The 71,031-nt window shown below is 48.7% G+C and overlaps 2 protein-coding genes across 3 annotated transcripts; one reads left to right on the top strand and one right to left on the bottom strand.

The window, feature by feature from the left end:
• Positions 1-24,766: 24,766 nt before the first annotated feature.
• Positions 24,767-52,357, top strand: PDPN (podoplanin). Of its 2 annotated transcripts, none has more exons than XM_084875387.1 (6): positions 24,767-25,129; positions 42,293-42,420; positions 44,243-44,369; positions 49,065-49,091; positions 49,641-49,752; positions 50,599-52,357. In XM_084875387.1, the coding sequence occupies exons 1-6, from the start codon at positions 24,853-24,855 to the stop codon at positions 50,603-50,605; spliced, it is 678 nt and encodes a 225-aa protein (XP_084731513.1). In that variant the 5' UTR covers positions 24,767-24,852; the 3' UTR covers positions 50,606-52,357. The 2 variants fall into 2 exon arrangements, with proteins under 2 accessions (XP_084731513.1, XP_084731512.1); XM_084875386.1 differs by having other exon boundaries at positions 24,837-25,129; positions 49,641-49,746.
• Positions 52,358-57,858: 5,501 nt separating this feature from the next.
• LOC311618102 (zinc finger CCCH domain-containing protein 11A-like) lies at positions 57,859-60,694 on the bottom strand. Its single transcript, XM_084875318.1, has one exon. The coding sequence runs from the start codon at positions 60,343-60,345 to the stop codon at positions 57,943-57,945; it is 2,403 nt and encodes an 800-aa protein (XP_084731444.1). The 5' UTR covers positions 60,346-60,694; the 3' UTR covers positions 57,859-57,942.
• Between the last annotated feature and the right edge of the window lie 10,337 nt (positions 60,695-71,031).

Genomic DNA, 71,031 nt, shown 5'->3' with positions numbered 1-71,031 from the left:
CACATGTCTCCGCGCCAGAAGGCCTGGGCCACCACGGGACACACACAGAGCGGAGCTGGGGTGGCCGGCAGCTGCCTCGCCTGGGCCCGCACACGAGTGCTGAGCAAAGATTGAGAAGGAGAGAGAACAAGGTCCTCTTCACTCGGCCTCCGCCCTGCCCCCTGGGCTCAGCCACCCCCTTCCCGCCAGCCCTGCACAGGCACCCACAGGGCCGGCTCTGTGCTCCGAGCGGCGGGGACACAGCCCTGGCGGGAAGCACGAGCAAGAGCAGACAGACAACAAACACGGGGAACTCCGCAGGAGGGTCACCCAGGCGGGGTGGCTGTGTGGAAATGAAGCAGCAGCTCCTGATGGAGGAGGCCAGGCGGGGCCTTTGGCCAGGTGACGGGTGGCCAGGGAAGGCCCCTCGGAGGAGGTGACCTTTGAGCTGAGAAGACCACATGGTTGAAGGAACCAGACGTGCCAAGCAAGAGCCGTGTTCTAGTTAGAGGCAGGACCTGCCTGCCACATGATTCGTGGGTCCCGGGCAAAATGAAAATGTAGGGCCTCCACAAATCCCATTAAGCAGCTGAAACTGGTTTGGCTCAGTGGCAGGGGTCTTCAAACTACGGCCCACGGGCCACATGCGGCCCGCAGAGGAGTCTGATCCTGCCCGCCAGGTTTTTTGGGCAGTGAGCACAGCCGAGGTGTTACAGTAGGAATTAGTAGTTCATATAGTCCGGCCCTCCAGCTCTCTGAGGGACCGTGATCTGGCCCCCACTTTAAAAAGTTTGAGGACCCCTGGGATAGAGCGTCAGTCTGTGGACTGAAAGGTCCCAGGTTCGATTCCGGTCAAGGGCATGTGTACATTGGTTGCGGGTACATCTCCAGCAGGGGGTGTGCAGGAGGCAGCTGGTCGATGTTTCTCTCTCATCGACATTTCTAGCTCTCTATTCCTCTTCCTTCCTCTCTGTGGAAAATCAATAAAATATATTAAAACAAACAAACAAACAAACAAACAAACAAACAAAAAAACCACCATTAAGCATTTCCAGCCCAGCTGGTGGGGCTCAGTGGTTGAGCTTCGACCCAGGAACCAAGAGGTCTCCGATTTGATTCTCTGCAGTCTTCCGGCTCCATCCCTCCATCATGGGGGGCATGCCAGAGGCAGCCGATCCATGATGTTTCTCTCTCATCATTGTTTCTATCTCTAGCTCTCTCCCTAAAAATCAATAAAAAGTATTTTCTAAATAATAAAATAAAAAGGAATTTCAAGATGGCACCAGCAGAGCATGGGCCCTGAAAGCTCAGGCTGGGACCCTGTGTGACTGCAGGACCCAAGCCCAAGGAGCAGCCCTGGGAGAAGGGGTGGTCAGTGTGAGAGCCTGAGGCGTGGTTGGGCATGGAAAATGCCAAACTGGAAAGGCCAGGGTGCCTGGAGGGCAGAGGGCATGAGAGGTGTGTGTGTAGGGGAGGTGGGTGGGGCTCACTAGGGTGGCCCAGGACAGAGGTGTGGCTGGGGGCGTGGTATAAAGAAGGGATTAGTTCTGATTGACATAAAGATCTGACTGGTCTCTGGGAGGAGGCTGGTTACAGAGGGGTCCGAGGGGAAGCAAAGCCCCAGGTTAAAAGGCAGCAATCGGCCCTAGCTAGTTTGGCTCGGTGGATAGAACGTCAGCTCGCTGACTGAAAGAGAGGTCCAGGTTCGATTCCAGTCAAGGGCACATGCTTGCGTTGTGGGCTCAATCCCCAGTGGGAGACTTGCAGGAGGCAGCCAATCTTATGATTCTCTCTCATTATAGATGTTTCTATCTCTCTCTCCCTCTTCCTTCCTCTCTGAAATCAATAAAAATATATTTAAAAAATAAAAATAAAAAATAAAAGGCAGCGATCGATGGTGGTGGCGGTGGAGATGGGTGGGCCCCCACTGCCCGTAGTGAAGTCAGTCATATCGGAAGATCTTCCCGAGTCCCCTCCTCTCTGTCGGAAATTTCCACAACCTCACGACCTCTGTCTGCCTTGCACACTCATAGTCATCGTGTAACCCCACCTGCAAAGCCACCGCCCAGTGAGGCTCGGCCTACAGGCTGATACCCGCCCCTTCTTAGCACCGCATCCTCAGCTAGACTGGGACATCCTTGTGCTTCCGGCGTCCAGCAGGGGGCCCAGCACATGGCGGTTCGTGATCAATTACTAGTTGCCAAGTGAGTGAGCAAATGTATTAACTCATCTTCGAAGCAACGAGGCCCTGCACGTCTGAGCCTAGACCCGTGGTCGGCAAACCTTGGCTCGCGAGCCATATGTGGCTCTTTGGCCCCTTGAGTGTGGCTCTTCCACGACCTGGGCGAGTCTGTTTTGCAGAAGTGGCATTAGAAGAAGTTTAAGTTTAAAAAAGTTGGCTCTCAAAAGAAATCTCAATCATTGTACTACTGATATTTGGCTCTGCTGACTAATGAACTTGCCGACCACTGGCCTAGACCTTGACCTGAAGAAGGAGGCTTCTATTGATATTTCCCAGCCCAGCACTGTTCCCTCTCATTAGATTTTTTTTAAAAAAGTAAAAAAAGAAGGAAACGAAGCTGGCATCCGAGGCTGTGGCACCCAAATGGCAGTCTCTGCCTATTGTTGACGCTATATTTGTCCTGTCTCCAGGCGGCATCCTGGGGCACAGGAAGGGACATGCCAACGGTTCCTCCAGGAGCAATGTTGCCCTGTTCCCCCCTCTAGTGGCCAGAATGGATAGTGCATGTCCCCAGAGAAGATTTCCCCCCCAAAAAACTAGAGGAAGAATTGGATGGTTTGGACCCTGAACAATTTAGCCAGAAGGAGGAGTGAGCTGCTAGCGAGGCCAAGGAGTGAGGGCCTTTGGGGCCGGTGGCCTCCACTAACCTGGGGTGCCATTTCTCCTGGGCCGTCCCCCAATCCTAGGATTGCCAGACGGCACAGGAGCTGGGTGAAAGTTCTCCTGGACAGATGGCCTTCAGCCCTTGCCAGCGGACAGAAACACCGAGACTTTACTAGGTTTTTTATGGCCCCCGCACAGGGCCGCCTTATTTACCTGCAGCATCGGAGAGGTCTAAGAAAAACGCAGATCCACCATATAATTTGGAGCTAAGTACATGATGGATGCCCGGGGATTTAAAATTAGCCCGTCGGCTTAATACCGGGGCATTATGCTTGCTTTCAAGCGCCTGGGTGTCTGTTCGGGAGGCATCACTCAGGAAGGACTCTTGACACAATAATCGGTCTCTATCCTCTCTGAAAATAAAAAAAAAATTTAAAAAATTAAAAAACGGGCCTGCGCTGGAGGGAACCAGTCGTCCCCAATGTCCTCCAGCCAAGCCGGGGGGTAAGCTGTGTGCTGTCTGTGTGTGTGCTCATGTCCCACGTGGGGGATCATGTTGTGGTATGTACAAATGAGACTGAGGTTTCGGGTGATTCCCAAAAGGCAAATATGTACTTGCTGTTTTATAAACATGTCTCACTTAGCCTTCAAAACCGAGGTTCCCTGCCCGCTCCTACTCCATGGAAGGGTGCACCACGGTACGTGGGGTGGGAGCAATGAAGAGGCCTGTTCCTTGGCACCTCACGCAAGTTCATGATCAGAAAGGAGACTGGACAAATGGGCATTAAACGTTAGCATCTGAATGCTCTGTACATGCGTTATCTCATTTAATTCTTTTTTTAAAAATATATATTTTATTGAATTTTTTACAGAGAGGAAGAGAGAGGTATAGAGAGTTAGAAACATCGATGAGAGAGAATCATCGATCAGCTGCCTCTTGCACAATCCCTACTGGGGATGTGCCTGCAAGCAAGGTACATGCCCTTGACCGGAATTGAACCTGGGACCTTTCAGTCCGCAGGCTGATGCTCTATCCACTGAGCCAAACCGGTTTCGGCCTCATTTAATTCTTACAGCAACATTACAAAGTACGTATCATTACCGCCATTCACTGAGTAAGAGGTGAGGCTTCGGGTAGCTACATGATTTGCCCGTGGTCAAGCAGGAGGAAGTCATGGTCGAGCCAGAATTCAATCCCCGGCTTTCCTGACAGGTGCTCCAGCACCCTGCTCTCACGGAGTCTGCCCCATGTTACACCCCAGACCCTGCCATGGGTTGGAATTGTGGGGAGCTAATCAACAACAGCCTTTAACCCTCATTGCTGTGTAACCAATTCCCCCAATGAGCAGCATTTCAAAGCAATAAACCTTCACGTCTCAGCTTCTGGGGGTGGATGAGCGGGGTGATTCTAATGTAAGGTCTCTTATGAGGTTGTGGTGCAGAGGTCAGCCTGGGCTGTGGCCAGCTCAAAGCTCAATGGCGGCTGGAGGATTTGCATCTAAGCTCCCTCACGTGGTGTCGGCAGGAGGCCTCATTTCTTGCCACGTGGGATTTCCCCTAGGGATGCTCATGATACGGTTGCTGGTTTACTCCAGAGTCATTTTGCTAAAGGTCCATCTACTAATGGTCACACAGGCCATCCTGTTACAATACGGCACTGGGCCAGGCATGAATTTCTGGGCACCATCTTGAAAGCTGCCTATGGCCTTAACCCTGTAAGAGCTTCATCAAAGGATAAGCTACCTGGCAGAAGACATGTGGCCACAGGGACTTTTTAATGCTTCATCCCTGAAATAGACACACGTAGCCCCCTGGTCACAGGGAACCACAGCTCCACAGCACGTCAGACAGGCTTAACACACAGAGTTGCTGAGCCTAAGAAATTCTGCAAAGAGAAAGGGCAGAGCTGGGCAGGCTCAGCAATACCTCCCAACTGGCCAACCACAGTCATCTCTCCCCTACTCCCCCCGGAAGCTGGGGGTGCTCCTCCGATAAACTCGCTTCCTATGAGCACCTGGCCACAGAATGGATTTTTCACCAACCCCTTCCCTGGTTCAGCCAACTCTCTGATCCATCACTGCCTATTACACCTGGTGGAGGTTTTATGAGATCTGTGGGCAAGCCATGTTTCTCATTGACGTAGGTATCCCCAGATTCTAACATGGTGTGTGGCATGTGCCAGGATCATCATCACCACCATTGTCACCCATCACTGAGTGCTAGCTTGCAGTGTACTAACTCCTTCACAGGAATGATCTCATTTCCATCACCGTGACCCTCTGCAGCAGGTGCCATCACCATCTCCATGCAACGAAGAAGGCGAGTCAGCCTGAGAGGCATTAATTACCATGGGCACACAGGCAGCAGGTGGCGGAGGTAGTGAAGCCAGCCTGTCTGACTCCACAGTCTTGCTCTTAAACCCCACGCAAGAGAAGGCTGTCCAGTAAGTAGTTATTAAAATGGATAAATTGAAAAATAACCATTGACTTCAAAAGAGGAAAGAAAGCCTAAGTAAGTCAAGTTGTCGGACCATGGAGAAAAATCTAATCCCCACAATGCTCTTCCCAGGTCTTAGGAACACACTGAAGGTTGAAAAAAAAGGAGTCCCTTCCTCCGAAGGCCCCTCCCACTAGCAAATGATTTGTTTCCAAAAGGCAGAAGTATGGGCCAGGAGGTAGCTTCCTTCTCGGTGCAGAGTTGCTTCTTCTCAGCCCCAGTCTCTTCTGTAGATGCTGCCTCCATGGGCGAAGAGGGCTGTCCGTGAGATCGTAGCAAAGCAATAGGTCAGACAGTGGTCAGAGCAGATGGTCTGTTGGCTTCGGGCACCAGGAAGCAGGGACGGATTCACACTGCACTTCCTGAGAAACACAAGCCCAGTTTGTTTGTTGACGAGACAAACAAATGAAAGGCTAAGAGACAAAAGGCTTAGAGTCTTAATGCCTCCACTCAAACTGTTGGCCTGCCTGGGAGCCACAGCCCATTAGCTGTTCCCATTGGTGACTTGCCTAACCCTTAGGCCTACCCTCACCCCCCACCCCCAACCTCCAGCTGTGTCCCTCTTGGGACACCAACTCGCTTTACTGTCCAAACCCAATCAGCGTCCCACCAGCTGCCAGGAGAGCACAATTACCTGTAGGACAAAAGGCAAGGCTAATGGCGAGACATGAGAAGATAAGGACTCATGGGGAGACATGGAGAGAGACGGTCTCACACCGAGGCAAGGGCTCAGGGGGAGACAAGGGGATCTAGGGAATCACTAGCCCCGTGGGGAGCTGGGTTTGGGTGTTATTTGACTGACCTCAAGGAGTTTGCTTCCGTCTTGGGGTGAATTAGGAGGCAGGGCCCAGAATCAAGGGGTTATTCCTGAGAAGACTGGCCACAATGTTTAGTCACTCCAAGGAGGAAGGTAGCAGGGGTCTGGGCTGAGCAGAAACACTTTTGGGGGGAGACGGGAGCTGAGGAATCAGGAAGATACACTCCGGTGTTTTCCAGTCCTCATTCTCACATGAGTTTTGCAATATTTGGCTATAGTTTATACTATTGTTTATTTAACATTTCCTCTAAATTGAATCATTTTCATATACACATTTATTCATCTTTATTTTTTATTTTTATTTTTTTAAATATATTTTATTGATTTTTTACATAGAGGAAGAGAGAGGGATAGAGAGTTAGAAATATCGATGAGAGACAATCATCGACCAGCTGCCTCTTGAATACCTTCTACTGGGGATGTGCCCGCAACCAAGGTACATGCCCTTGACCGGAATCGAACCTGGGACCCTTCAGTCCACAGGCCAACACTCTATCCACTGAGCCAAACCAGTTTTGGCACATTTATTCATCTTTAAAGGAAACTTGATACCAGTAGAGTAAGACAATATCCAGTATCACTCCCCATCATAGAATATAATCATTAGATAAAAGCAAAGACAAAGCAGTGCTGTTAAATTCTAGCTGGATATTATTGCGGGTGACGTCTCTGACTCTTTTTTTTTTTAATATATTTTATTGATTTTTATCAGAGAGAAAGGGAGAGAGATAGAGAGCTAGAATCGTCGATGAGAAAGAAACATCGACCAGCTGCCTCTTGCACACCCCCTGCCGGGGATGTGCCCGCAACCAATGTACATGCCCTTGACCGGAACCGAACCTGGGACCTTTCAGTCCGCAGACCGACGCTCTACCACTGAGCCAAACAGGCTTCGGCAGTTTGGACGTCTCTGACTCTTAACAGACGCTCAGAGGTGTTGAGGACCCAGGAACACTTAATTCAACTTTCTCCCTCATCTAATCCAAAGATTAAAAATGAACTGAATTCCTGTTTCTGGAGAAAGAGAAACTCCCTCCCCACCCTGTCTCTTCCCCCCATCCCCTCCCCTCCCCCCCCCTGCACACACACACACACACACACACACACACACACACACACACATACACACTCACTAGGGTACAACTTGATCCTGGGAAGATTATACTAAACATACTCCTATGACTTCTGGGCTTTGATGAAAATAAGGACAACGTCCAAGGTTGGTGGGGGAATGGGAGAGGGTACTAAAATGAGAGCAGAACGGGGATAGTCAGCAAACGTGTCAGCCGGAGATGGCTTGAGGAGCAGCCCTGGGATCAGGACACTAAGCCTTGAGCTCTCCACAAGATGGGAAAACTAATCTCGAGGCTCCTGCCGTAAGCCCTGATTCTCTAAACAGAGCTCAAGTGTGCCCGGTGTGGTTACAGCCTCTGGCTCTTAAGAAAAGCAAATATAAGGAGAATCCAAGATGGCTGCTCGGATAGGCACCTAGCCGCAGCCGCACGCAACAATTTCAATAAAATACAACTAAAATATAAAATGGACATCACCCAGAACTACAGGAAAGTCGACTGACTGGAAATTCTACAACGAGAAGCAAGGAGAAAACCAGAAGGAAGCGCGGAGGAGCTGTAAAAGCCTAAGGTACGGAGACACGCGGCGCGCGGAGAGGACGGAGCCAGAGAGGAGGGAGGCCGAGTGCCTGGCTGGCGTTCCCTAGCGGGAAGCAGAGAAAAGCTCTGATTGTGCTGGGCCCCCAACTGCTCTGAACCTCCGTTCTAGGCCAGACCCCGGGGACCCAGGCTCATCCATAGGGAGCTGGGCTGTAAGGCGGAACCTGGGGAAGTGGCGAAAGGAGGTCCCAGAGGCGTGCACACTGTGCGCAGAGAAGGGCCGGCCGGCTGTGCCCTAGGACTGCCCTGGCGGGAAGGAGACAGGGGCTCCAGACTTCTCTGAACGCCACCTCCAACTCCACTTCCAACTGAACTGAACCCCAGTTTCGGGCCCATTGCGGGAGAGCCTACACTGTTTGGTAGCAGGCGAAAATCGAAGGCACCTTTCTCTCAGAGGCGCTTGCAACAAGTACTGAAGGACCCTGAGTCTCAGGAGTCGCATAGGGTGGGGCTGACGGAAGCCAAAGCTGTAGGCTCCACCCTGAAACTCCGCCCCATCAGAAAAGCTGTCTGCGAAAATGCCTAAACCAAATAGATCACAAACAAAAGAAATGGAGGACAAAAAGCGACTGGATATAGAGTTCAAAACCACACTTATAAGGTTTTTCAAGAGTTTCCTAGAAAAGGCCGATAAAATAATTGAGACCTATGAGGATATGAAAAGGGATCAACAAGAAATAAAGAATACATTGTCTGAAATAAAAAATATTATACAGAGTCCTAAAAACAGAATAGAAGATCACAAGAATCAAGTCAAAGATTTGGAACATAAAGAGCCAGAAGACACTCCTCTGCAGAAGCTAGAAGGCAAGAGAATCCAGAAAATTGAAGATAATGTAAGAAACCTCTGGGACAACTTCAAACGATCCAACATCAGAATCATGGGGGTCCCAGAAGATGAGAGAGAGCAAGATATCGAAAACATACTGAAAGAAATAGTGACAGAAAACTTCCCCCACCTGGTGAAAGAATTGGACTTACAAGTCCAGGAAGCACACAGAACTCCAAATAAGAGGAATCCAAAGAGGACCACACCAAGACAAATCATAATTAAGATTCCAAGAGCAAAGGACAAAGAGAGAATATTAAAAGCAGCAAGAGCTAAGCAGGAGGTTACCTATAAAGGAGCACCTATACGATTGTCAGCTGATTTCTCAACAGAAACCATGCAGGCCAGACGGGAATGGCAAGAAATATTCAAGGTGATGAATAGCAAGAACCTACAGCCAAAAATACTCTACCCAGCAAAGCTATCACTCAGAATCGAAGGTCAGATAAAGAGCTTCACTAATAAAAAAAAGCTAAAGGAGTTCATCACCACCAAACCAGAATTATATGAATTGCTGAAGGGGGTTCTTTCAGAAGAGAAAGTAAATAAAGATAAAAATTATGAACAACAAATACGTAACTATCAACAAGTGAATCTAAAAACCAAGGAAATTAAAAAAAAAAAATCTGATGAACAATATTAACTGTTGAATATAATAGAATCAGAGGTATGGAAGGGGAGTGAACTAATGATTCTTGGGGAAAAGGGGAGAGGGGAATGTGGGAAGAGACTGAACATAAACTGTGCACCTATGGATGAGGACAATGGGGAGTGGGGAAAGGGCAGAGGGTGGGGTGGGAAGGGGGGGGAAAGGTACACTTGTAATAATATGAACAATAAAAATTTATTTAAAAAAAAAATTACATCATAAAAAGTGGTCATAAAAGAAAAAAAAAAAAAAAAAAAAAAAAAAGAAAAGCAAATATAAATCCTCCCTGGAAAAAAAAAAAAAGGCGTCGCCAGCTTAGGAGCTCTACAGAGTATGTTCAACCAAATATAAGTTCCCAATTTTTAAAAAAATTACCAAATCCAGCCCTGGCCAATTTGGCTCAGTGGGTAGAGCATCAGCCTGAGAGACTGAAGGGTCCCCCGTTCAATTCAGGCCAAGGGCACATGCCTGGGTTGTGGACTTGATCCCCAGTAGGGAGCCTGTAGGAGGCAGCTGATCAATGATTCTCTCATCATTGATGTTTCTCTCTCTCCTTCTCTCTTCCTCTTGAAATCAATAAAAATATATTTTTTTTAAATTACCAAACTCAAGCTTCACTGAGTGAGATCAGCAGAATTAACAAGGTGTAGACTTAGAATGATATGAATTCTGATATTGGGTATAATCTAAAAATATAAGAGTAGTTAAAATGAGCAAAACGTATAAGCAATTGTTACCTTAACAAATTAAAGAATAGAATCATATGATCATTGTAATTGATGCACAAAAATCATCATTTAAAACTCTCAGCAAATTAGGAATAAAAAGGAATTGCCTATGGAAAGCATCATTGTAAATAGAGTCACATTAGAAGCATTCCTTTGAAATCAAGAACCAGAGAAGGAGGCCCACTGTCCCTGTTTCGATTTAACAATGTACTAGAGATATTAGCCAGGGCAATAAGACAAGAAAAAGAAATATGAGCTTAAGGATTAGAAAACAAAAGTGCCAGTATTCCTAGATAACATCATTATCTGCAAAGAGATAGCCCAAAATATTTTTAGACCTAATTATTAGAATTAGTAAGAGAGTTTAGCAAAGTGGTAGAAAATGAGATCAATATATGAAAATCAATTGTGTCTTTATGCACAAGCAAGAAATGAAAACATTAATTTTTTAAAAGATGTGATTTTCAATAGCAACAAAATAGAAGGTACCTAGGAACAAATATTAAAACAAGAGCTAAACAAGAATTTGATAGAGAAAAATTTTAAACATTTTAAAAGACATTTTTTAAGTTCTAAATAAATACTGGGTTATGGTTAGACATACACAATATGACTATATGCAGTGTCTCCAAATTGACCTATGGAATTGATGTGATTTCAATATAATCCCAACAGATTTGTTTGTTTGAGAAATTTGAGAAGTTGATTCCAAAATGTATATGAAAGATGGGCAATGAGCTTAAAGTAATATAGAGCCTTTCTCAACTAAATTACTCCTCTGAACCACAGAGTGCAGAAAATTATTTTAATGACTGTCTTCACAGTCCTCCCAAAAATGGTAATGACTACTAGTACCATCCTAGAAGCCTGGGAGAGAAGTAATTCTTCACACAGAACACGTGGTTTAGGGCATTAGGGTGAAGAAAAGTTGGCCCGAAGATGAGGGGGAAGGAATTTGTTTAATTGCATACCAACAGTAGGGGGCCTATAAGAGCTACTAGTAGCTATTATGAAGCTACTAGTGCCCCAGTGCACGGATTCATGCACATTGAAAGAAAAAATTAATTGGAAGGTGGCCAGCAGGGTGGGACTGGGTGAGATGGGCCAGGCATGTTCTGGAGGCAACCTCCCACAGTCCCTCCCTAGCCAGCTGCACCTGGGGCAGTGCCGTGAATCAAAGGGTGTCTGCGGAGTGAGCAGGGTCCCTCTGGCAGGTGGGGTTCTCGGCCTGCCTGTGGGGATCAGGCTGAAGCCAGCTCTCTGACATTCCCTGAGGGGTGCCAGATTGTGAGAGAGGGTTCTCAGTTTTTGCACCCCAGAATTGGGCTCCCTTCTCTCTGGTTCCAGGAGTTTCACCCAAGAACCGCATCTGCCAAGTCATAGCAGTTCAGCAGCTCCTGCGTTGAGTGTCTGTCCCCTGGTGCTCAGTGAGTGTCATAGCTACCAGTCAGCTGGTCAAACAGTTGTAGCAACCGTCTGATGGTCCAAGCAGTAGCTTTGATGCTATGAATTTTTATGACCTTAGCATAAGATTTTTTTAACAGAAGAATTAAAAAGTACTTGACACATTGAGCTACATTAAAATTAATAATTTCTGTTTATCAAAAGGAGATGAAAAGCAACGGTGATATTTCTACACAGTGGAATATTTCACAGCAGTAAAAAATGAACTATGGTATGTGCAGCAACAGGGATGAATATTAAATACTAATTCTGAATGAAAAAAGAAGTTGCTGAAAAACTACATACTCTAAGAAACTTATTGTTTTTAGTTTAAAAATAATTAATGCTAGGGGTATACATATGTGATAAGTTTCTTTTCTATTTCAAATATTTAATTTTTTTTAAATTTTTACTTATTTTATTTTATTTTCTCCATCACCATTTATCCCCTCTATGCCCTCTTCCATCTCCATCCTTTATAACTTACACTTATGTTATATATGTTATATATTATGTTATATATTTTTGGCATGTGTCAATTATTAAATAATTTTTATAAAGGAGAATTTAAAATATATAGAGAGGAAGGGAGAGGAAGAAAGAGATGGAAACCTCCATAATGAGGTAGAATCATTGATCAGCTGCACCCTGTATGCCCCACTCTGGGGATTGAGCCCATAACTATGACCTCCTGGTTCACAGGTCAACACTTAACCACTGAGCCACACCAGCTGGGATATAAAGAATTTAAAAGAGCATAACTATCTTACTATGCGATTCATTATTATGTAATGAAACGGAAGACACTTTGTAGCAGAAGCCAGAACTTAAATATGTCTTTGGGGTAGATGGAGGTGAAGTTTTCTTCATTTTTTATAGATGCCCTCACCTTGACCCAGATCCTGGGTATTAGAGAGCCTTGCTCAGATTATCGCTAACTCAGTCTCTTCTGGGTTAGAACAGTTTCCTGACAAGTCCTTTCTCTTTTCGGGAAATACTCACAATCTCCCTCCGGGGATTCTCTTTTCTCCCTGAGGGGCCTGGGTGAAGGCAAAGTTTCAGCCCCTGGGGGCAGTTACTAGAGGCTGGTTCTTACACAAACTCTGACTGCTCCAGCTCTGCCCCGGGGCATCCTGCGTGCCTTTGGGCCCCCAGCCACTGTTTCTGCTGAGTCAATGGTGATGTTCAGGTCCTGCTTGGAGCTGACATCCACTGTTGCTGCACGTCCTCAGCTCTGCTATCTGCTCTGAGGCCCCCTGCCCTCACTGGCTTGGGTCAGGCGCCCTGGTCCCAATAGCATCTCCCTCCCCGCAGGGGGAGGCAGGGACTTCTCACTGGGAGGGGCCCCACCGGGCCATTGGGATCACCTATCTGGAACCCATCTCTCACCAGGTCACCCTACTTTCTCCTCATCACAGTGGGTGTTTCTGGAAACAGAACAGTCAACCTGTATGCTCTTGGGATGTGCCCTCAGCTGTCAGGAGTTTCTGACCTTGGGCAGAGCCCTAAGAGACACGGGTGGCATGTGTTCCCCCCTGGTCCTTCGTTCTGCCCTTCTGCGTGTCTATACTCTTATCTCTCACCTCAGAACACTCATCCCTTCCCCTCTTCTCCCCCCCAACCCTCCCCCTCTGAGAATGGACCAGCCCAGCAGGCAGCTGGACCTGGAGCCGGAAGCTTCAGTCAGATTTCTGCCTGGAGACACCAACTTGGCAGTTGTCGGTGCTTAGAAACCATAATTCGGATGAGAGAGGTTTGCCGAGATATCTGTCTCCGGCCATCGGAGCCATTTTCCGTGTCTGGGAGCCACACCCAAAGCACTTAGGCCGCGACTGCTGATTTCCCTGCGGGTCTCTCACTGAGAGGCACTTGGGTGGATTGGTTTGACTCAAAAAACAGTTGGGAAAAGACCCCTTGCCAATGTATTTAAATAAATTGAGTTAATCTTAGTATATAAGGGACAAATCCATACATGTCTAAATAAATCATTGATATTTATTTTCACAAAAACCCATAGAGTGGTGGGTGAGTTTTGCTCATGAAATGGATGGGAAATCTAGTCCATAAACCTAATTTTCAATGCCAGTACACGTTATTAGATCAGCCAGCCAAACCAACTTTCCTGCTGTCAAGACTACTTTTATTTAGATTCAGGATGATGTATGGTTATACACCTTCTTGAGAATTTGGATGCTTCTCACTTCTCCAGGGCAGTGGTTGGCGAACCGCGGCTCTCGAGCCACAGGCGGCTCTTTGGCCCCTTGCATGTTCTAAAGCCACTTCTTCAAAATAGACTTGCCCAGGCCGAAAGCCGACTTCTGCGCATGGGCTACGAAGTTTCCATCGCACTGTACGTGGGCGCCCGCACGTGGTATTTTGTGGAAGAGCCACACCCGAGGGGCCAAAAAACCGCATGTGGCTTGCGAGCCACAGTTTGCCGACCACTGCTCCAGGGAATATAATCAATAATATAGTAATAGCCATGAATGATGTCATGAGGCATATGCATGCCTATTCACTATGCTGCACACCTGAAACTAATGTCATATCAAATTCCAACGGTAATTGAAAATTTTTTTAAATTTTCAAAAAAGGAGGAAACATGTATATGCCAGGAAAAGACAGGCAGCTTCCAGGAGGCTGGCCCGCAGCAGCATCTGAATGGTCCCTTATCTGCCCGGAGAGAGTTTTGACCTCCCTCAGACAAGGCAGCCGAGCAGGATGAAAGATGAGTCAGAGGTACCTTCGCCTTTCCCCAGCCAAGTGAAGGAAAGGAACGGTGGACAGGAAGGCAGACCCTCGTTAGCAAAGGGGACACATGTTAGTTGAGAATCTAGAAAAATTCTCACTTTAATTAGCACTTTAATGTTTATTTTTTGTTAATCCTCACCCGAGGAAATTTTTCCTTTTTTTGTTGTTTGTTTTTGTTTTTGAGAGTGGAAGGGAGGGGGAGAGACAGAGAGAAACATGGATGTGAGAGAGTCACATCTATTGGCTGCCTCCCACACGTGCCCCAACCAAGGCTGGGCATCTAGCCTGCAAGCAAGGTACACGCCCTTGACCAGAATCAAACCTGGGATCCTTCAGTCTGTGGGCTGACAGATGCTCTATCCACTGAACAAAACAAGCTAGGGCAAGGTATGCACTTTATTGTTATATATATATATATATATATATATATATATATATATATATATATATATATTATTGCTTTCAGAGAGGAGGGGAGATAGAAACACCAGTAATGAGAGAGAATCATTGATCTGCTGCCTCCTGCACATGGGGATCGAGCCCACAACCCGAGTGTGTGCCCTGACCAGGAATCGAACTGTGACCTCCTGGTTCATAGGTTGATACTCAACCACTGAGCCACACCGGCAGGGCAAGCTACGCACTTTAAACTATCTTGCCTGCACGTGCCCTGGGAGGGTCAGTGCTACCTCGAGTGGTGTGCACCCCACTTGGGAGAACACTCAGCACACCCTCTGCTCACCTTATTTATTTCTGTTCCTATCATCTGCCTTCCCCCCGCCAACCCCGCCACCCCCCTCCCCCAGTGAAAGAGGCTCCAAAACAACGCCCTGTTCCCTGCCATGTCCCCAAAACCCAGGACACTGCCTGGCACAGTGGATGGCCAATAGACCGTTACTGAGTGAAAGACTCAGTTACCTGTCATTGTAGCTTCCTGCTGTTAGTGCCAGTGAGAAAAGATGGCCTGTTTCCCTCTCTGCTAAGGAGAACAGCTAACCCCTCCAGTCACCTCGCCCAGAAATGCCCCTGCCTCTTGCCCGCCTGCAGGAAGCTTAGCCACGTTGCAATGTGAGGGGAGCCCCTGTCCTGTCTGCGGGCCTCTGGGGACGGGGTGGGGCCCGGGGGCCCTGCACCCGCGCTGCTTACAGACACGCGGTTTTCTCCCAGCTTTCTTCACTCTGAGCCTTTTCCTGTTTTCCTCTCACGGCCAAACCCACCTCTTGGCAGGCACCGCCGAAGTCTGAGTTTTTGAATTAGATTCTTAGAACGGGGATTCAAACAGATTTGGAGCTTGAACAAGAGATTCTCAAAGACTAACAAAACCCAGACTCTCCCAAAGGGACGCAGAGGTGGAGGGAGGCGGGCAGGGGCCTCACGTCCGGGGAGGGTGCCGCCTCCTCCGGGCAGGCCTCCAGGCTGCTGCTGGTCCTCGGTGGGCGCTGTCCCCGGCGTGTGGCCAGGGCGGGAGCTGGAGGACACGGGGGGAGCTGCTCCGGCCTTCGGTGCACTGCCACGCCTCGTGAGTGGGTGTCTCCTGGACATGCAGAGATCTTGCCACCAGCATGTCCACAAGCCCACTTCCCACCCAAGGAAACTGAGGCGGAGAAAGGCTGGGACCGCTGTCTCCAGGGCCCGCCCCTCGGAGAGCAGCAGGAGCATCAGCAGCCTCCCACCCTTGTCCCTGCGCGCCCTCCAGGCCTCCCACACTGAGACGCATTCATCCGGATTGTGTTCTGAGCAGGGCCGGGCACTTTAATTTTGTTTTTCCAAAAACAAGTGAAAGTTGAAAGTCGCAGGGGCAGAGGCAGGGAGCCCTGGAGGAAGGGAGCCGGAGGGGCTGCGTGGACCCGGGACACGGGAAGGCCTCGCTGAGCACACGGATCAAAGGGGCCTTCAGTGCGTGTCGGTCTGAAGTGTGAAAAGCACCAGCCGCTCCCAGGGCTTGTCTGTCCCTTAAAACTCAATGTTGATCCATAAAAAACAAACGAACAAAAAACACACAGAAAAACAAAACAAACAAGAAAACAAAAAACTGCCTCTGTGCTCCCAACCCCACCCGAGTCATCCATGACCCTTTTCTCCCAGACCCGGGGTCGGCAAACTGCGGCTCGAGAGCCACATGCGGCTCTTTGGCCCCCTGAGCGTGGCTCTTCCACAAAATACCACGGCATGGGAGAGTCTCGTTTGAAGAAGTGGTGTTAGAAGAAGTTTAAGTTTGAAAAAATTGGCTCTCAGAAGAAATTTGATCGCTGTCCTGTTGATATTTGGCGCTGTGGCCTAATGAGTTTGCCGACCACTGGCCCAGACCATCCGACATACCTGAACCTAAACCCAGCGGCTGGATCCAGCCAGCTTTTGGGGAGCGGGTGGGGGAAGGGCAGTGTGTAAACAGGCCATGTGTTGTGGTGAAGCAAACACCCCCGGTGGCCTGAGCGAGACCTTTCTGCCTCTGTCCGGTGCCGGGTGGGCTGACAGGAGATGTCGGATCTGCACCGTGGAGGCAGCAGTGGCCTCCGGGGAGAGGGACGCTCACTCCATTGGCCAGGCCCGAGCTCGCGGTGTCCAGCGGGGAGGCCCGCAGCCTCCCAGGGGGACGGGTGCACAGAGGCCTGTTGATCACCAGTTGAATGTTTTCCTTTTGGCTCCAAGCAAGGCCTCCGCTGCTTTTAATAGACCAGCGAGAAACCCAACATCACACCTTGTTCCTTATGCTGGGACAGCCACAGGGCCCCGCCCGCTGGGCCGTGGAGACTCAACCTTCCTCCACGGAAATGAGGGAGGGCCGGGAGCGGAGCGGATGCCCCGTGGGGCTCTCAGGCAGAGGACAGCGAGAGGACCACCCGCTCCGGCCACACCTAGGAGATGCCCCTGCCGGATGCCCACAGCGGCGCTGGACGCCATCAGCAAGCGTCTGGGATGAGCGAATCAGCAATGAATTACAACAGAGAAGGGATGGCAGCATGCCCCCTCAGTGACTGCTTGACCAAACACAATGACAAAGCGGGCCTCTCCGGGGTTCCCCTTCTTGGCAGTGACCTATGGAACCGGAACCCTTGACACCTCACCCAAACCTGCTCTCAGGAAAGGGAGAGACCCGGGCCCATCAGACCCAGCGAGACGGACCGCGCTCAGAGCCGTCCTTCCAGGGCCGCTTGCTTCCTGACCGCGTCAGGCCTGGAGCCCAGGGGCGGGTCGCTGTGCGTGACACAGGGCCCTCAGCCGGCATGCAGAGGGGTGGAGGGTGCACAGAGATTTGGAGGGTTGCCATAGGGCTATCCCTGCATCCCAGAAGCCACCCTTCGGTTTTGGTTTTATCTTTAGAGTCAGGCTGGCTGGGGACATAGTATGCACCATGGACTCAATCTCTGGGCTGGGCTGGGGCGATGGGAGAGGGTCCTCCATGATGAGTGTTAGACCGCCCAGAATATTAGGCCCCGGAGCAAGGCCGATGGGCCAGGGAAGAAACTCCCCAGGGCGGAAAGTCCCTGATGCCTCGCCAGGGGCAAACCTGGAGAACAAGAACCTGGCCCCCAGGCTACCCCCTCCTCCCCTAGGGCATCACTGGTCATGCGATTTGGACCCCCTGACCTTTCCCTCCCCAAGATACCATCTAGGCCTCAGTTGTATTTCAGCTCCAGGCCCAGAAAAGCAGCCAAACCAGACAGGAGATGCTGGGGGAGCTTTTACCTCCCAAGTCACTCGGCAGGTTTCCTCGGCCTCGGGCATCTGATGGTTTCACCCTCCCTCAGAGCAATGGGCAGACTAAGCTGCCTGGGCTGCTTTCGGATAGGTGGGGTAACGGTTTATGAAGAATGATGATTCACGAGCAGAAAGAGGAGGAAAATGTTAGGCCTGTCGGGCAATACAGCCCTTCCCGGCCATTTGTAAGCCCCCCGCCACAGGGGACAGAGGGCAGGCAGAAAGCTCGCTGGACACCAGGGGTGGGTCAGACCATATAAGGGACGGAAATTGTCCTGAAGAAACCGGGTCCCACACCTGCATTCCATCCGCATTCCAGGCCGACTGGCTCAGCCCCCAAACCCGCTGATAACAGCTTTCCCGACAGGGACTGCATACGGGGTGAAACTGCATCAATGATGAGGCTGCCATCATGCCTGTGTCCCCTTGGCCGGGTGCTGGGCAGCCCTTCCCTTGGGACATCCCATTCCCTTCCCTTAAATAAATTCCATTTTCTTAAATCACCATCAGAGATGACTATTTAGCCTGCCCACGCACCGCCACGCTAACCACCCCCCATCACCTTTCAGGGAGAGTCTGCTACCAGGCCCGCTAACATCCCAAGCTCTGCCCTGGCTGGCGTGGCTCAGCTGGCTGGCATTGTCTCGTGCCCTGAAAGGTTGCCGGTTTGATCCCCAGTCTGGGCATGGGCCTGATTTCCCGGCTCCATCCCCGGTAAGGGGCATGCAGGAGGCAGTGGATTGATATTTCACTTTCACATCAATGTTTCTCTCTCCTTCTCCCTCTCCCTCGTTCTCTGAAATTAATAAAAACAAATTTTAAAAATATATTTCATTGATTTTCCACAGAGAGGAAGGGAGAGAGATAGTTAGAAACATCAATCAGCTGCCTCCTGCACACCTCTTACTGGGGATGTGCCCACAACCAAGGGACATGCCTTTGACAGGAATTGAACCTGGGACCTTTCAGTCCGCAGGCTGACGCTCTATCCACTGAGCCAAACCAGTTTTGGCAAAAACACATTTTTTAAAAAACCCTAAGGTCTCCTTTCACAAATACTTATGGAGCAGGTTCCAGAGGCGGGCCTACAGAGATGAGTGCATCAGCACATTGGGCTCGGTCCTTAAGCTACAGCAGGATGAGTGAGGGGCCCTCATGCTGGCAGGAGGTCCCCCCGGGGAGGGGGACGGGACAGGGGCCTTCACCCTGGGGAGGCACAGACTCACCCAGGAGCACGCCAGAAAGGAATCTGTTGCTCACATCCTCCATGCGTGTAGGTCTCCTCTGTACCTGCCTGAGGAAGCAGCACCTGCCCAGCAACCCTCCTGCCACTGGTGAGAGAAGGCACTCCTTAGCCATCCATTTAAAAAATATATATTTTATTGATTTTTTACTGAGAGGAAGAGAGAGGGATAGAAAGCTGGAAACATCGATGAGAGAGAATCATCGATCAGCTGCCTCTTGCACACCCCCTACTGGGGATGTGCCCACACCAAGGTACATGCCCTTGACCAGAATCGAACCTGGGACCTTTCAGTCTGCAGACCATTGCTCTACCACTGAGCCAAACCGGTTTTGGCACCATCCCATTTTTTAACATAATTTTATTGATTTTAGAGAGCAAGAGAAAGGGAGAGAGAGAGAGATAGAAACATGGGTGATGAGGAAGAATCATTAATTGGCTGCCTCCTGCATGCCCCCCACTGCAGATCAAACCCACAACCTGGGCATGTGCCCTGACTGGGAATTGAACTGTGATCTCCTGGTTCATAGGTTCAACCACAGAGCCACAGCAGCTGGGCCATCTCGTCTTAATATGGGACATTCCCCGGGGTGAAAACTCTCTTGTCCCAAGGTGAAGCATTGTCTTGCCCTGTTTTGTGTACCTGCCGTTAAGGGTAGGGTATTCTGAGTTGAGGATAAGATCACCTTTCCCAAGTTAACACTCAGGGCACTGGGGCCAGGTCTCCTGCCTGGGCCTCCTCACTGAGAACACGCAGCCTCCAACACCCAGCCACGGAGGCATACCTGCATCTCCTCACCAGGAAGGGTCAGACAGGCCCGACACAAGGACTGTCTCCAAGATAACTAGCACATGGTCTTCAAAAAACATCAAGTTCGCCCAGAGCGGCCAGGCCCGGAGCAGCCGGGCCCAGAGCAGCCGGGTTGGGAGCAGCCAGGCCCGGAGCAGCAGCAGCCAGGTTGGGAGAGGCCAGGCCCGGAGTGGCCAGACCTGGAGGAGCCAGGCCCGGAGTGGCTGGGCATGGAGCAGCTGGGTCCAGAGCAGCCAGGTCGGGAGCAGCCAGGCCCAGAACAGCAGCAGCCAGACCAGGAGCAGCCAGGCCCGGAGTGGCTGGGCATGGAGCAGCCGGATCCAGAGCAGCCGGGTCGGAAGCAGCCAGGCCCAGAAGAGCAGCAACCAAGCCTGGAGCAGCCAGGTCGGAAGCAGCAGCGGCCAGGCTGGGAATGGCCAGGCCCGGAGCGGCCGGGTTGGGAGCAGCCGGGTCAGGAGCCTCCAGGCCCAGAACAGCAGCAGCCAGGCCGGGAGCAGCAGCGGCCAGGCTGGGAACGGCCAGGCCCGGAGCGGCCGGGCCCAGAACAGCTGGGCCCAGAGCAGCTGGGACGGGAGCATCCAGGCCCGGAGCAGCAGCTGCCAGGCCGGGAGCGGCAGTGGCCAGACCCGGAGCAGCTGGTTGTGGAATGGACCAGAGCAACAGAGGCCAGGCCCCGAGCAGCCAGGCCGGGAACAGCTCACTCCTTGCCTGTCCCTGCCCACAGCTGCCTCTCAGACATGGCTGGAAACTTTTGGGGGAACTTGAGGGTCTGCTGAATCAAGTGATGAAGGCTTAGATCTGGATGTGCTGAGTTAGTATAGCGCTGGGGTGTTGATCTGTGAGTGCCTTGTGTGGGGCCTATGAGGTTGGTTGATCTATTTGGAAATGTCCTTTGTGTGAAGTGTATCCTTGGGCATGTGGAGGTATTATTGATTTGAGAAAATGCTAAGTAACTGATTTACTATCTGAAAAATTTAAAGTTCTGAAAGTTTAAGGTCTCTTGCCAAAAAGAGGTTTTAAAGCTAACACCTTAATTTTAATGGAGAAAGGGGAAGACAAGCCCTTCCCACCCAGAACAGGTAATCCAATTCCAACCAGCAGCTATGTTTAAACAATGTGTCCATTTACACTCGAATGGCTACACCTTTTGATAGCCTAAGGGCAAGTTTACATGTAAACAAGTTTGCTTCTCAACTCCCAGGGCAGAAAAAAAACAAGGTTTAAAATTATTAGATTTTAAAATTTATTCTTAGAAGTGTAAAAGTTTATTAATTAAAAACAACAACAACAACAACAACAAAAAAAAAAGGAGATTGAAAAACCTGATGAACAATAATAGCTGTTCATTGTAGGAGCGTTGGTAATATGGGAGGGGAGTGGACTGACTGTTCTCTGGGAAAGGGGAAGTGGTGGAGGGGGGAAGAGACTGAACATAAACTGTGCACCTATGGATGAGGACAAATGGGGGTGGGGAGGGGGTGAAGGGTGGGCTGGGAACCTGGTGGAGGGGGGAAGAAATGAGGAACCTTTGTAATAATATGAACAATAAAGATTGATTTAAAAAACACACACACAAAAAAAAACACATCAAGTTCAAGAAAAAGAAAGGCTGAGCAGAATTCTGGAATCTTCGCACATGTGTCAAACACAAGGCCCGGGGGCCAAATCCGGCCGGCTAGGCCTTGCAATGTGGCCCGCACCGCGCTGTCATCACTGCACTCCGCTGTCAGTTTATGACATTGTCAGTTTATGACTGTTCAGTAAACCATTCGGCCCGAGATTTAGGCTGGATTTTAGATTTTGGCCCCTTCTCTGATTGAGTTCGACACCCCTATAGAGACAGGACCGTCAAAGCAATGTGCGATCCCGGGTTAGATTCTGGGAGGGGGAAAATTATAAAGGGCATATCATTGGAAAAATTGTCAAAATTGGAATACGGAACTGTGGATCAGGCAAGAGTGTTGTTTTAATACTAAACTTCGTGATTTCAAAATTTCTACCGTGGCTGCGAAAGAGAATGTCTCTGCCCTCGGGAAACTCACGCCCAAGTAGCTATGGTTGAGGGCACACAGCACCAGGACGCTCAGGTGGGCCAGAGCAGCACCAATATGCAAATGCACATCCATAGAGAGCCCAGGATGAGGCACAGGGGCTAACTATAAACACTCCGTCAGAGAATCTGGATCAGTGGCATGTGGGAGTGTTTTGACTATTGCAACTTTCCTTGCAAATCTGAAATGATGTCAGAATAAAAAGTTGCAGACCTAGCTGGTTTGGCTCTTTGGATAGAGCATCGGCCTGTGGACTGAAGGGTCCCAGGTTCAATTGTGGTCAGGGCACATGCTTGGTTGAGAGCTTGATTCCCAGTAGGGGGTGTGCAAGAGGCAGTTGATCAATGATTCTTTCTAATCATTGATGTTTCTGTCTCTCTTTCTCTCTCTCTCCCCTTTCATCTCTGAAATCAATAAAAATATATTTTTGAGAGAGAGAGAGAGAGAGAGAGAGAGAGAGAGAGAGAGCGCGCATTAGTCTTGTGATAGAGGAACTGTGGCCCCACCACACTGCTGGCTCCGGAGGTTCAGATGATGTGTGTGTCGTCTCTAACCCAGTGGTTCTCAAAGTAGGGCCCCAGGACCAGTAGGCAGCACCTGGGAACTTGTTAGACATGCAAATTCTCAGCCCCACTCTGGCAGCCCAGAGGCCTGCTTCTGGGCTCCTTGGGAAACCATGGTGCTTTGGAAGCTCCTTTCCTTACTCATAGGATAAGCATTATCAGCGGTCCTGACCCAGGGCTGTTTGGAGGCGTGGCTGAGATAGCACCGGATTCATCATTGTCTCCGTGGCCACTTCAGGAGCACAAGATGCTCCTCAAGAATGAAGGAAGCGCTGGCATGTTCCCTGCCTGTCCCCTTCTTCCCCTCTTCCGGGCTGGTCTCACCCAGGCTTCCAAACCTGAGTTACCTACCCCAAACCACCCAGGTGTGCCCTGGCTCCCACCCTGTGCCACGCCCAGCACCCTCTCTCTCAACTCTGCTGTTTGCTTGTTGAGGAAGGCCCGCCTCCCCCCCCCCCCCCCAACTAGGTCCAGCTGCTCTGCCCCGTTACTCAGACAGTCAGCACTGGACCCCTGTCCATAGATTCTGTGGCCCCTCTTCCCATCCCTGGGATGGCGTCCAACAGGGTGCAACTTCCTGTCACCTCCTCCTCCTCCATCCTCTACCACAAAGTCAGGTGACCGACCTGGTAGCATCTAGACACATCCCTGGGCTGTTGGCAGACACGAGGGGAGCAAGGAAGACGGGCCTGGTGCAGAGGGTCACCGGGATGGTAAGCCCCAGGTGCCTAGCAAGGGACAATCAATTGTAGGTGAGGACCTGGCCCCCAGAGTGACCTTCCTCCCCTGGCACATCTCTGGCCATGTGGTTTGGACCACACCTTTCCTCCTAGATTCTAGGAGAGCTCCTTCTCCCACACCGAGGAGGGGGCTCCTGCACCCTGAAAGCAGCTCTCAGACCTCTCCCTCCAGGTCCTTAGGCAGGAGAGCACTAGTCCAGGCCTCAGGGGGTCTTTGAAATGCAGATCCCCCTCCCGCAGACCAGAAGAGGCTGCACCTGCACTTAACCAGCACTAAATATCCCCGTGGGCCGGTCCTTGGGGGACGCTGGCTCCAAATGTGAATTCCCAAAGGCTCTCCTAAGGAGAAGGGTGGGGCCAGGAATCTGAGCTTTGGCCAGCAGTCTCCCCTGGGGGTTCTTCTGATGAAGCACATTTGCATACGTCAGTCTGGGGCTGAAAACAACCCATTTTCACCCGGGGATGGGATGGAGCTTGAGGGCATTCTTTCAGGTTTTTTGTTTTAAAATGAAATGAGTGGCATCTGGAAGTGGGGCCGAGACTACCACCCCAATGCCGCTCCTTAAAAAAAAAAAAATCCCAACAGTTCAGAAGGAAAGAAGAGAAAACCTCTTAAGTTGTAGCCCTCTAGCCTGTTTGGCTCAATGGACAGAGCGCCGGCCTGTGGACTGAAGGGTACTAGGTTCGATTCCGGTCAAGGGGGCAGGTACCTGTGCTGCAGGCTTGATCCCTGGCCCTTAGCGGGGCGCATGAGGGAGGCAACCAAAGGATGTGTGTGTCTCTCTCTCTGTGATGTTTCCCTCTGTGTCTCTCCCTCTCCCTGTCAGTACCTTTAAAAATAAGTAAGTTAATTAAAAAACCCTAAATGGTGGACACAGGCTTGGGACCAGGTAGGCTGCCCGCACGCATCCACCGGCCCCAGCCTCACAGCCAGGCGTGAGGGCCCATGTAGAGCTCAGCCTCCCCCGCCCCCGAACTGCCAAAGCCACCAACCCTGCCCAGCTCCCGCCAGCGGCCTTCCCCCCACCCTCCCCCCTTCCCACCCCCTCCGGTCCCTTCAGGACAAGGGCGCGATTTAGCCTCCTCGGCCCACCCAGACGAGGACCGCCACCTTTTTTTTTTTAAGCCATCAACTCCAATATTTACTAGCACAATCCCATGCTTGGTTCTAAAATGACTGGCCACACAAGGCACCGTGTACTTCTCCTAACAAGAAAGAAAGAAAGAAAAAGGAGGGAAAAAAAACACCAACTAGGCTTGTGCCTTGCACTTAAAAAACAGAATAAAGTTTAAAAACTTCTTTAAAAGAAGTTGCTTGTGGCACGCACCCCCTTCCCTTCCTGTTGGGGGACAGAGCGCACACACGCCGCCAAGGCGGCCAGGGCGGGGGGCCTCCGGGCCCGGGCAGGCCCGCAGCTGGGCCCTGAAACTCTAAACCTGGCCTGAGGTCATCGCGGCCGCCCGGCCAAACAGAGCGAGAGGGCGGGCCAGCCGCCCCGAGACCACCTTACCGCGGCGCCGCCTCCCGCACATAAATGCCGGCTCCCTCCCCAGCTCCCGCTGCAAAGTCTGCTCCGCTGGCAGCCGAGGTCCGAGGACGCCAGGGGACCCCGCTTACCCTGGGACGTTTGCTCCCCGCCTTCCAGTCCCCGCTCCTGAGCGCTCCTCCAGGCGAGGGCCTGTGGATCTTCCCAGAAACTAGCTGCTGGGCCAGCCGAGGGGAACGAGCCGCCCAGAAGATGTGGAAGGTGCCGGTGCCGGTGCTGCTGCTGGTTTGCGGGAGTGCATTGCTCTGGGCTCCGGCAGGAGAAGGTAAGACCCGCGTGAGGAGAGGGGCTCCCTCCCCGCAGCTGCTGGGGGGGGGGGAACCTCGGGGCCCGGACCTGCGGGAATGGCTGGGCCTGGTGTTTTGAGGTTGCCTAGGAGAGCAGAGGGGGGCGGGGAGGGGGTGCCTGCGAGTCTGGAGGACCCAGGAGAAGGGGAGGCAGCCAGCGCTTAGCGGGTGCCAGGACCCAAAGAAAGAGCTGAATGGGGTGCAAGGAGGGGACCCTGAGTCCACAGGCAGCAGGGAGGAGGAGGAGGAGAGGGGGTCTCCCTCACAGACAGCCCACCTCCTGGCATGCCCTGCTCAGCTCAGCTCAGCTGAGGACGGGTGACGGGTGACGGGGAACATCAGGAGCCTTCCCGCCGGGACTGGGCTTCCCTGCAGGCCCGCGTGTTGGAGAAATGCCGCCCTGGCCTCCCTCCAAGGAGAACGGGCTCATGGGATGGGGAGGGACATCCAGGAGAGCCGGATTGGGGGGAGGGCTCCCCATGGGAGCCGATGGTCTCCCCGCTGGGGGCTGCCGACTTGTGCACCCCCAGACTCACTCAGGACCCATCCCTGGGGACCTTCTGTGTGGAGGATGGTGTGGGAGGCAAGGACGGAGTGGAGGCTCCGAGTAGCAGGGGGGAATGGAGGGTGGCTGGGACCGGAGGTTGAAGTTGGTTTGAGACCCTGTGTTGAGCTTATGCAACCGTTCCCATGCCTACGTGAGCATTGGTGACACCTCAGAGTTCAAGTACGTTAGGTCTGATGATGGGGGCACTGCCGGTCATCTGCCTCGATCCACTCCCTCTCCCTCTCCTTACGCGCTGGTCCTCTTCTCATCCCTTACCTTTCGGCCTTGTGGGCGGCATCCCAGGACGTTCGTCAGTAGTTTACTTCTTTTCTTGGGTTCTTATCATCTGTTTTCCCCAAAGAATCTTAAGTTCCCAAGGACACAGCAATGTCCGGCGCGCAGTATTTGCTCACTCAGTATTGGCAGAAGGGATTCTCCTCTAACTAGAGATCTTTAGAACCGGAGGCTGCTGAGCTGAGCTCTGGAAGGTAAACGCTTAGGTTTTCCAAGCCGAGGACCAGCTCAGTGAGCCCCAGGGCCAGAGGAATCCTCTCGTAGGGAGTGGCTGGAGGGAGGAGGCTCCTGCAATTCCACGCTAGGACAGAAATGCCCGGCCCGGGGGAAGTGACACAGGAGATGGTGTTCTGTGCCCAGCTGCCTGCTTCCGAGCTGGAGAGATGGAGCAACCCTCTCCGAAGGCCTGCGGGCTGTTCGGGGTGGCCCTATCTTTGTCACTTCTCCTCCCTGCACGCCTCTGCAGTGCAGTTACTTTTCCTCTTTGGCGAGACTGTGAGCAGTGTTGAGTTCAAGGTGTGGGAGGTCCCAAACGGAGCAGTACCCCAGCCCTGCTGGGGGGAACGCGATGGGGAGGAGGGCGGAGGGGAGCAGGCAGCTGGGCGGCACTCTCTTTTGCTCCAGGGAAGGGTTAAGCTGTAATTATCCCTAAACCAGTTCCTGAGTGTCAGGTAGTCCCGAAGGGTGGCTGGCGGGAAGCCCTGTCTGAAAAAAAAACTGCCTCCGGGCTATGGGTGAGGGGGCTGCGCGTGGATGCTGATTGGCCGAGGCTCCAGGGGTTTTGTCTGCGGATAATGGGGGAGGCGACTTGCATGGGGATGAATAGCTGCTTTGAGCCAGGCTGTTGTTGGCGCCGGTTGAGGAGCAGGGCTGGGGGTCATTTTGGTGATGAATTATCTTCCTCCCAGGATCCTGCTCCCCACTGGGGCTCCCTCATCTAGAGTTGTTCTCCGAGAGTCAGTTTTATGATCTGGTCCTGCGTGTTGTCTCTGTGGAGTCAGAGGGTTCAAAGGCCCTCCGTGGTCCACACATCTGGCATTTTCCTCTGTGGTCAGCCCCACCACCCTGGCTCTGAAATCTCCTCCAAAGCACGCACTTCAGGATCGTTGATTGGGCGAGATCCTGCAGGCCGAGGCGTGCTGCAAACCTCTGTGCTCTTCCGGGACCGTCCACCCAGGATTAATCATGCGGCAAACGGCTTCGCCTGTGATTTCCCCGAAACCCTTGCCAGTTTTCGGAGGCCCTGGAATCTTCACGAGTTGCTAAGCGCTTTTGTAGCACCAGCCGAGCGTTTCGTAAAGGGCAGGCCCGTTAGAGCTTTGTGAGGGAGGCCTGGCATTTCACTTGGCCTGTGGGATCCAAAACAGCATTGAATATAGAAAAGCATTTTTTTGTTGTTGTTATCCTCACCCAAGGATAGTTTTTCTATTGATTTTTAGAGAGAGTGGAAGGGACTGAGGAAAGAGAGGGAGGGAGGGAGAGGGAGAAAGAGAGAAACATCGATGTGCCCCCATGAGGGGCCAGTGATCGAACCTGCCACCCAGCTACTGCCCTTGCCTGGGAATCGAACCTGCTACCCTTCCAGTGCTTGGCCCGATGCTCTATCTACTGAACCACACTGGCAAGGGCAAAGAACACATTTTTTAAAAAGTATCCATGCATGAGAGGGCTAAGTCAGGACTTCGAGAGTAGGGAGGAACCCTGGCTGGGCAGAGGTATGCAGCCCCCTCTCTCCTTCTCGGGCCTCTGAAGTCTTAAGATTCCCATGGGGTGAGCAAACAGATGAAGCAGCTCTCCATCACACACCTCCCTCCCCTCTCCCATTCCCATCCCCACCACCTTCCACCACCTTCCACCACCTTCTAGGAATGTCAGTTACCACATTTAACCATCACAGCTCCTTACATTGCTTATTATTATTATCTTCAGGATACAACAGAATTGGGCTTCAGAAATGGGTTTAACTCCAACCCCAAGCTCTTTTTGTTCAAATAGAAGAGAGACCCACCTACAGAGGTTGAACTTGAAAGGTGAGCCTCCCTGTGTAAGTTCTTTAAACATGAAAACAAAAAACCCTAAAGTGTAAGAAGTTCTTTACACTGAGTGCTGAGTGTCATGTTCCCTGAGGAATGGAGATATCGCAGTAGTTACAAGAGGATGCATTCGTTCATTCCCGCCCCCCCCCCCCCCCCCCCCCCCCCCCCGCCCCCCATGGCACCTCAGCACGCCCGGAATGCTGGGCGCGGGGTAGGTGCAGCCCAGAGTGTACACACCTAACCTACAAGCACCCCCTGAATCCGCACCGCCCCACCACACACCTGTCTGTGCTTTAAATTCCTCGGGCTTATCTGAATATTTGTCATATTTCTGGCTTCGAAGAGGAGACATGCCAGGTTAGAACTTGTGGAAATGTTATAGGGGAGGCCAGAGAGAGAGAGAGAGAGAGAGGGAGAGAGAGAGAAGACAGGAATACTTAGCACTACCCTTGTGACACTCGCTTGAGAAATCTGATTAAGATCCTGCCACCCTGACACCTCTCAGGAAAGTAGACAGTGAGGGTGGTTTTGTTGAAAGAGAATCTCATGATGGGAGGGGGCGGGGGAGGGGAAAATAGGGACGAGGTGGGTGGGGCAGTGGGGCAGGTACTTCTGAAGCCAAGACACAGTTGCTGAGACACAGTTGCTGAGATAGTGTTAGGATTCCCGTGGGATGAGCAAACACGAAGGCAGCTTCCGATCCGCACGTGTGAACCCTTTCCCTGCTGGTTTCTGGAAACTGTGGGGAAAGGAAGGTGAGCAGGCATCTTACCCGGGGGCTAGGAGAGATGGAGCCAGGTTAGGGAAGGCGTGCCAAGCTCATTCAAGGCAGGAAGTCGAGCTGGTTGCTTCCTTCCCTTGGGTCTCACCCAGCACCCACCAGCCAGCCTGCCCACAGCGGGCCAGTCCGGGCAGGCACTCCGTTCGGCTTCGGCAAAGGGGGTGGGCGGACGCCCCTCTTCTCCTGGCCCCGTGCCTCTGCCCTGGAGGAGCCTGGCTGTCCTTTGAGGGCCATCCAGCTGGCATCCAGCTAGGTCCGCAGGGAGACCTGCAGGCCTGGCCACCTCATCACCTAGCTCAGTGGTCGGCAAACCCATTCGTCCGCAGAGCCAAACATCAACAGGACAACGATTGAAATGTCTTTGGAGAGCCACATGTTTTAAACTTAAACATCTTCTAACGCCACGTCTTCAACATAGACTCGTCCAGGCCGTGGTATTTTGTGGAAGAGCCACTCGCATGTGGCTCTCGAGCCACAGTTTGCCAACCACGGACCTAGCTGCCCGAGGACCTGCAAACTGAAATGGTTAATGCAGCACTAAATTGCATGCAACAAACCTACCAAAAGGATAACACCTTTCCGGAGGAAGGTGTGCTCTGACCCCTGTGCAGAGGGAGTGTCACCGGGCAATGACTGTCACTGTGACTTTTGTAGCCTCCGGGGAATGCCAGTCCCACGGAGAACGGATGGGAAGCGGGGCAGGGGGCACGCTGGGATACGTGTAAACATGTGGCCGCTGAGGAAGGATGGTTTCCTGCAATTCATCAAGGTGTCTATCGGGGGGAATAAAACGTCACTCATACCAGCAACGCGGCCACACAATGAATCCCGCCCAAAGGGTGTGATGATGTTAAACCTGCCTTGCCCGAGGAATGCGTGTATTCTTAAGAAATATTTGTTGAGAAACTGGTATGCGAGTCAGGCAAGGCAGCGTTACCCCTGCTGCAGCCAGTGGGCCAGATGTCATAGCTGGTCACGTGGGAGTCTGATCCCGGTGACAGCGGCGCTGTGGTGACTCAGAGGTGGCTGTTCTATCGCCGCCTGGAGTGATTCACCGGACGCCTCGCCCTCCTCCCGAGTGGCACACGCACCAGATCATGTCTCAGGTATTTCACGCTGGAGAAGGACGTGCCTTCTCTGAAGCAGTGCGGACCACGTCCTGTTCTAAATAATCTAGCCGGTCTCCTGGCCTCTTGGGAGTTTTGGGGTAATGTGGAACCGTTTCATGTGGGTTGGACCGCCCCCTGATAAGATTACGTTTCTGAATCTGTAAAGCTAAGGGAACTGGATTCTGCATGGGTGGTGTGAATCGCAGTAACTCTGTGATAACAGCGAACATTCACTGAGCCCTTAGCTCGTGCCCAGCTCTTCCCAAGCCCTGCTCCACTTAATCTGCACAACTACAAGGGCACAGCTGTTTGTATTTTACGGAGGAGTAGAGGGGTTCAGAGAGGTTAGGAACTTACACACAGACACAGCGCAAGCAAACGGCAATGGCGAGACTCGGATTCAGGCAGCTCATCCTCAGAGCCTATGCCTCTCGTCATTAAGCACAACAGCCAGCCATGCTGAGGGTCGAGGCCGCCCAGGGCCCCCAGAAAAGCCAGCCAGTGGATTTCTCTAAGTCCCTTCTAGAGCAGCAGCAGCCAATGTTATCTGTGGGATACAAAATTCAGATGGAAGGACTCTGCCAGGGGTACCGAATGGGAGGAGGTGGTCTCTGCATCCTTAAAGCATTTACAAAATACACATTATTGAGTGTTTTAAGAGTTCGAGAGGAAGCAGCAGGCAGGATCACAACAGAGACTAGTACCCTGTATAGTAAAAGAAAAGAACGGCCGAAACCAGTTTGGCTCAGTGGATAGAGCGTCTGCCTGAGGACTGAAAGGTCCCAGGTTCGATTCCGGTCAAGGGCATATGTACCTTGGTTGCAGGCACATCCCCAGTAGGGGGTGTGCAAGAGGCAGCTGATTGATGATTCTCTCTCATTGATGTTTCTAACTATCCCCTCTCTCTTGCTCTCTGTAAAAAATCAATAAAATACATTTAAACAAAAAAAGAAAGAAAGAAAAGAACGTATGAGGAACATTGGGTGTCCTGACCTGCTCACACCATTTGCTATCTGTAGGAGTTTGGAGATGAGATTCCCTTGGGATCCAGAAAAGACCTTGTGGGGAAGATGAAACTTTTTTCTTGGTGTTGAAACGTGGTGAGGTTGGTTGGATAAGGTGTCAGGCAGGGAAGGGCAGTACGGGGGAGAGAGGCTGCACGGAAATGCAAACCACCTAGAATTATGTGGGAAGCGGTCTGGGCAGGGCGGGCCGGGAGGGCTGGCCGGAGGCTGGGCGCCTGAGTTGGGGAGTGGCAGGAAATTCGGGAGAAGGATGAGTCCATGTTGAGTGGGGGAGGTGGACCTTTTTCTGTGGGCTCTAGGCAATAATAGAAAGTGGGAGCGGCGGGCCATGAACAGCGGTTGTCAGAAGAAAGGCAGTCACGAGGACACCCTACGACTCTGGGTTATGGGACAAGTCAGGAGGAAAAGAGACTGTGTGGTTAGTGACAACAGAGGGAGTGATGAGATCAGATTTTTGGGAAAATCAGCCAGGGATTTCCTGAATTTCATTCTTTCATTTCCTGGCTGCTTCTTATTCACCTCTTACAACACTCATCACCGTTATTGATATGTAATGCATGTATCATAAACCTAACCCCTTTAAGGTGAACAATGTAGTGGTTTTTAGTATATGTATATAGAGTTATTCGCCAGGGCCAATTTTATTTTATTTTTTAATATATTTTTATTGATTTCAGAGAGGAAGGGAGAGGGAGAGAGAAACATCAATGATGAGAGAGAATCATTGATCAGCTGCCTCCTGAATGTCCCACACTGGCGATCAAGCCCACAGCCCAGGCATGTGTGCTTGACCGGAATCAAACACAGGACCCTTCAGTCCACAGGCCTCTGAGCCAAACCAGCTAGAGCACCAGGATCAATTTTCGAACATTATCATCCTCCTTCCCCAAACTCCCAAACCATTAGCAAGGGCTCGTATTTCTTCTCCCTGATCCCCTGGCGACCACTAACTGACTTTGTGTCTCTTTGGGTTTGCCTCTTCTGGGTATTTCACATAAATGTCATCATACATTATGTGGGCTTTTGTGTCTGACTTCTTTCACTTAGCATGATGTTTTCAAGGTTCATCTATGTTGTAACTTGTGAATTTCATTCCTTTTTATGGCTGAATAATATTCCGCTATCCCATATAATAAAAGCCTAATATTCTAAGTGTCCAGTCGTCCAGTTGGCCATTCAATCAATCAAAGCATAATATGCTAATAATATTCTAAGGCTGCTCAACTGCTTGCTATGACGTGCACTGAGCATCAGGGGGCAGACACTCCGACCCATAGGTTAACTTGCTGCTGTGTTCCAGCCAATCAGGACTGAGAATGATAGGCCAAACATGGCCTGGAGCCCTCCCGTGGTACCTTCCCAGCTGGCCAACCTCCCATGTCCCTCTCAGTCCTGATCATGCACCAGTGGGGTCCCTCAACCTGGCCTGCGCCCTCTCACAACCCAGGCTGAGGAACCCCCCAAACCCTATGGCCCCAAATGCATGAATTTTGTGCACCGGGCCTCTAGTATGGATATAAAACATTTTGTTTATCCATTCACCAATTGATGGACATTTGGGTTATTTCCAGTTGGGGGCTATTCGAAGTGAAGCTGCTGTGAACATTCATGGACAGGTCTTTGTGAGGACATGTTTTCATTTCTCTGGGAGGGGAATGGCTGGGTTCTATGGTATCCCTATGTTTATTGTTTTGAGGGACTGCCAACTGTTTTCCAAAGTGGTTGCATCATTTTACATCCCTACCAACAATACAAAGGGGTTCTGATTTCTTTATATCCTTGCCAACTCTTGTTATTTTGTGTTTGTTTTTAATACTAGCTATTTTCTGATTTGCATTTCCTTAATGCCTCATGATGCTGAACATCTTTTCATGTGTTTATTGGCCATTTGTATATCTTCTTTGGAGAAATGTCTATTCATATTCTTTTCTCCTCTTAAAATCGGGTTGTCCTCTTATTGTTGAACTAGGGGCCCAGTGCATAAATTTGTGCACCTCAAAAGGAACTGTGGGCCACTATGCTGCAGTGGGCACAGGAGCAGGTCTTGGCCCATCCTCCATGCCCCCGCCTGGCTCTTCCTACACCAGCCCTGGTCTCCTGTCTGCCAACAGCCCTGCTCCACCATTGCCGCTCCCACATGCTGATGGCACTGGCCCAGCTCGCACCCACTGATGGCACAGAGCAATTGGGGCCGGCACCAGCAGCAGGCGAGAGTGGGGCCAGTGCCATCAGTGGGTGACAGTGATGGCTGCAGCCCAGATTGCCCCTCAGGAGCAGGGGGAAGTAGAGAAACCCTGAAGGGCGATCAGGGCCAGCAGCCACAACTTGCACCTGCTGATGGCATCAAGCGATCGGGGATCGGGGAGGGTGCCAGTAACAAGTATGAGTGCTGGGCAGGACTGCGGCACGTGAGAGCAAAGAATTTTCAGTAACCTCCAGAGGCTTGCCCCATGACAGTGACTGGCACCCCGCTTTCATCTGGTGCTCCTGATCACCTGCTCCACCATCCTGCTGTGGCTGACACCTGCCATGTTCCGCACTCTGCTGCCCTCTGCCAACACTAGCCATGTTCCTCGTGCACACCCTGGTGCTCAGCACATGTCATAGCGACTGGTTGTTCTGCCGTTTGATCTATTTGCATATCAGCCTTTTATTACATATGATTCTTTGTATAACCAAAACCTAGACCCTAGCTCTTTATCAGATACATAAATTGCAAATATTCCTTCCATTCTGTGGGTTGTCTTTTCAATCTCTCTCTCTTTTTAAATCTATTTTTATTGATTTTAGAGAATAAGGGAGAGGGAGAGAGAGATAGAAACATCAATGATGAGAGAGGATCATTGATTGGCTGCGTCCTGCATGCCCCACCCTGGGAATTGAACTCACAACCTGGGCATGTGCCCTAACCAGGAATCAAACCATAACCTCCTGGTTCATAGGTCAAAGCTCAACTACTGAGCCACGCACCTTTTCAATCTCTTGATAGTATCAATTGAAGCATAAAATTTTCAAGTTTTTATGAAGTCCAAGTTATCTATTTTTTTTTTCTTTTGTTGCTTAGGAAGATTGCCTAATCTGAGGCTACCAAGATTTACTCTTATGCTTTCTTCCAACAGTTGCATTATTTTAGCTCCTACATTTAGGCCTCCGATTCATTTGGACTTAACTTTAATATATAGGGGTTTATTTCTGGAGTCTTCATTCTATTCCTTCATCTATACATCTATTCTTATGCCAGCATTAAAGTATCTTGATTAGGTAGCTTTGTAATAAGTGTTGAAATCAGGACGTGTGAGTCCTACTGTGTTCTTTTCCAAGATTGCTGTGGCTAGTCTTTCTCCTATATTTTCCTTATTTGTGTACCTCTTGCCCTTTAAAGAAGAGAGGAGGACCCATGGACCCATGTCATCCATCTTTACCACTTCAAAGAACACATGGTTGGTACATAGTAAACATGTGGCAAGAGGGGGCGGGAAGAAACTCAGTGACCCAAGCCTTTGGGCAAGAATGACAAGAAAGCACATGATAGAACTCAGGGAGGAGGGATGAGAGGTTAGGAACCAATTGGCTGATAAGGAGCAGGAGTGCATACACTCTGTCATAGACACAGTGAGGCACTGAGGGTTAGGGTTACTGAGACATCCAATTTAATGTGTCTGATGGGTACCTGGGGAGACACTAAACTCAACGGACATCAGAAATATGCTCTGGAGACAAAGTTTGCGGCCTGAATTTCCCATTGATGATACCAAGGGGGAAGAGATGCTAGGGCCGTGGTCGGCAAACTGTGGCTCGCAAGCCACATGCGGCTCTTTGGCCCCTTGAGTGTGGCTCTTCCACAAAATACCACGGCCTGGGCGAGTCTATTTTGAAAAAGTGGCATTAGGAGAAGTTGAAGTTTAAAAAATTTGGCTCTCTAAAGAAATTGCAATCGTTGTACTGTTGATATCTGGCTCTGTTGACAAGTGAGTTTGCTGACCACTGTAGAGGCGGAGAGATCCCCCTAGCTAAGAACATTTATTTTTTTACAAACCTACTGCCGCACGCTTCATGCTCCCAAGCCAGGCTTAGGATCAAGGCCACGGCAGCTCCTGGAAACACACGCAGCACATTCTGCACATTTCTGCAGGGCCTCGTCCTCCTGGGCTCACAGCTGGACCGTCTGGGTGGACAGTGAGGTCAGATCCAAACGGGCTCCTTCGCCCACTCTTGCAAAACCAGGGCCTGCTCAGCTGACGGCCGTGAGTCAAGCAGAGGCTCAGTTTCCCAGCAGATGGCCAGTGTTTTCCCAGAAGTCCTCCGGAGGGATGCTCTGCCAGGGCCCGGGGCAGCGCTTCTAAAGCAGGCTTTGTCATTTGGTTCCTCAAGCACTGAGCGCTCCTTTGTACGTGACTCCAGAAAAGTTCTTACAGAGGTGTTGACTGCAGGCGACAGGCTGTGAATTCATTTCCTCTTACGGAGAACACTCTGCTCTTGGTCAAGAGAGAAACCTCCCCCCAGGTTGAGTAATCTCGGTTGAGGTTACCACCAACAACCTCTCGTTTTAACATCGGAGGAGTGCTGAGCCCTGATTGTGACTGGGGGTGCGTGGCTAAGTTGATTCACCTCCAGGAGTCGTGAAAAGGGTGACTATTCGTGTATTCATTCACTTAGCTCACAGAGGCGTGCTCGTGACAGGGCCCTGAGCCCACAGCCAAAGGGAACGTAGCCCACAAGTAGCTCACGGATGCTAGTGGGGAGAAAACAGTGGGTGCCCGAGTTATCCAGTCCTAGACCAGTTTAGAGGATCGTACTTTCTCCTGGCCTCTGGGGAGGGATCTGAAGGAAGAGGTACTTTACCTGGTTCAGGTAGACTAGGAGGAAGGGTTTGGATGGAACTGAAAGGTGAGCCAGCCGGTGCCCTTGGCATCCATAGCCCACCATCAGGGCTGCTCCAGTTCTACTCCTGCCCTTCCGATGGGGGATAGAGAGGAATAGAATGAGAGGGATCTGTGGAAAAGTGACCACTTTTGAAGGTGGTGTTGCAGTGATTAAAGCAGGGTTTTGGAGTCTGGCAGAGGCTGGTGTCCAATCTCAGCATCACCACTGGCTGGCTACATGGGTGGTTTACCCTCAGCCTCATCATCCTCACCCTCAACATGAGGATGGTATTCCCTTGCAAGGCTTTTGTAGAGATGATGTGAGGGTGCTTGGCACGATGTTTTGGCTATTCTCTTGTAAATTTCATAAATACCCTGTTTCCCCGAAAATAAGACAGTGTCTTATATTAATTTTTGCTCCCAAAGATGCGCTAGGTCTTATTTTCAGGGGATGTCTTATCTTTCCATGAAGAAGAATACGGCACACATTTATTGTTAAATGAAAATAAAGGAAATTTATTACCTGTATACAGTACGGTAGTACGGTAGTTGTCAACACAAACCAGACAAACTGTGAATCCTACAGTATCAAGAATTTACTCATTTATTCAATGACAATCATGTCATCATCTTCTGGAACATCATCATAACAATCCAATTCCTGAATTTCCTGGTGAATTTCTTATGACTCCATTTCTTTCAGAATCAGTGGACCAAATCTCTCATGTTTAGCCTGGGGGGGGGGGGGGGGCCTTATTTTCGAGGGGATGCCTTATATTTCACTAAGAAGAAAACCTGTAAGTAGGTCTTATTTTCGGAGGATGTCTTATTTTCGGGGAAACACAGTAGCAGCTATTCTTAAAATATAACGGATGGTCCTGGACATTAATTGCCAAGACTCATGAAGGCACACAGTAGGTCTCAGTTCCTTTCACCCCATCACAAAGGAGAGAGAATGGATATGGTCAGCAGGCCTGGTGTCCATGCCTTAGGGACCAGATGCCCTCCCCTGCCAGTGACTCTGTGAGAGTCCCTGCCATTGAAATAACAAGTGAATCCTGGGCATGTGTCCCGACCAGGAATTAAACCATGACCTCCCAGTTCATAGGTAACACTCAATCACAGAGCCATGCCGACCAGGCCCGTCATGCTGTCTCTTTACCTGGGAGAGGTACTAACAACTTCTGGGTGAAGCACAGCGGACAGTGGCAGGAATATTATCATACCGTGAAGCACAGCGGACAGTGGCAGGAATATTATCATACCATGAAGCACAGCGGACAGTGGCAGGAATATTATCATACCATGAAGCACAGTGGACAGTGGCAGGAATATTATCATACTAGAGGCCCGATGCACACAATTCGTGTAAGACTAAGCCTTCTGGGACCTGGGCTTCCCTTGCAGCCCTGGCTTCATCCAGAAGATCATCTGGAAGGACGTCTGGTCTAATTAGCATATTATCATTATAGACTAGAGGCCCGATGCACGAAATTCATGCAAGAGTAGGCCTTCCTTCCCCCAGCTACTGGCACCGGCTTCCCTCTGGCACCCAGGGCCCTGGCTTCCCTCCAGTCACCGACAGGCATCCGGGACCTGGGCTTCACTCCGGTCCCGCCTTTGTCCGGGAAGGACGTCCGGAATGATGTCCAGTCTAATTAGCATATTACCCTTTTAATGTTATAGATAAGGCAGGTGTGGGCAACGTCCAGTCCACAGGAGTATGAGACCCTGAAATCATTTGGCCTGGCCCTGCCAAGGCATTAGGGGTGAGTTCATTCAATGTTTGACCAAATATAGTAGACTCGTTTTTAAGTTGATCATTCTGTATGATGCTTGTTATAAATATCCGAAGAGCCCTTGGCAGAGAAAAAGGTTCCCCAGCCCTGCTCTAAGGGGTCATTGAAAAGAAGTTTTCCTCTTGGCGGGAGGTGTGCTCTTTCAGCCAGTTGCTGAGTAAAAGTCTGAGAAGGACGAACCATGGTGCCAGGCCCCGGGCCTGCGGACAGTGCGGGCTTAGGCAGCCCTTTGCCGCCCGGAGGAAGGCTGAGTGAGAGCCATTGCTGTGGGTCCCCGAGGAGCAGGGCCAAGCCTTCTCGCAGCGGCCTAGGCTTTTCCATGGCCAAGCCTTTGATCCAGCCAGCCATCTCCGGGAGCCGTGGCGAGGGCGAGGGTGGAGGGGAAACCCATCGGCCACATCAGGGATCACATGGACCACAACCCGCCGTCTGCCGGGAGCTGAGGGTCCGGCACACAGCTCTGGGTCAGGGAGTGGCTTCCAATATTTCAAAGAAAGGCATCCGCACAGGGGAGGAGGCGGGCAGCCTGCTGGATACGAGAAACAACTCGAAAGATGTGGTCAATAAAAGCAGAGCCGACGCCTTCCTGCCCATCACAGAACCCACGGCACGGTGATCAGCAGCTAAAGGGGATGCTGGGGATTAAGGCGGAGGGTTGTACCCGTGGGGGGTCCTCAGGGGCCTGGAAAATGTTGGGGTTTGGCGTCTTTCTCCAGGTGTGTGTGGGGGGGTGGGGGTGGGGGTGGGGGTGCGGGAGAGGGGGGTGGATTTTCAGGCTTCTGAGCACAGTATTGAAACGGGGTGGAGAAATAATGCGCCAGAGCCTGTGTCTGGATGAAGGACGAGCTGTGAGCGTTTTTATGTTTGGTTTTCAGATAGATGTCTTGGTACCCCCTCCCCCCAGCATTTCTCACCCCGAATGTAACTGCGGGGGATGCTAGGATTCAATGTTTATTAAGGCTCCTACCGGGGAAAACCAGAACTTCCTAGGATGTCGTAAGAAAAAAAAAAAAGAGAGAGAGAAAGTCTGCTTTCAATGGCCACAAAGCCACTCCCAGGCCATACAGTCAACCATCTTCAAAGGCGTATTGTGTACCAGACGCTGGAGCCGCTTCAAGATGCCAGGCATCACCAGGCAGCAGGCAGGATGCCTCAATGGGCTAACACCGCAGGTTTTCTCTGAAAACCCTGTGGCTTCCTTATTTTTAAATCACCTTCCCTCCTCAAGATAAAACACTGTCCAAGCGGCTCCCAAGCCTTCCCATCCTGAAGCTTCGGGTCCACAGAAAGGGGACGGCAGGGTGGTCTCCCTCACGTGGGAAGGACCCGACAGAAGCTCTTTGCCTAAACTTAAGTGCGGGACTTTTGCGGCTCGCCGAATAAAACAGGGGAGTCCGTTAGAGGACGTAGCATCATGTAGGAACATCCTACTTCCCTCGTAGGTCCAGTGAAATGTGGTTACCAACAGAGCTGTGGCAGGTGGGAAAACGAGTTCTTGGCTCTGAGGTTTTGTATCGCTTTCTCATTGTTGCTGGGTAATACTTCAGACACTTCCCAGCCACCACGTGTCCAGTTCTTTACTTCTTTTTCATCAGTGCTCTGGTGCGAGCACCACCCACTCCTGCCTGGATGACAGAAATAGCCTCAGCGACCCCCTGTTCCCGTCTGACCCCAGCATCATTCCCAAACCCACACTCCGTTCACACAGCACCCAGAGTGGCCTCTTGGACGCAGGTGATGCCACTTCCAAAAGAAATCAAATGATTCCACCCTGACTGGTGTGGCTCAGTGGATGGAGTGTCGGCCTGTGGACTGAAAGGTCCCAGGTTCGATTCCGGTCAAGGGCATGTACCTTGGTTGCAGGCACATCCCCAGTAGGAGGTGTGTAGGAGACAGCTGATCGATGTTTCTCTCTCATTCATGTTTCTAACTCTCTATCTCTCTCCCTTCCTCTCTGTAAAAAAATCAATAAAATATATATATTTAAAAATCTACAAAACTATATATAAAAAAAAACACACAACAAAACCAAAAACATGGATACCATAAGAGAAAAAAAAGATTTCAAAGGTATTTCTGATGGCCAACAGATGAAACTGTTCACCTAGACAGTAACAGTGTGATTTGTCATTGCATTTAAATTCCGAGATATTTTAAAAGAAATGCCATCCCATACGTATACATAGAATCATTTCTTTAATGCCAAGATCATAACGGTTCACAATTAACACCTTCCTACCACGAAGCATCTTTTTGGTTCTTGTTTGCTCTCAAATGTAAGAACCTGAAGGTGAAATTGATTTATCCACACCATCTTCTCATAGGCGGTATAAACGTTTGGCCTAGTTTTTTAAAGAACATCACACACAAAAATATTCCTAAGTAAATGGATGGGTTGCCACCGCATTTGGGAACTTCCATTGGTTCTGTGCCATGGCGGGGGGAGGCGGGGGGAGGCTGGGTGTGACAGGAAAGGCGTTCCTTCACGTGAGCATGAGGGCACACTGCTCCCGGCCTGCCCTGTAATTGCAGTCTCCTCTGCACCTATGTAAACAGTGTGTGTGTGTGTGTGTGTGTGTGTGTGTGTGTGTGTGTGTGTGTTGCCTGCGTGCACATGTGTCTCAGGAAGGAAGAAGAACTGGAGGTCCCAGGCATCCACACGTGCTTTGAATTTCAACATTCAAGGGAAAAGGATGGCAAATGCCGGCTGGGGGAACGGGACACGCAGGCAGGCCTTCCGCCAGCCAAAGGAGAGAGACAGCTGGGGATCTCTTGTGAAGCTCAACTTTCCCATGGAGCCGAGAGAATGCCAGGGCCGCGAGACAAAGAGGACATGCTTCTTAATCAGGAGTGTCATTCATAAAAACGCCCTTTGTCCATTCAGAGCGGTTTTAGTGCCGGCCGCTGCGGGCCAAGCGTAGGAAAGAAGCAGGAGGAATTTTTATCGTTCCGCTTTCAATGAACTGAACTTTCTACGAAAGAATTCAGACCAGCTTCATGCAGTACTATTTTTTTTTTCCTCTTTTAAAGCAAGGGAAGTTTGGTTTTTTTTGAAGTTAGAGGATACCCCAGTACATGATTTTGCTGAGCAGCGCCGGGAAACATTTTTTTTTTTACATTGATGACTTGTTAATTGAACTCAAAGCAAGAGAGGAAGAAAAGAAAATAGCACATTTAGTTGTGTGTATGTGTGTGTGTTTAACAAGGACTGCTTGCCAGGCAAAGGGATATTTCCTCCCTGAGAACCCATTAATATATTCAACATCTGCCTACAGCACAGGCCTAAATCCTCATGGGGGCCAATCACTGCCCCACCCCTTCCCCACCCAGCAAATGGCTCAGAGGGAAGACCAACCATTTGCACGCACTGAGTGATTATTCAGTTATTGCTTATGATTCAGTTATTTGACACCCAGATGAAAAATGCATATACTCAAGTTCATCCAGAGAGATTGACTGGCAGCACTGAGTAGGCCTAGCTGCAGAGAGAACAATCAGGTTTGTTCTAGAGGCTCTCTCCCTCCGCATCAGCAAAGACGCTGTGATCAAATATTTATTAGCGGGGCCTGTGGCTGGGCCGGCGAGAAGCCTCGGGAGGAATAGGCATCTTAAAGCAAGGATGGGCTGCTGGCTGGCTCCAGCATGGCCTGGTTACAAACATCTGCTCTTTAATTACATCAAGCCCTCCTCCCTGCTCCTGGGATGCGTGCGCTCCCTTATTTTGCAACTGTACTTAGTCACGAGATTTCCAGAGCCCCTCTGAGTCTGCGGACGGAGCCCGTGGCCAATGAGTCAGATTTTTAACCAGCAAAAGGGTTATCTGGTGAGTTGAGATGGAGCTCCGGCTTGGCCGTGATGAGCTCAGGCGTTTGGATACAGGTTGGAGAAGAGGCCACTTTGTTATCTGTTCTCTGCCCGGTTTTAGAATTTGCCATCCCCTGCTCCTCCAGAAACCTTTTCTTTGGCACAACAGGGTCATTCATTCACCCAGGGTTCATGCAGGAGAGCCAGGGCCCGGGCCAGTGAGGTTTCTCGGTAGTGTAGCTCTTGGTGCACGGAGAGCTCGCTTAGTTGTGGCTGGCATCCTTAAGTGTGTTGCTGACCTTCCCCTGCAGACACTAGCCTAACTCCTTGTAAGATGGGATGTTGAACTCTATGTAATCTCTGAGGTCAGTGATCCAAGCCGATGCTAATCAGTCAGGTGGGCTGCAGTCTCAAAGTTAAATGGAGAGCCAACCTGACTTTGGAAAGATGGAGACCCTGCCTTTTGGACATTTCTGATTCCATAGGTTGGAGATAGAGCCTGCAAAGTGGTTTTGGAACTCTCCCGAGGTGCCTATAATTTAGAGTTTTTCCAGGTCTACATGATATTCCAGTAACCTGAATACATTACTTCATCATCTGAAATAGTACCAGAAAGGAAGGGGGTACAGTCCGCCCCAAGGGGATATCCAGGAGGGGCTGGCTGCTTCAGCCTTTTCTCTTTCCACCCTCCTTTCCTGGGCAATGGTGACAACCAGGCCATCATATGTGCCAGCGGTGCAGCAAGGAGAATGGTTTGTGCTAAGCAGGAAATGTAACAACAAATCCCAAAAAGGAATGGGGAAAAATCATCTCATTATGGTCAGCCCGTTAGGTCTGCTCTCACCCCATCCACCGTGAGCCCTGACTCGGTCTTTCTTTTTCAGCCAGTACAGTCCTGCCAGAAGATGTTTTTTCGACCCCAAGTAGCATGGTGACCCCAGGTGTGGATGACAGTACAATGACCCCAGCTGCCAGTAGACAGTCCCATAAGCCTGCTGGCTCCACAAGTCAGGTGAGTGTCCCAGGAAGAGAGGAATTTGGTTGGTAAGCTTGCAATGACATGCAAGGACATATATGTATAGATATATTTATATATGTATATATGCGATCAGCGGGAGCATACAAAGGAGTTGTCACATGGCTTGCAACAAAAGCGACTTTCCAGTTTCACCCAGCTGGCAGGTCACTGGTGTGCTGATCACAGGTGCTTCCAGTGTCTACATCAGGGCTTCTCAAACTGGTAAGGAGGTCGGTTTATGAATGTCCAGTCTACTATAGCCCATGTGTCAATACAAGACAAGTCTTGGATTGCTATAAACGTTTCTACATAGATATTCACAACTTCCTGTCATACTGTGACTGGTAATAAGCACCGACTAGAAGCCACCCACAGACTGTACCGGTGTAGACTATGTGGAGTCCCAACTGACACATTCCCACCCTAAAGACCTTTAACCAGCTCATGCATGTCTTAAGCCGCTGCCATGGGCAAGACCAGATGCCAGGCTCTGGGAGGCACTGCAGAGCGATATAGGCCACACCTGCCACCGTGAGGGGCTTAATGTAGTGATGGGATAGAGGTTCTAGCCCACCTCTGTGACATCCTCTTGCACCACTGTCCCTCTCGAGTTCTCTATTTCAGCCATGTTGGCCCTACTGACCTTTGGACTTACTCCAACTTAGGTTTCTGTTTTCTCTGCTTTGAATACTCCCCAGATCGGTCCATGGTTGATTTTTTTCTCCTGATTCTTAAGTTCACTCATTATCTCAAAGAGGCCTAAAGGAATCCCTTCCCCACCCCCCAGGAGTGACTCTCGGCCAGAGGACAGCAAACTACTTCCAGATTGGGCCCACACCCTGTTCTTGTCAGTAAAGTTTTACCGGAACACAGCAGTGCCCGTTCAGCTGAGAGTCATCTCAGGCTGCTTTCATACCCTAAGAGCAGAGCTGAGTAGTCGGTCACAACAGAGAAAATATTTACCATTTGGCTTTCTACAGAAAAATGTGCCAGCCCCTGTTTAAGACTATCCCCAGGGTTGAGAACTGTGTGTGTGTGTGTGTGTGTGTGTGTGTGTGTGTGTGTGTACAGTAAATGAGGTATTTAAAGGGGCTGGCACATATTGTAGTATGCTTTTAAAAAGATTAGCTATTGCTCTTATTGGGAGAGGGGGGCATTAAAGTAGGATACAACATAATATATGCCCCAAGATATTGCAGAAAGGAAATGCCATTCAAATTCAAGGGAGAAGAAGAAGTAAACTCAGTGATCATGTATTTTCTGAAGAATTAAGATCCATGGAAGTAAACACTCGGTATTCCTTTCTGGAGGCATGCTTTTATTCCTGTCCCCGTTATTCTGTTGGTGTGCTTTCTGGTTTCCACTTTAAATTTATGACAACATATATTTTATATATTTATGCCATCACCGTATCCAGACAGTCCTCGGGTTACGTCAGATTTGATGTATGTCATTTCGTGGTTACATCACCATCTCCCATTTATTTATTAAAAAAAAAAAAAGTTCCGCCATTTCAACATATGTACATATGGCTTTATTTATTTACCACAAATAAAGGTCAGGAAGTGTAATCTTTCTTTTAAATTATTTTTACTCTTTCACTTCATTACTGCTGTGTATGCGCTCCATGTGAGTGACATGGGTGCTTATGTAGGGGGGTCCTGACTTATGGCAAAAATCGCGTTATGTCGTGACGTAGGAAAGAATGTCCGACGTAACCCAATGACCTACTGTCTTGTTTTCTGTTATAAGACCAAGTATATATTTTAAAACATGATGTTATATTTCTGTTTTGCTTCATTTATGTCTCCAATAGGTGCCCACCAATACCAAGCACACAGACATTCCTATAGAGGACCTGCCAACGACAGAGAGCACAAGCCACCCCCCAGAAGGAGCCCCGAGCACCACAGCCTTGAATGAGGCCTCTAGTTATCCCAGAGGTAAGAAGCCCAGTCACCCCAACACGGATTGAACTGGTTTTGCAGTCATTACCCTCAAGAGACCATGACGAAGTGTAATAATCAGCAGGGCATATTTTTGGAATGCAAGAGTGAATTCCAAACCAAGCTTTATGTCAGGGGTCCTCAAACTTTTTAAAGTGGGGGCCAGATCACGGTCCCTCAGAGAGCTGGAGGGCCGGACTATATGAACTACTAATTCCTACTGTAACGCCTCGGCTGCGCTCACTGCCCAAAAAACCTGGCGGGCAGGATCAGACTCCTCTGCAGGCCGCATGTGGCCCGCGGGCCGTAGTTTGAAGACCCCTGCTTTATGTGATAGTTTCAGAACTCAATGTATTGGGGTTGCTAAATCCAATTTGATTTATTGGGCTGTTGAACAGAGTTCTCTGCCTTGAGAACAAATGCTGATACTCCCACCAGGACAAGATGAGTAGCTACTGGTGTCGTGATGCTGACCATAAGTGGGTAGAATGCTACACTAAGAACTTTGTGTGTTTACCTAAAAGCATGAAACTCAGCCAACCTATGTAAATATCCATGGGTTCTATAGTACTGTTTACCATCTTATATGGAATTCATGTCCGTACCCATGGAGCAAGAATCTTTTCTTACCAGGATTTGGGCTTGTACTGTGATACACTGTTGATACCTGCAGCTTTATGAGCGGAACATCTTGGAGAGAATCTAGAGAGGAGAACGTTGGGTCATTGCCATGATTATGAGATTTGGATCATCCCTGACAAAAACAACTCAGTAATAGAAAGAAATAGCTTCCTATTTCTAGAGCTTTTTTAAAAAGTCCTTTTTTTTTTTTTTTTTTTTAATATGCCCTCATTTTGTAGTATTATATATAGGGGTGAATGAGAAAAGGAACTAGCCATAACTGTAATGTGTGACCACTAACTTGAGCTATTTTGTATAAATCATTTTATCTATAAAATGGGGCTGCTGAACAGAGTTCTCTGCCTTGAGAACAAGTGATAGGCATTTCCATCTTTAAATGAAAGGAAACACAAAGACTTTGCCTAGTACACTGGTTCCTCAAACCAAATGTACATCTGAACACCTAGAAAGTTATTCTTTTTTCCCCCCCAAATATATTTTATTGATTTTTTTACAGAGAGGGAGGAAGAGCAATAGAGAGTTAGAAACATCGATGAGAGAGAAACATCGATCAGCTGCCTCCTGCACACCCCCTACTGGGGATGTGACTGCAACCAAGGTAAATGCCCTTGACCAGAATCGAACCTACGACCCTGGAGTCTGCAGGCTGACACTCTATACACTGATCCAAACCAATTAGGACTAGAAAGTTATTCTTTAGTATCAATATACATTTCTAGACCCAAAGCCAATCTGGTTTTATAAAATGTATAGCACTTCTGAGGATTTTTTAAAAATGCTTTAGCCCTGGCTGGTGTGGCTCAGTTAGTTGGAGCATTGTCTCATACACTGAAAGATGGCAGTTCAATTCCCGATCAGGGCATTTATCCAGGTTTCAGGTTTGATTCTCAGTTGGGTGGGGCATTACAGGAGGCAACCAATGATGTTCCTCTCTCTCACTCTCTCTCTCCCTTCCTTCCTTCCTCTATAGAAACATGTCCTCAGGTGAGGATTTTAAAAAAACCAAAAAACCTTTATATTTGTACACCTACATTCATAGCAACATTATTTACTGTAGCTGAAATGTGGAATTTATTGACAGATGAATGGATAAACAAAATCAAGGCACCTTGAATACATACAATGGAATATTATTCAGCCTGTAAAAGGAATAAAATTGACACCTAGTACAAATGGGTAAACATTGGGACATTATGCTAATTAGAATAAGCTAGTCACCAAAAGGCAGATGAAGTATGATCCCACTTAGATGAGATACACTACACAAAACAGTCAGAATCATAGAGACAGAAAGTAGAAGGATGTCGTCTGGGGTTGGGGAGGAGGCAGTGGGGCGTTATTGTTTAATGAGTACATAATGTTAGTGCTGTGAGGTGAGTTCTGGAGATGGATGTTGGTGATGATGGCACAACAATATGAATGTACTTTCTACCATTAAATTGTACACAGAAATTATGAAAAGGGTATATTCTGTGTTATGTATATTTTACCACAATAGGGGGGGGGGGGGAAAGAAAAAGAAAAAAAACTTCCCGAAAGTGCTTTGAAAATAAAGCTTAAAGGTAACCCCAAAATGCTAAAGAAATGGAGCATTATCTGGTTAACAGCTTACCCGGTTTGGCTCAGCAAATAGAACATTGGCCGTGTACTAAAGGGTCCCTGATTCAATTCTGGTCAACGACATGTTACCTTGGTTACAGACTCAATCCCAGCCTTGGTTGGGTGTGTGGGGGAGGCAACTAATTGATGTGTCTCTCTCAGATCTATGTTTCTCTCTTTCTACTCCTCCTCTCTACTCTCTTTAAAAATTAATGGAAAAATATCCTCTGGCGAGGATTTACAAAAACACAAACAAGAAGAAAATAAAGAAATTGTTAACAGCTAAGGGGCAGCAGAAGATGGAATCTTCCAAGTTGAGTGTTCTTTGTGTCATGCCAGGATACCTCTCCTAATCCTTAAAAAAAACCCACTCCTGTTACTCTTCGGCGGTGTCCCCAGCCCCACCCTGTCACCAAACCTGTGACTAACAGTACACTTCTTCATGTTTCAGTGTTCCAGGAAATTTTTACATGAGTTAAAATGTAATTTTAAGCGTTTGGGTTTCTTAAGAGATCATTTCATTAGGGCAGCAGATGTCTTTCCCACGAAACGCCCAAGTGTGATGATGTTCACATTTACGACACATTTTATGACCATAGCAAGGGAGCTGGGGAGGACAGGACTAATACGTTCTAATTTGGTAAGGAATCTTCCATAAATGTCATTTTTGGAATTTCCTAACTTAGGGGTGTCGAACTCAATCAGAGAAGGGGCCAAAATCTAAAATCCAGCCTAAATCGCGGGCCGAATGGTTTACTGAACAGTCATAAACTGACAATGTCATAAACTGACAGCGGAGTGCAGTGATGACAGCGCGGTGCGGGCCACATTGCAAGGCCTGGCGGGCTGGATTTGGCCAGCGGGCCTTGTGTTTGACACATGTGTCATGGTGTCATTGATGGTGATGATGGCATGTTCTGAGGTTGGAATTGGCACCCACCGTGTTAAGACTGATAAGCAAACAATTAGACATGTTTCTGACGGTATTTGGCAGCCGGAGATGAATGACATTTAGAGAGTTGATTTGATGATGCTGTTGTTCTGGGCAGGACTCAGGCCCAGCAGCCTCCAAAACATGTTTATGGTGGGATAACACCATCCGCTTGAGCTCCGTGTGAGTGCTTCCGAGCCTAGGTAGGGAGACCCCTATCTACCCTGAAGCCCACTTGAAAAGGTATCTTTCCAGAGACAAAGGGGCGGCTTCTTTCCAACCCAACCATTAGGGAAAGCAAGCATTTTGCAGATGATGGACGGCTGGTTTCATCTTTCATTAAGAACGTTCTTGGGACCCTGACTGGTTTGGCTCAGTGGATAGAGCATTAGCCTGCAGCCTGAATGGTCCCAGGTTTGATTCTGGTCAAGGGCATGTACTTTGGTTGTGGGCACATCCCCAGTAGGGAGTGTGCATGAGGTAGCTGATTGATGTTTTTAACTTTCTATCCTTCTCCTTTCCTCTCTGTGAAAAAAATCAATAAAATATATATATTTTTTAAAAAAGAACGTTCTTGGGTATCTGCATTTTGCAAGTTGTGAGCTAAGGTTGTAGGGAAGGGCCTGATTTGTTCACTTCTCTCTATTGTATCATGAAGTCAAGGCACCTTGACTTTTCTCTATCTGCAAACTAGATAAACAAATACCGCCCCCCCCCCCCCCCCCAGAAGAGTTAAGGACTCTCTAAAGAGAGGTTAGTGGGAGAGAACGAAACAAAACACCTTTACTTTTAAATAGGAATTGTGTAAAATTATCTGAAACTCACCATTTTATTATTTACTTTCAGGAAGATACTTATAAGTAAATAACTGATACCCTTGTGATAGGCAAATGAAAATATTCACATTGCTATTGAACTAGGTTTGGCTGCAGGTAGAAATCCTAAAATCACAGTGGCATGAATACAATGTATTCTTTCATTAAAAATGAGCTGGGCATGTTGCTACTGCACTGTAAGATGTGAATTTTGCTACTAAAAAAAAAAAAAAAAAAAGGCAAGGAATTAATATCAAAGGAAAAATCTCAGTCTTCCAAAACTAGAGTATATTGCTCTCAAAATGAAAATTCTTCAAAACAGACCTCAACACAGTGGGTGAGTTTTCCATGACCTTGACATTGGACCAAGAATCAACAGCCTTGAATTCTTTGTTACCCTAAACTCTGAAACTTTCTAATCATTTATTTTAGACCTCTGTGGGCCAGTTGCCTTGAGTTAATAGCAGAAAAGTAATGTACACAAAAGTACTTTGGACCCATAGCCATGAAGAAGTATTCATAAATTCAGTAATAATAGTTTTGAAGACAGGATCATGTCAAAGCTTGCTTAAAAAATCCCCTGATCCAATTTATTTAAGAAATTATCTTCTTTGCTTGTGTTTTGCTACCTTCCTCTTAGGGTAAACTCATCTTTTGCCAATTGTTAAATTACAGTTATTAAATCCTAATAATTTCTCTTTACAGGAGACACACATACAACAGGTGCAAAAGGTAAGCTAGGTCTGGGTATCAAAATATTCTTTTCAGATTTTTTTAAAAAGTGGGGGGTTTCTGTGAACCCAGTCTTTGTGATGAACTACATCTGGATCGGAGTCAACAAGTCAACCCTCCAAGAAACAGATTTCAAACTTCTTTTAAGAGAGAAAAGGGAATTGCCTGAATTTGAAAATAATCAAACCACAAATAAGTCTATTCACTTAATGATATCTGTGGAGAATGAATCACAGTTTATTGTTATGAAGAGTGAAAATGGGGGCAAACTTAATAGCTGTGCACAAACGCTACCCAATGATTAACTATGAATCCATGCTGTATGAATGGTATACTTCATCAATCTTGAGACCCAGAAATCTTGCCATTCATTAGTTGAAAATAGAGTAGTCCAGAGTTTCTCCTCTTCTAAAACAGCTTCCACTGGATACAGGAGAAATAGCATGGAGCATGATTTCTATCTACAGTAGGGCAGTGGCGTTGTGGATGGCACATTGTATGGCAGGTGTACTGTTTATCTGGGCTCATGGTTTCTTCCCTCTCATTCAGATGGCTTTTCGACTGGGACCCTGATTGGAATCATAGCTGGCGCCTTACTAGGCATTGGATTCATTGCTGTGATCACCATTGTGGCCGTGCGAAAAATGTCGGGAAGGTACTCGTAAGTAAACCACCTACCCCCATGTGATAGATGAGTGAAGGTAGTCACTTCTAGAGCTCTGACCTTTGAGCTAATGGAAACCTTTAAATGAAGGTCAAGGTCAAAAGCCCCGGCCTCCAGAAGCCCTACATCTGAGGTTTCTCCAGAAGAACAAGTGTGTACGTGAGCCTTATGTGCTCCTAAGAAAAGAGAGTTATAGCCAGAGGTGACTCTATGGTTGACTTCCATTGAACTCTGACCAAACTTAACCTCTTGTCTTAATCTTCCAACTAACGACTTGAGAGAAAACCCAAACCAAATTTGAACTTGACACCTCATCACCCTGCTCCCGATCATCAGAGGTGGGAGGTTTCCAGAAGACATTCTGCTGTGGGGCCAGGTCTCATAGTGCTGAGGAATTCTGCTGGGATGGGGTCCCTCCCTCCATCCTGCCCTGGACACACCCACACACGGTAGTGTACTCCTAGCATTGGGAGAAGGGATTCTTCCTCTTTATTAAAATTCCCCAAGAATTCAGAACATTCGAATTCATAGCCAGAGGAAACCTGTTTTGTATTTCTGTTGGGAAGATGATGTGTGACTAGGGAGTCTGGGGAGGACAGATGCCATAGATCTGGGGGTTTGGGAGACACGATTCACAATTGCTTTGTATTATGTATTTGGAGATGCCCAGGAATAGGACCCTGGCTCTGTGGGACCCAGTCATGGAGGAAGAATGGTTGAGAAAGAAGAGTGCAAGTTTCCAGAATTGGGTGACTTAGAAGGGCAATAGGCACATGACTCATGGCTTCCTGTTCCCAGTGCCAGTAAAAGGAGTGACCATCGCCTCTCTCTTTGTTTTCACAGGCCCTAAAGAGCTGAAGGATTGTGCCCTTCTGCCAACGTGTTTAAAAAAGACTTTCCGACCTCCCCTGTCCCTGAGCACATGGGAGAAGATGACCCATGGAAATGCCTGGCCCCCCACTCAGAATCCATGGTGATCCCTCCGCCTGCCAAGAGTAACCGCAGGAACGAGCATCCATCCACAAGACTTGCTCCTCTAAATATTTTGTATTTTGAGATTTTTTTTTTTTAACATATAAGTTTTGGAAAAGATGACTTTTAAAAAACAAAATGCACAGGAAATGGAGCACGCTCTATAGATTGATTTGTCACTCAATGTAATTACATCGACGGCAAATGCCGGAACCATGCCTTTGTTCTAACCATTCTCTGTTATTGTTAAAATGCAAAGGAATCTGGAAATATTTATACCAGCAGAGTCCTTGGGTCTAGTGCTGTGTCAGTAAATGGCATCAGCATTTTGCAATTTCTGATCTGTTGAAATGTACACATTCTGGTCTGGTTTGGTCTATCTTTAAAGCCCGATGTGGTGTGAATCATCAAGTGGAAGCATCTCAACTGGAGCAATCTGTCAATCTCACAACAAGCTAACGAGCTACAGGGCAGCCTCCAGGCTTGCTTTCCTCTCATTTCCAGGGATGACTTGATGACTCAAAGATTAGCTCCTACTTGACCCTCTGCTTCCCTCAGATGCTGGGGAGCCAGTGCTAAGGGGGTGGCCTTCTCATCCCCATGACGCAGGATCTTCAGATTGGCTGTTTTGATCTAGACCAGTGGTCGCCAACCGGTGGTCCATGAACCACTGGTGGTCCGTGAGGTCCAAAAGGTTGGCGACCGCTGATCTAGACTATGGAGACCTCAGCCCTGATGGTGGCTCAGGAGGCTGCTGGAGGCCTGGCGGTGCCAGAGGCTCACCTATCCCAGACACCAAGAGCCATGAGGGTCCCCAAACAGAAGGAAGTCTCTGGCATGGGAGCCAGAACCTGCCAGGTTTCTAACATTCCCCTCCTGCCTTAGAGGGAATCATCTTATAAAATATTGATTTTTTTTTTTTTTTTAAAGCAGCTGGATTTAAAAACAGAAGATACGCCCGGTCTTCATGAGATCCCACTTACTTCTATGGGGTCGTAGTTGGAAAATCAGAATCAAGGTGCCCAAGCTGCTGTTCTGTGTGGCCACCGCTCAGTTCAGTACATTGCTTCCCAGGGGCCAGCTGAAGGCTTTTTCCTAAACAGAAAGTCTTTACACTTAGCAGATGCTCTGTCGTGACTGTGTTTGTGCAGATCTTATATCCTATAAACTTGCACGAGCTCATCAAACAGGAAAAAGTAAACTATTATCGCAGCTGTTCCCTTTCCCCCCCACCCCATCCCCTCCCTGCCCCTCCGCCCGCCCCCCCCCCCCCCCCCAGTAATGTTTGGACATTATTATAAACAGTGTGCCCTTCCATTGCCTAAGTCCAGCTGGTCATCAGCCCGGGTTCCATGTTCAACATCACCTTTGCTTGAGAGAAAGGGTCTAAGAAGAGCCTTCTGAGCTCACAACCCTCCTGTTCTGTCACTCAGATTCCCAAACAGGCGTTGGGAATAATATCCCTTTCATTTTTTCTTTCTTTTTTCCTTTCACTGTGAACGATAACGGTCCACCCGAGTTGTACACTGGACCCATCACCTGCTGGGACCGGGCTGTGGGTTTCTAAGTCACGCCTGTGTTGATGCTCAATGCAGTGTGGACGTGTTTGAAATAAAACAGATGATTGAGTATAACACTGAGTCAGAGCTTTGATTGGAGATCTTGATGGAGTTGGGCCCCACTGAGGAACATTTCCAGAAAAGCTGGTAATTATGTCAACCCCTTTCTCCTGACTCCATTGGGATCGAATTATAAATGGCGATAGGAAGTACAACCACGGGAAAAAATGGAACTACGCCTTTCGCCCAGGGATCTGCCTAAGTAGAGAGGTGAAGGCAAAGCAGACAAATGGGACGAGAAGACAAGTGGCACTGTGAAACTTCCTTTGCCTGCTCTGATCCCCACACGTTTTAGAAGGTTTGGCCTGGCAAACCTTCTCTGCACCAGAGGGGAGTCAGGTGAGAGAGCAGCTAGCTACACCCACCTCCTCCTGCCCTTTAGCCCTGGGGACCTGCCCTCAAGAGCCATGGTGGTCCCCAAACAGAAGGAAGCCCTCCGTGTGCCTCTGGCATGGGAGCCAGAACCTGCCGGGTTTTTAACATTCCCTTCTTGCCTTAGAGGAAATCATCTTATAAAATATTGATTTTTTTTTTTTTTTTTTTTTTAAAGCAGCTGGATTTAAAAACGGAAGATACTCCCGGTCTTCATGAGATCCCACATACTTCCGTGGGCTCGTAGTTGAAAAATCAGAATCACTGGGCTGGGTTACACAAGAACAGGAGGTAATGCCGTGGTGAAGGGTGTTCCAGCTGCCTGTGGGTCTGGGAGCGTGTTCCAGATCCCTGTTCCTGGGACAGCTCACTGCTCCTTGGTCCTCGGCTACAAATGCTCTGCTGGTCTGGAGACCGCAGTGGCCAGACTCTGTCTCTCTCCACCTCTGTCACCTGTCTGCTCCTCCCACCCCTACCTACGCTGCTCCAGAAGAATTCCAGTGCCACGCCCTGGGTCAACTCCCTGCCAATTCTATCCATCCTCTCTCACACAAGTTGGATGCTATGAACAGGAGAGCTGGGAGAATCAGGCTTTCCTCATAACAAATATTCAGTATGTTGCCCCCGGCCAGCGTGGCTCAGTAGTTGAACGTTAACCTATGGACCAGGAGGCCATGGTTCAATTTCCTGTCAGGGCACTGCCTGGGTTGTGGGCTTGATCCCCAGTATGGGATGCACAGGAGGCAGCCAATCAGTGATTCTCATCATTGATGTCTCTCTCTCTCCCTCTTCCTCTCTGAAATCAATAAAAATATATTTAAAAAACAAAAAACCCCGAATACTCAGTATGTTACATCCGATTGTTGAATTTGCCAGATAGCAGGACCCTTGAGAGCACGGTTCATAAGCAGTGATGTGTCATGGAAAAGGCCAGGCCCCACATCCTCTCCTGTTACTTTACAGCTGAAATCCCCAGATGAGTCAACTGCGAGCTTTTGGGGCCGTGGTTTCTTCCACGAGACGATCCAGAAAGCGTGACTGTCCCAGCAGAAGCCAAACCACATCCACCTGGTCCCACAGACCGAAGGGAACAGCTCAGCTAGGCCAGGTGTAAACAGTGTTCCTGGCACGCTCCCGCAGGACAGGACTGGGAAGCATCAGCGCTTCCAACGGGATGGGAGTCCCGGGAACAGCTCCATCCACTCTCATCGGAGCCACCTAGAGCCGGCACCGAGGCTACCTCTGCGTCTTCGGAAAGCCTGGTTCTGGAAGGAGGGGCACGGGGCAGCCATCTGTTTCTGAGCTTGCAATGTTTTACGTGGAACAATGTAGAGAACAATACGCACACCATAGCGCTGTCATCAGCCGTAAAGTAAATAATGGATGGGCAGTGCCTGTCGGAAAACACAGGAACTGCTCCAGCATGAGCAGCGATTACCCCAACGTCCCTACTGTTCTCAGGGCTCATCTACCCACACATTCCCGTGAAGTTGGCAAGATGGAGGTGATCCCCATTTTGCAAGGGAAGAAACAGCTGCCTGAAATTACAGCGTTACAAAATGCCAGAAACACCCCGAAACAGCCATGCAGGTGGTTGGACTCGCTCTCCTCGCCTTTGTTCCGTCCACGTGTCGTCTGTTAAGATCAGTTGCCTCCCTATTAGCTCAACCAAAGCGCAAAGACACAGTCTCTCTGGCCATGGAAAATAAGAACCTTTTTCTAATCATAGAATATTTCAAACACACAGAAAAACATAGAATAACAAAGCCCCATATAGCCACCATTGAGCTCAAACAAACCCTACCATGTTCTCTATAATTTGTTTAGTTTTTTTCTAAATAAAAACTTGCACATATGGGTCCTTCTGACATCAGCTCTTTATATTCCCCTTCCCCGGGGGATCATTCCTCTGAGCAGGGTGCATTTCACTCGGAAACACGTCTATTTTCCTGCCATTCTTATTTTAGGTGTATGTAGCCATAATCAAGATAGAGCGTTGTTGTGTATGTTTCCAACTCGTATCACCAACTTGCTTTCTCCACCCCCATTATTTTTGTGAGGTTATCCTCGCTGAGGCACGGAGCTGCCAGGCGCCTGTGCCGCAGGTCTGGCACAGCGATTTTCAACCCTCTCCATCTCAGGACACACATAAGCTGATTACTAAATTCTGCAGCACACCAAAGGGTAGAATTTTTGTTGATTTGACAAAAACAATGTCATTTTTGTTGTTAGTCCTTACCGAGGATATTTTTTCCCATTGATTTTTAGAGAGTGGGAGGGAGGGAAGGGAGAGAGACATGTCAATTGGTTGCTTACCATAGACGCCCTAACTGGGGCCAGGGATCAAACCCTCCACTCTTTTTTTTTTTTTTTTTAAATATATTTTATTGATTTTTTTCACAGAGAGGAAGGAGGAAGAGGGATAGAGAGTTAGCAACATCGATGAGAGGGATACATTGACCAGCTGCCTCCTGCACACCCCGCATCGGGGATGTGCCCACAACCAATGTACATGCTCTTGGCTGGAATAAAACCTGGGACCTTTCACAGACCTTCGCTCTATCCACTGAGCCAAACAGGTTTTGGCTAAACCCTCCACTCTTCAGTGATTGGGCCAACACTCTAACCATTTAGCAACACTAGCCAGGGAATTTTGTCATTTTTTAAAATTTGACAATCTAAAGGAGAAGAGATCAGTGTCCCTGACTAGTCAGATATTGTTTTAAAAATTCTTGCAGCACACTGTTGGCATAGAGTGTTAGATCATGACTCTACCTCATTACTTAGGCTTTTCTCTGCCAATAAACATTTAAGATGTTTCTAAATTTCTGAATTCCAAACAACAATGTGATAAATGGGGTCATGATAGAAAAACTATTTTTCTAGAGACCAGAATTTTGTCCTCTGGGAAAAATAGAAGTAAAATAAGGTATAGTTGTTTTTTTTGTTTTTTTGGGTTTTTTTTGTTTTGTTTTTTTAATGTTTAAATATCAAGACTTGACTAGGAATTACTTGAAATTTTTCTTACAAGCATGATGTTCACAGAAGGATTTAAATCGTTTTATTTAAATGGACAATCACTTCACAATCACCCTTTGTCTATATCTCTTTTCCTTCAGTTGATCATCTGATCTGACTTTTTTAAAATATGAAAACATTTTAATACATTATTTGTTTTCAAAATGATAGAAATGTCTCATCTATTTCCCATGAAAGCATTTTTTTTGAGTTAGCTCATTATACTATATAATAAATAGGTAATGTGCAAATTGACCCTCATGCCCTCACACAAGATGCTAACCTCATGTGGTCAAAGATTGCTGCCCCCATGTGGCCAAAGATGGCCACCACAAGATGGCCTGCAGGGGAGGGCAATTGAGGGTAATCAGGACAGTTGGGGACAATCAGGCAGGGAAGCAGTTAGGTGTCGATCAGGCTGGCAGGCAGAAGTGGTTAGGGGCAACCAGGCAGACAGGCAGGCGAGCAGTTGGGAGCCAGCAGTCCTGGATTGTGAGAGAGATGTCCAGTGGGATCAGGCCTAAACCAGCAGTCAGAGATCCCCCAAAGGGTTCCAGAATGGAGAGGGTGCAGTCTGGGCTGAGGGACCCCTCTCCCCCCCAATTCATGAATTTTGTGCACCAGGCCTCCAGTCTATAATAATAAAAACGTACTATGCAACTTAGACCAACCACCTTCTGGATGAAGCCAGGGCTGTGAGGGAAGCCCAGGTCCCTGGTGCCAGAGAAAAGCCATTGCCGGCAGCCACGGGAAGGAAGATCTACTCTTGCACCAATTTCATGTATCAAACCTCTAGTTTCTAATAAAAATGCAACTTAGTAAATTTCAAAAGTCAGTTGTGTATGTTTTTAAGTGCAAAGTGATAGATCAGTTGTTGGAAGAGATTTTCCAATATGTAGAAGAAAAATAATTTAAGGAGGTGAAGTAGACTCCTAAAAAAGTGAGTCATAATTGCTAGGCACAGGACATCAAATTCAACATTTTCTTCTTTTAAAGAAGAAATATGCTTGATGCTGGCTGGGAATTTCTCAGTGATCTCCACAGACCATTTTGTCAGCATCATGTTCAGAAAACAACTGGGGTTGACCCACTTGTAGTGTTTAAACTGTGCCACCCGCCCCCCAAAAATAGGTCTGAGCCCCCGTCTCTGTAAAGCTGACTTTATTTGGGGAAAGGGTCTTTGCAGATGTAATTAAGTTAAGGATCTCAAGTTGAAATCTTCTGGATTAACCGGGTTGGCCCTACATCCAATAACAAGTGCTCTTTTTTTTTTTTTTTAATATATTTTATTGATGTTTTTTTACAGAGAAGAAGGGAGAGGGCTAGAGGGCTAGAAACATCGATGACAGAGAAACATCGACCTCCTGCACACCCCCTACCGGGGATGTGCCCGCAACCGATGTACACGCCCTTGACCAGAATCGAGGTCTGCAGGCCGACGCTCTATCCGCTGAGCCAAACCGGTTTTGGCAAGTGCTCTTATAAGAAGAGGCGAAGACACAGAGGAGAGGCGTGTGAAGAGGGAGGCAGAGATGGGAGCGATGCTGCCACAAGCCAAGGCACATCTGGAACCACCAGCAGCTGGAAGCTCCTCTGGAGTCTTCGTAAGGAGATGGGCCTGCCGACGCCTGGATTTCAGACTTGTGGCCTCCAGGGCTGTGAGAGAATGCATTCCTGTTGTTTTAAGTCACCCAGTTGGACATAATTTGCTCCATCTGCCTTTGGAAACCCCCTCTCCCCCAGCGAGTAACCCATCTGTGAGGGCAGCTCCCACCATCCATCCATCCAGCCCATCCCACATGGAGAGCAACACTGGCCTCTTCCACTCTGACCTTCATCCATTCCCTTGATTCTCCCAAACAATGGGTTGGCAGCCACCAAGCTTCCTTTGTGACAGACAGATGTGACTGGACCTTCCCAAACCGTCATTCCAATTGTTCGCTCATGTTGGAGGCATCCGTGGTGAAAGAAATGTGGCTTAGAACAATAGGCGAGTGGAACACAAAGGCAGACTCAGCTGCGTTTCCCCATCCTTCATGGTGACTAACCCTGAAATGCTTTCATTTCACTCAACACCACGATCTGGGGCAAATTCTAGACTAAATAAATGATCATCTTGAATAAATGTTATAATAGATGAAACTAAGTGCAGTTTTTTGGTGAATTTTTTTTGTTTTTGTTTGTTTGAAATGTCCTACTATCACCTTCAGCTATCAATCATTTCTGATAGCTCAAGCAGAAGGTCATCTTCATCTTTCCCAAGATCCAGGTCGATCTCAGCTTCTAATTTGCCTCCTGAAATCTCCCATATTAGCTTCTCAAAATCGTCCTCCACAGAGAGCGGGGGCTTTCCTGTCGAAGCAGTGCTGAGTCGGCGAGTTCTCGTGGCCATTTGGGACGAGGCAGGGCCAGAGGCTTCTGGTGGAGAGGGACCTGGTAAGGACTGCGCTGGAGGCAGCACAGGACTGCCCCTGGGTCTCTCTGTCTCAGGAACTGGGACTGCTTTGTCCTCAGAAGGGAGTGGAACAGCAGCCATGGCTGCCTTTTTGGCCGGGCTCTCCTGCAGGACCCCGCTGGTGCCGAGCAGCTTCACCGCTGCCATGACAACAGGATCCATCTCCACCGCCTTGCGCCTGGGGGTCCATTTGGGGGAAGAGACCACTTGAACCACAGATGGCTTCACATTCACTTTGGGCTTAGCTTCAACCCTTTCTTCCAAGGTCCATGTCCCACGTTTCACATTGAATATCGAGTGGCCAGTCTCTGTGGGTTCCACCTCAGCCTCCTGGGATGACTTGGTGGGAAGCCGCTTCGGTAGGCTCCGGGGGATGCTCGGCACAGCGGTGAGCACTGGCGTCTCTGCTGGCTGGGCATCACCAGCGTCCACCTCTCCCCAGAGGGATGTCGGCACAGGTCTTTCCTTCTGCGAGGTTCCCTTCTCCGGCTGCTTCTGTATGTGCTTTTCTCGCCTTGCCTCACATTTCTTGCCTGGAATTTTGATGCCAACCCCTTCTGTCTCATTAGAAGCCTCTTTAGCTTCTGTTCTAGCAACATTGCTCTGAAATGCAACTTCACCTTCTTGGAATATCTTCTCTTCTTTTATACCTGACTTTTTGGCGATTCGTAAAAGCCGCCTGGTCCCCGGGGGGGCCTCGGGCTGAGGCTGGGAGCTCTGCTGCCCCCGCAGCGCCTTCTCCAGTTTAATTTCCTCCAGCGTCTTGACACGCACCTCCTGCAAAGACTTTGTCCTCCCCGCAGGCTCCTCCGATTGTCCTTTGTTGGCAACCACTGGTGGCAAAACCGATGTTGTTTTCATCTCACTCTCCGTCTTTAACTTTTTGCTTCTCTGTCTCTCTGCTTCTTGCTGCCGATGCCTCTTTCCAGCTGGGACCTCAGAGAAGGTTCTGATTTGAGCAGTGGAAGAGCTTCTCGCTCCTGTAGTAGAACCATCAGCTGGTGAAGGGCCTTCTGTCTTGGGTCCAGTTTGCAATTCTCCACGTTTCCGACTGGCTCTCTCCAGGAGGATTTCGTCTAGTGTCTTCACATGGATCTCACCAACTTTAGTAACTCTCTCTGCTGCCTCCTCATTGTTGTGACCAGCGGACACACCTAATCGTTCCTTTAGAGACTTGGACACTTGAACTTTCCTTGGTGTTTTGCCAGTTTCTGAAACATCAACTTTCTTCCCTAGCCTCTGTGCAAGGCTGCGCTTTAACGGAGGATCACCGTCACCGTCTACAGGAAATTTTCGCTTCCCCAGTCTCTCCGCGAGACTCAGCCTTCTCAATGGTTCTTCTCCTTGTTTGTTGGAGAGAGTGACTGTCCTCACCACAGTCCGGACATTCTCTTTTTCAGGACCTGCTACGGGCTGAGGCTGGAGTAAAAGACTGGGAATTCCTGAAGAACCTTCACCTTGCTTCTTGGACTTTTCCTTCATTTTCTTTGACTTAATTTCCTCAAGAGTTTTTATTCCAAAATCCAAACATTCACCTTGTTTGAAATTGACCCCAGGTTTCCGGGCAGAAGCCCCTGGTGACCCATTAGGAACCTCGGGAGGTGGTTGCAGGGTTGGTGTTTCGGTTCCATCACCTTCCTCAGAAGACTGATCATCGTCGTCTTCATCAATATCTGCAGCATTGATCACAACTGGTGGATGTGTGAGGCTGGGAACATTTCCTGAACTTTCTACTTTCATCACACTTCGCAGTCGAGGAGAGGGATTGGACCGGACAGACAATTTGTTTCGTTGAACTGGGAGCCGGGAAGCCTTCGCTTCCTCCTCTGGTGACTCCGGCACAGCGGGCAGCACAGTCTTGCTTGGAGGCAGAAAAAGGCCTTCCACATAACGTCCTCTGCTGTGATGAAAAGCGCAGTTTAGTTTTTGACATCCCACTGGTTGATTTTCCCAATAACAAGGAATCTCACTCCGTTTCTTATCAATCTCCGTGTGCCGAAACCTGCACATCTGTCTAAAACAGCGTCCTTCTCGCCATAACGTGCACACGGTTTCATTTCCTAGGGCAGCTTCACAGTGACGGAATGGACAGCTGCCCCCTCTGGTACATGTAGAATAGAAAAAGAAATAGCAGTCTTCTCCTCGATTAGACATGCTGGGTGGGTGAGGACCAGCTTCAAGTCCTTTTGAAATAGATTGAATCTTCCAAATGACAACTCAGTCACAGAGATCGCCTTTAAAATGTAATGACTAGCTGGTTACTCGCAACAGGAACAGCTGTGTCTTGACTGAGTTCCAATCTATTACGCCGTAGAACAGAAACTTTACCGAAGCCAGGACACTATCCTCGACTCCCGCTTGCTGCCACTTCTTTCTTCTTTCACAGCCGCTGCCCTCCGCCGTCCTCACAGCAGCAACACCAGCAGAAATCCAAGACTCTTAACTGGCACGTCTATGTTGACTCGTTTCCTGGTGACATGGATGGGCTTACATGAGGCCATTGCCTTTCATAAAAACTCCTCGTTATATTAGAACCTCCTGGCAGACAGTCGATGACCAATAATCCCAAATGCTCTACAACCAATCTCCCCATTTCTCTGCACGGGGACCCAGACCGAGGTCCACTTCGGGGCCTCCTGGGGTTCCGCCTGCAATGTGGCTGAAGGCAGGCCCAGGCACTGCCTTCCATGCATTCAGGGCCTCAGAGGAATCACCTCAGGGTTAAAGCCACTGCCTGGCAATGGGGACAGTCTCGGTTTAGTAAGACCCTTTCTGGGCTCCGTGGCCTCAGAGCCATAGCTCTCCCCTGCAGGCCGCAGGACAAGCATCTCAGAAGCACCCACATCTCTCATTCCCGTCTGACTACGAAGTGGGTAACTCAGGGGCCTAAATGCTGACCCCCAACTTATTGGGCAGAAAAGTTTCAGATCAATCTAAAACACAACTAAATATTTAAGATGTCCAAAACTAAAACCCTCTATAGTTAACAGTTAAGATGTTTTCACTGGGGAAGCAGATCAGGAGATGTTAGGGGTCAGGGAATCAGCTTGTTTAGATATTTAAAAAATAAACTGTAGCCGAAACCGGTTTGGCTCAGTGGATAGAGCGTCGCCCTGCAGACTGAAAGGTCCCAGGTTCGATTCCAGTCAAGGGCATGTACCTTGGTTGCAGGCACATCCCCAGTAGGGGGTGTGCAAGAGGCAGCTGATCGATGTTTCTCTCTCATCGATGTTTCTGACTCTCTATCCCTCTTCTTCCTCTCTGTAAAAAATCAATAAAATATATTATAAAAAATAAAATAAAAAAAATAAAATAAAATAAACTGTAACCAGATGCAAATGGTAGGAATTTAGGTATAGCTACCCTTAAAGGCAAAATCAACACCTTCAACTTGTTAGTCTGTAAGGAAAGAGAAAGAGCCCTAGCTGGTTTGCCTCAGTTTATACCAGTTCATCTAGTGGACTGAAAGATCCGGGTTTTATTTTGGTCAAGGACACATGGCCACATTTTGGTCCCTATCTCCAGTAGAGGTCTTGAGTAGGCAGCTGATCAATTATTGTCTATCCCTCACCCCTCTGCTCTGAAATCAATTAAATACATTAAAAAAAAATAAAGGTTGGAACAAAGGAAGAACATGAAAAGCTGTCTGAGCCAGTTCAGGCTTGCTGCCACCATGAGGCTGACTCCTTACCTGCTGTGACCGGGTTGGCTGGGGCTCAGATCTCAGACCTGGTGCAGACAGGGCACTGACTGCAGAGCTGAAGGACTCTGACTCTCCCCTCTGGTGCCTGAGGTTTTTATAGGTCTTATCAATTGCTAACGTCCAATCAGAACCTCTGGTCTAAACCCCTCAACCAGTTAGGATTTTTTTTACTTTCTCCATATTGATTGGTTTACCCAGAAATTGGATTAGAAGAGATTAAGCTCAAGAGGGGCGAGGGTATGGCTTGGGTCGTCGATTCCTTCCACAGACACTGACTGAGCTTGATGATTGTCCACAATTGTCATCCTGGGTGTGAGACAGTGAAGGGTGAAATGCGTTCCTGACTTTAGAGGCTGCTGGGAGGTCGTTGGCCACCTCAAAGTAATTCAAATTACAGTGAAAATGGCCCAGAAGGCAATGGGGGCATCCCCAAGGAAGGAAAAATGTGTCCATACATTTAGTTGTCACTCAGGTATTCTGTCAGGGGATGTAGCAGATCATTAGCTCCTCAGGGAGCAAGGAGTGAGCGACTGAAGATGTGCGTGGCCCTTCAGACCACAAGGCTTCTCTGAGGGAAGGACCAGGAGAGGCAGGGGTCAGGGCTGGGCAGGGTGGAGCTGGGCCATCCTAATGAGACCCTGTGAATGACCCAGGGCCATGGAAAAGATGGGGGTTTTTCTTGGAAAGAAGAGAGGTGGAAAGACTTCTCTGGGTGAATTTAGGATCTAAAAGGAGAAACGCTGGAGGGAAGACAGTGCCATCCTAGAGGGCAAAGGGAGAGATTCCATCTCTGTCCCGCACAGGAGGAAAAGGGTGGGTCTGCTCTGGGGAAGATGGGATTAGCTCAGCCAACTGGGCGGATAGGATGGAATGTAAGAATGGCATTAGTGGGAAAGCGGCCCAATCTGGGAGTTACACATTTTCAAGCCTGAAGGGCACTAAAGGCACAGTTTTGGGCTCTTTGAGATGGTTGAGCCAGGGACAGAAATTATCGTGGGCCAGTAACAGGTAACCCTGACAACATCATGGCAGCTGCCACCAACGGACGTTTATTAAAAGGAAGAGGTTCTTCCACAGAGAACTCATTCCAGATTACAAGTGCCTTCCCTCACTACCCCGTGTTTCCATTGTCCCCAATCCTGCCCTCATGGCACCCTTTCACTTCACCACACCCCCAATGACCTCCCTCATGACAACCAGCCCCTAAAATCCTCCCTTCTGTAAGCCTGTCCCCCAATGACTCCCTATTCTTGTCTAACATCCCTTTGGCCTACTGGATGAAATGCTTGGTGAGGCCAGGGTGTAATAATGGCTCCTTAAACCATGTGTGTGGAATGAATGCATGGCTCTTTGCAGTGGGCATTTTCTCTGTTTTCCGTGTCCCACACGGAAAAAGACAGGTTCCTGAGTGGAGGAGCTGGGGATTAAGAAATTAGAGAAAGAAAGAGAAAAGAAGGCAGAAATAGATTCATAAAGCTGCGCTAGGTGGGCACCACCTCTCTGATGGAAAGGCAGTCACACCCACCACAGACAACATAGCACATTTATTGGTTTCCAAAGGGGAGTTTAAGGTCAAAAGGAGTCTCGGGTGCCCAGATCCTATTCACCAAGATCTGGGTAAGCTCCTCATTTTTTGGTACAAGATTTAGCATATCAAGATCTGGGTAAGTCAAGGTTCTATTTGTTCCTCATTCCAAGCACATTAATAAAGATAAAAAAAATCAGTACTGATAACAGGATTCTGCCAGTGCCCTCAGGCTCAGCTGATAAGAATTAAAAGAATGTCCATGTGTCTTCTCAGGCGGCTTTCTACAGCTCTGGGTGGTCTGAGGGAGGCCAGTAATGGCCAGCCAACTGCCGCCATGTGGAACTCTTATCCTGCACAGCCTCCATTAGGCCCCCACCTTTCTACTGTCAGTCATGCATAACACGGACATTCCTGAGCATCCAGTGTGTGGGCCAGGCTCTGACTCTGGGGAACTCTGAGTCACGAGGAGAAGACAGTGGCACTGAACAGACAGTGTAGGGAACAGTGAGTGAGGGCCCCAGAGGGACTGCTGATGCCTGGAGTCAGGGGGTATCCTGGTAAGGGACAGCAAAAGCCCCCGCTTCCTACATTAGTGATCATGGAATTTGTTGGCATTGCAGTATGAAATCAATGCCGAGCACATGCATGTGGACACATGAGCCAAGCACACTCTAGACCCAGACTATCCCTGAGAAAGCTGAGCTGGGCTTCTGCTGACATTTCCTGGAAGGGAGAGGCAGTTTTCACAAGTCTGAGCCAGCATGTCCACGGACCACCCGGCTTGGGTTCAAATCTCAGCTGGGAGACTCATTCGCAGTGTGAGCTCAGACCATTCACTCTCCGGGGCCTATTTCCTCCTCTGTGAATGGCAGTGACTTGGAGAACTCTGCCTTGGGTTCCTATCAGACATGGTGGTGGCATCTTTACCATCTTCATTTCTGGACCGTTCCTCCTCTTTTCTTGGGGGCCATTGCTATTTCTGTGGCTGGAACAGTCCTGTTATTTCCTCTCTGGGATCCGTTGTTGCAGAAATCCACATAGGCTTAGAGTTTTTTGGAAATATACAAATACATTCTCAACCAAAGATTAATGAAGAAATCTTTTTTATAAATGTGACTTGGGATCCTTTTTCATTTTTTGCCCAAACAATTTACCTTTGGCTTATTTTGATACCATGTGGTGTTTTTTTTTTGGTTTTTTTTTCTGGTTTTCTTTTTATGGTTGTCTTGCTATTAGCATTACAAAAGAAAAATCATTTCGATGTAAAAATTTCTGAATGCAATTTACCTACAGTATATTACTCTACTACCCCCCCCCCTTTTTTTAATTTAAACATCAGGACACTTTTGGAAATTTTAGAATGCAGTCTTGATAAGTTTATTCTTAATATTTTGCATAGAAATGTAACTGCTTTGGACACATTGCATGTTACCAATTTCACTATGAGATGAACTATCAATAAAAATTTTAGTTAATACTTTAGGATCAGTTTTTGTCCAGTACAATTAAATTTTCTTAAATATTTATTTATTTCTATTAGACAATTTCAAATAATTTGGAAAAAGGCTTATATTTTTTAGCTTTATCTGTGATAGTTTATGGACAATAAATGACATTAAAATTTTATAATTAGTCTTTGACAAACTTAACATAGACTTTGCAAGGGAGATAAAAACCCAAACTACTCACTTGAGCTTATGAGGCAAATACATAACTTCTAATGATAGTTCCTCAAATATTTGAAGAAAACTTTTTCTCTAGTTCCTCCCAAAACAAATTTCAGAGAATGTCACTTAAAAACCTTTGTCTTCCTTTACAGCAATCAACCTATAGATCTTGTGGTTTAAACTAGCTATATTACAAGTAACTTTACTGTAAGGGTGACTATTATTTTACTGCCAGATTTAATATTTTAGCAATCTTCAGTTTACATTGCAAATACCCAGGTAAGAAATTTCAAATTTCTCACATTTCTTCTTTCTGTTAAATTTAGAATTAAATTTTCAAAGAGTACACCCTTTGACTTATTTGCATATACAGAGGGATCATGGGAGGTCTCAGTCACTTTTTGAGAAGCCTTAATCAGGGGTTGGCCTTTGCTGTTCCAAGATGGGGGCCCCTAGAGGAATGGCAAGCCATGGGGCCAATAAGATGGCTGCCAAGTCAGACAGTCCAATATGGTGGCCGTCTAAACTGTTCTTTGACAGAAAAGATGGTTTGTTTATTGTCAAATAAACAAGGAAAGAGCAAACCAAAAAGACACTCAAAATTGCATTGCAGGCAAACAGAAATCTCACTTGCTTTTTCTGATGGCTTTATTAGAATTTCATTGTTTATAAAAACATTGCCTTTTCATTTAGCTGAAATTATATGAAACCTTGATTATAAATTAAAAAGGTAATTTATTAAGTAATTGAAGTAGGTATCTTTGATTGTAAAGGCAAAGCAGAGGAAATTTAGTAAATATTTACAACTGATTCACAAGGCACAAAGGTCACCCGAGCTCCAACTTAATTAAAAATGCAGGTGGCTAGAGGCTCTTGTCTTTCCAATTTCCTCTTGAAATTTTAACCCTGCTATTTGGCTTCTGTAAATTAAACCTTCCCCATACAAGGTTATCAGTGCTGGCACCAGGCCAGGCCTCTGGTTGAGGTCTCAAGGCCCCAGTACATATGGGCTCTTTAAGAACTTGCAAAAGGGGGCCAAAAAACTCCATATTTGGGAGACAAAGAAGATAAAATCATACAAATAGGGAGAATTCCTGCATGTTTCAGACCAGAATTTTAGAGACATTTTCTTCTGGACCAACATGTAATTAATGTCACTCCATCTCTCTGGTATTGCTTTGTTCTTCTTTGGTTTTCTGTAACATTATGAGCCTATTCCTATAAATCTCCAACCTGTGTCCATGTGTACCCTGTTGGCTATTCCGGGGAAGACTGCCTAATATAATACAGCGATTGATCACAGGGAAGAAGCTCACTCATTTGTGCAGTGTGTCTGCTTCCCATCCTGACAGGCTGATTTCAGAACACGTTCTCCAGTCTTGCTCCATAGGGAGGCGGGAGGCTTAATGGGAATAAGCCAACCCCCCATGGTTATGACCTGCCCCTCCCTCCCTGAGTCATATTTTATGTGGTGTAGAAATCCTAAGAAAAAGTGTTATGCCCCTGAAAAACTAGTATTTTGGTTAAAAAAAAAAAAAAATTGGATGATTTAGCTGGCCTAACACCGCTTATTTCCTCTGCTCGAGGCTGGCAGGCCTGGGCTAGGAGGCCCGGCAGCATGGTTCCTCTGCATATGGATGAGTCCTTCTGGAAGTAGGGATCCTGCCTTGTCCCTGACCCCTCCAGGGACAAGTTCTGAGAGTTGTGTGTCCACCTGGAGCACCATGAGGAACACTCGAGTCCAGGGTCAGAGCCAGCAGCCCGGTCCCCTTCACTACAGGGGTTGGCAGGCCCCTTAGCACGGCCCATTGTATCCACCCACTGAGCAGCCACAAGGAGGTCAGACAGGCCCAGAGAGAAGAGAAGGCCTGGAGGGAGGGATAACATGATGCTGAGCGCTGCAGCCAAACCGAATCCCAGCAGTTCCAGGTTCTGATCCTGAGCCCTCCCCGCCTTTTTTCATCAGTGACTACAGGGTCCTGAGGTGTATCTGGAGAGAGAGGTGATTACATGCAAGAGGACCAGAAGGTTGCCTTTGAAATTGTCTTTATTTCTGATCATTCTTTTATAATCATCCACCCCGGGATTCACTCCCACACAAGAAGCTCAAGCCCCAAATCTGCCACCTTCCCATGCAAATGAGATTCATGTTTCTGATGGTAGGACACGTTGCCTTTGAGGTCCCATGAACTCCCCATCCTTTGCCCCTGCAATCCTGTTTCCTGGCTGTGTCCCTCCCTTTCCCCATTCACACTGAGCGTGAACCTGAAACCCCGATCCAAGGTTTCAGCTTCCAAAGGCCCAGAAAGAAGCCTTTGCTGGGTCCACCCACTGAGCAGGGTCCATACAGGGGAACAGCAAGGGCTCCCAGTCATGAAAATGCAACCTCATAAAACTCGATGTAGCCCCTGTCGGCGGCAAGCTTGATGGTCCTGGGCTGTCCTAACTCCCTCAGAATCCCCTTCAGCTCAGCCCGGACCAGGGCGAGTCTGTCCCAGTTGACAGTGCCCTGGGTCGTGTAACACTCCCGGGGGACCGGGTAATATTCATATTCTAAGCTGCGCAGCCCGGCTGTGTGGCGCAGCAGCTTCTCCACGGTGGCCACAGAGAGGCGGTTCTCAGTGATGGTGAACTCTCTCAGCTGGTGACAGCAGCTCAGGACAGGCAGGATGGCCTCAACTTGGGAATCCACGATGGCACAGTTCTCGAGGAACAGGTCCCGGAGGGTGGGTGCCAATGCCTCCAGCAGAGCTCGGAGGGGCTCAGGACTAAAGTCAGCGAGGCTGGTAGAATACAGACCCAAGGTCTTCAGCTGCCTGAGGTGCGGGCCCTGGAACAGGTGTGTCAGGTCTGAATGGGTCAGGCACCGGCAATGACTTATGGTGAGTTTTTCCAAGGGGGTCTGCAGGCACCTGGGGAGACACAGAGCGGTTAGTTCCTGGGGACAGGGTGGCAGGTAGAGGGGGCCTCCATGTGGGAGAAGACCGATTTGTCCAAGCCCAGGGTTGTCCTGACAATGTGATGAAGGGAAACACCCAGGAAGCCCAGAGTCCTTTTAGGCTGAGTCAAGGTCACCACTCCTCCAGAGCTTCCTTCCTCAGCTGCCAAGCAGAGCACTGCTCTCTGGAGGGTGTCTGGACAGAAGGGAAACCGTTGGAACCTGCTCAGAGAGCCTGACAGAGTCTAGGTCCGTGGTCGCCAAACTGCTGCTAGAGAGCCACATGCAGCTCTTTGTGTCCTTCATTGTGGCTCTTCCACAAAATACCACAGCCTGGGTGAGTCGATTTGAAGAAATGGCATTAGAAGTTTAATGTAAACATTTTTTTTTTTGGCTCTCAAAAGAAATATCAATTGTTGTACTGTTCATATTTGACCCGGTTGGCTAATGAGATTGCTGACCACTGGTCTAGGTCAAGGGTGGGCATCCCTGCACCTTATGATCAGGAGACAAAACCAAGAGTGCTGTCAACTCAGATTTCCTTCTGTCCACTGCTTGGCTCCAGGCACCAGACATCTGGGCCGCATGAGGCTTGTTCATCTAATTCAGAGGAAACACACCTGGCCTTAGCTGGTTTAAATCAGTGGACAGCGCTTTTCCTTTTGGACCCAAAGGTCTCAGATTTGATTCATGGTCAAGGGCACAGAAATCATTTGCAGGCTCAGTGCTTGACCCATGTTGGGGCATGTGCTGAGGGCAACCAATCATCTCCTCTCACTATGTATTTCTCTCCCACTCTCTTCCCTTCCATTCAACTCTCTAAAAATCAATGAGAAAAAAATATTATCTTTTGATGATTTTTTAAAAAGGGAGAGAGTAAACCAGAGGAAGATTCTGCAATATCAACTGGGGAGGTCAGTGTGCAGAGAAGACTTCCATCCATACATCACTGCAAACCACTGGTCACTCTGCAATCCTGTCCACTCCCACTTCCTTAGCTGCAGAACCATGCCTGTCCTTTCTATGAATGACCTTCCTGGTACCAGGACCATCTCTGACAGATGGGGAATCTGACACAGGCTCACGTGTGTTCACGTGGCTGGTGACCACAGAGCTTATGTGGTCCATCTGATGTGGCTTTGCCTCCTCCCAACCCTCTTCCTAAGGCCTTATCACTTAGACATCTGTCAATAAGGAAGAATTCACACACCCAGGGTTGCTGGGTCCCTCATTGAGGCAGTTCTGTTACCCATCCTGACAGGCTGATTTTAAAACATGTTCCTTTGGGCAGAAACTGGTTTGGCTCAGTGGATAGAGTGTGGGCCTGTGGACTCAAGGGTCCCAGGTTCGATTCTGGTCAAGGGCATGTACCTTAGTTGTGGGCACATCCCCAGTAGGGGGTGTGCAAGAGGCAGCTGATTGATGATTCTCTCTCATCAATGTTTCTGACTATCCCTCTCTTCCTCTCTGTGAAAAATCAATAAAAATATATTTTTTAAAATGTTCCTTTGTGTGCTCACGGGATATCACCCTCAAAGCATCTAACAACACCATTCCCTTTACATTCCAATATTGTGTACAGTGCTAAACTGTTCACCTGAGCATCTGGTCCAGACGGCCTCGGAGTAAGAAGGGGGAATCCAGTTCTAGCTCACGGAGGTGCAGTGGGCTGAGCATCTGAGAGAAGAACTGGGAAAAGGATATCTGCAACTCCTGCTCCTCCCTCTCCCACTCCTTTTCCTCCTCCCAATCCTGCTCCTCATCATCCTCCCAATCCTGCTCCTCATCATCCTCCCAATCCTGCTCCTCTTCCTCTTCCCTTTCCAGTTCCTCTTCCTCCTCCCAATCCAAATCTTCTTCCTCTTCCCAATCCTGCTCCTCTTCACCCAACACATGGACGTGGAAGAGAAAGAGTCTCTGGAGGTTCCTCATCTGCCCCAGGTAATGAGCAAACGTCCCCAGGGTGGTCAGGTCCCAGGTGCAGCTCAGTACTACCTCCTGGATGCATTCCATCTGCACCGCATCCAGGACCTTCCTCGCCCTCTGGAAGGGCACCGCAGCAATCCTCAGCGTCTTGCAGCACAGGTGTACCAGCCCTTCCCTCTGCTGGGCCCATTGGATGACGTACATGAAAAACGCATCTCTGTTCCTTTCATTGAAGTCAAGTTCTAAGAACACCTCCACGGGAGCTAAGGGGTGCTCCATGTTAGGGCTGGACCTGTGCTCAGTCACTGGAAAAATCGGTGAGTACTTCTGGGTGCTGTCTCCACACCATATTCTCCAGAAGTTGAGAGCCATGTACCTTAAATCCAGCACCCGCAGTTTGCACCTCCTGTGGGGAAAGCAGGACATTAGCCCAGATTCTTTCAGGTCAACATGCATTGGCTGACATGCTGTATGGACAGAGTGTCTCAGTGGTTGAGCATCTACCTATGAACCAGGAGGTCACAGTTCAATCCCTGGTCAGGATACATGCCTGGTTTACATGCTCCATGCTTAGGGTATGGTGTGTGTGTGTGTGTGTGTGTGTGTGTGTGTGTGTGTGTGTGTGTATAGGAGGCTGCTGATCAATGATTCTCTCTCATCATTGTGGCTTCTATCTCTCTCTCTCCCTTCCTCTCTGAAATCAAGAGAAAACATTTTTTTTTTTTTCCCAAAAGATTCACCAAATGAGGGCAGATCAGAATGAGACTAAGCATCTGAGTTGAGGCAACAACCAGACTCTACCCCCACCCTGACTTTATCTTTGATTCTCAAGCACAGCGTCTCCCTTGCCCCCTGCTTTGCTTTGCTCATCTCCTTCCATCCCTCCTGCTCTGCACTTCATGTACCTTTAACTACCACTGGGAGGAGGCAGGGCACATTTTGGAGGTGCCACTGCCCAGTAGGTAGTGTTCCATTCCCCAGTGAGCTCAGCAGTGTGCCAGGGCTCCCTACCCTCACTGGCACCTTCAAAAAACTCGGGTCCCCCTTAGGCCTTCCACATGCCCTGACCCCCTTGGTC

Source organism: Pipistrellus hanaki (genome assembly GCF_964339955.1).
Source record: "Pipistrellus hanaki genome assembly, chromosome: 2".
In the NCBI taxonomy this organism is placed as follows: Eukaryota; Metazoa; Chordata; class Mammalia; order Chiroptera; family Vespertilionidae; genus Pipistrellus; species Pipistrellus hanaki.
The sequence above is the reverse complement of the archived record's forward strand: the minus strand, read 5'-3'. Positions and strand labels throughout refer to the sequence as shown.

Excerpts from the sequence above, each read along its gene's own strand:
- PDPN (XM_084875387.1), top strand. The coding sequence starts at position 24,853 with ATGCCGGCTCCCTCCCCAGCTCCCGCTGCAAAGTCTGCTCCGCTGGCA. Across the intron at positions 44,370-49,064 it reads GGCCTCTAGTTATCCCAGAG|GAGACACACATACAACAGGT; the intron begins GTAAGAAGCCCA and ends TTCTCTTTACAG. Across the intron at positions 49,092-49,640 it reads ACATACAACAGGTGCAAAAG|ATGGCTTTTCGACTGGGACC; the intron begins GTAAGCTAGGTC and ends CCTCTCATTCAG.
- LOC311618102 (XM_084875318.1), bottom strand. The coding sequence starts at position 60,345 with ATGTCTAATCGAGGAGAAGACTGCTATTTCTTTTTCTATTCTACATGT.